At 37.2% G+C, this 71,929-nt stretch overlaps 6 protein-coding genes, 1 long non-coding RNA gene and 1 pseudogene across 13 annotated transcripts; 6 read left to right on the forward strand and 2 right to left on the reverse strand.

Moving 5' to 3' along the window:
* The first annotated feature begins 3,870 nt into the window (after window positions 1–3,870).
* Window positions 3,871–5,325, forward strand: LOC113700604 (putative late blight resistance protein homolog R1B-17). The gene has a single exon (XM_027221071.1). The coding sequence runs from the start codon at window positions 3,871–3,873 to the stop codon at window positions 5,323–5,325; it is 1,455 nt and encodes a 484-aa protein (XP_027076872.1).
* A 145-nt stretch (window positions 5,326–5,470) lies between these two features.
* Window positions 5,471–6,706, forward strand: LOC140011250 (putative late blight resistance protein homolog R1B-16). The gene has a single exon (XM_072060022.1). It carries the CDS (start codon window positions 5,471–5,473, stop codon window positions 6,704–6,706), a length of 1,236 nt encoding a protein of 411 aa, XP_071916123.1.
* An 11,508-nt stretch (window positions 6,707–18,214) lies between these two features.
* Window positions 18,215–18,733, forward strand: LOC140011251 (protein ALP1-like). The gene is made up of 2 exons (XM_072060023.1): window positions 18,215–18,484; window positions 18,554–18,733. The coding sequence occupies exons 1-2, from the start codon at window positions 18,215–18,217 to the stop codon at window positions 18,731–18,733; spliced, it is 450 nt and encodes a 149-aa protein (XP_071916124.1).
* A 6,621-nt stretch (window positions 18,734–25,354) lies between these two features.
* Window positions 25,355–27,403, reverse strand: LOC113700605 (large ribosomal subunit protein uL30x-like; annotated as a pseudogene).
* A 207-nt stretch (window positions 27,404–27,610) lies between these two features.
* Window positions 27,611–32,004, forward strand: LOC113701512 (putative late blight resistance protein homolog R1A-3). The gene is made up of 2 exons (XM_072058660.1): window positions 27,611–31,788; window positions 31,869–32,004. Exon 1 carries the CDS (start codon window positions 28,072–28,074, stop codon window positions 31,540–31,542), a length of 3,471 nt encoding a protein of 1,156 aa, XP_071914761.1. The 5' UTR covers window positions 27,611–28,071; the 3' UTR covers window positions 31,543–31,788; window positions 31,869–32,004.
* Window positions 32,005–36,395: 4,391 nt separating this feature from the next.
* On the forward strand, window positions 36,396–38,489 carry LOC113700606 (putative late blight resistance protein homolog R1A-10). Its single transcript, XM_027221074.1, has one exon. It carries the CDS (start codon window positions 36,396–36,398, stop codon window positions 38,487–38,489), a length of 2,094 nt encoding a protein of 697 aa, XP_027076875.1.
* A 10,398-nt stretch (window positions 38,490–48,887) lies between these two features.
* Window positions 48,888–54,708, reverse strand: LOC113701101 (uncharacterized). 7 transcript variants are annotated; one of them, XR_011818036.1, is made up of 10 exons: window positions 54,053–54,708; window positions 52,913–52,971; window positions 52,168–52,247; window positions 51,316–51,655; window positions 50,752–50,788; window positions 50,436–50,651; window positions 50,227–50,335; window positions 49,691–50,091; window positions 49,498–49,535; window positions 48,888–49,116 (listed from the first exon to the last, which is right to left on the reverse strand). It is a non-coding gene; the product is annotated as an uncharacterized lncRNA (long non-coding RNA). The 7 variants fall into 7 exon arrangements; XR_011818035.1 differs by having other exon boundaries at window positions 51,316–51,437; window positions 52,168–52,458; XR_011818033.1 differs by having other exon boundaries at window positions 49,703–50,091; window positions 52,168–52,458.
* A 330-nt stretch (window positions 54,709–55,038) lies between these two features.
* LOC113700607 (putative late blight resistance protein homolog R1A-3) lies at window positions 55,039–58,830 on the forward strand. Its single transcript, XM_027221075.2, has one exon. It carries the CDS (start codon window positions 55,039–55,041, stop codon window positions 58,828–58,830), a length of 3,792 nt encoding a protein of 1,263 aa, XP_027076876.2.
* The last annotated feature ends 13,099 nt before the right edge of the window (window positions 58,831–71,929 follow it).

A 71,929-nucleotide genomic window follows, 5' to 3' on the forward strand; every position in this document is an offset into this window, starting at 1 on the left:
GGATTCATAATTCAAATGGGCATTATTCAGTGCGATCAGCCTACAGGGTACTAACTGAAGAGTTGAAGGCTTTCGAGCAGGAGTTCAGGGGGCCAGCTAGTACTAGCTGGAGTATCCAAAGTCAGAAAAATTGGAAGTACCTGTGGAAACTGAATATTAAGCATAAAGTGAAGCTTTTCTTATGGAAATGTCTCAACCAAGCATTACCTGTAAGACACCTCATTCACAGTAGAACACAACAAGGTGATCCTATTTGTAGAGTGTGTGGAGAAGAATGCGAAACAGTTGAACACGCGTTACTCAACTGTAATCATGTTAAACTGGTGTGGAGAATGGCACCTATCCAATGGGAGGGAATTACAAATCTGCAAGGCTGTTTTGGTTCGTGGTGGACAGCGGTGATGGAGGCGAGGTCGAGAAGTGAGGGATATGAACATATTTCTCTCACGGCTAACATTCTTTGGCAGATTTGGAAGAGCAGAAATGCGAGGGAATTTGAAGGTAAGCAGCATCTCCCAATACAAATAGTGCAGAAAGCTCATGAGGAATGGTTGGAATATGGTGAAGCTACGGTCACTGCTTTAAAGAGGAGTACAGAAGAAACAGGAGACCAGCCGCAACCCCCCCAGCAACAAGAAGAAACAGCAGGCATTCTGAGATTAAGATTTGCTATCGAAAACAGCAAAGACAGCCCCCAAATGGGGATTGGAGCAACTGTCTCTTTGGATAATCAACAACTGATGAGAGGATGGGCTCTACGGGAAAGATGTTCTGGCCATAAGCTAATTGATGAACTTACTGCAATTAAGCTACTGATTTGTAAAGCTGCTGTACAGAATTTGGAGCGGTTAGAAGTTCAGGTCCAGAACAAGCAGACACTCCATCTTATCCAGCAGCCAAAATCTTCAGATATGCGAGTGGTCACACTGCTGGAGGATATACATAACCTTAAGCACCTGTTTCGTATGTGTTCCTTTTGCCTAGTTAACAGGGATATTAACCATATTACTCATAGGATTAGCGCTCATGCGCTAGATTTTTTTGTTGACCAGGAATTCTGGACTCCTCAGTGATAGTTAGCACAGACTGTGCAGTTCCCTCAAGTCTTTACTTGAAATTGTAAAGGTTTTGTTCATCTATAAAATCACTTATCGTTTCGAAAAAAAAAAAAAAATAACCGCTGCTGACATTTAACATTGCAAATTGCATTCCAACATCATTGCTGCTATCCACATTGATTTTCTTTCAACAAATGCTAACTAATTCAATAGATTATTGGAAAATATCTCAATAAAGATGAATTCTGTAGCGATCATCAAAAGCTCTCAAATAAAACTGAGCAATAAATTTGGAGAACAGTGGCATATTGTATCAATGAAACTCAAAAGTCAGAATTCATGACAACCTGGCCAATAGAAAAGAAGTCTGCAGCAGATATAGGGAAGGTAGAATAGAGTAGAGAAAGGAGAAAAAAAATGGCACGGCAGCGGACAAACAACTTACTTGGCCAACGAGGAAATAAACCGTGGACGTAACTAAGTGATTCAAGATTTAATATTCTAGAGATTCTTTTTTGAGATACAGTATTCTGAACCAACAATCCAAAGAAAGTCTACTACTAGCAAGAAGTGGAGACTTGCTAGTATTATCTTCTTCTGTAGTATTTTTAGATATCTGGCAGATTCAGGATATTCAGTCCTTCAAAAATCTGCTTTGTCTTGCATTAGATTTCATTGATTTCCTAGAAAAATTATCAGAGGGGTAAGTCATGGGATTCCATCAACTAGTTGCAAAGCTCAGTAAATTGCGGAAAAACAAAATGTTTGTTGATTTGGATATCAACAAACTGCGGCTACGATTGTTAGACCAGTACTTGCTAGAATTGCCTGACAGGTTGTCAGCCTGTGCAATAATAAAACCTGCTCAAACTAAAAGTAATTTCAGTAGATAGCGGTGAGCAGGGTCGAATCCACAGGGACTGGGAGTAATTGTTTCTTTTCAAGTTCACAATGACAAGGGGGTGTTTTCACTGGAATGGAACTAAAAACAATTTGACAATTTAACTAAAAAATGAATAAATAACTAGCACAAATATAACAGGAATTTAATCAGGAATAAATAAATTCTAGCCAAGGATGCAACTATTCAGGCACAGTCCATGTATCCGATCATTGATGCAAGAGAGGTTCACTTAATTTATTAATAGACTAGTTATAGCCATCGAGGAACTCTAATGACCAATTTTTCCTTAATTTATAGGTGACCAAGGTACGACCATTAGTCACCCCTAACTAGAAAAGTACTCCTAGGTACGACCGTAGAAATTAATTTTCCAATTGCATTAATAACCAGAAAAACCTAGCCCTAATCAATAACACGCTACGAGGGTTATTTAAATTAGATTGCACGCTCCCCTAATGTGTAAACATACCAGTTGCCACTAATATTAATCAATCAAACAATTACGGATTTAATTGACTAAATTGGCACGAGATTAATATATCACATTGAACATCGGGCCCTTGACATCCAATTAATAAAATAATCCCATGAAAATTAAATCAGACAACATGCAAATATTAATAGATAAAGGAACACGGGAAAACTAATTAGATCTCACAGATTTTCGGGACTGCGCCGTCGAGTTGACCCTTGACTAGATGGAAGATTTAGCCACTCCGCATAATTAAATCACCACACAGATTAATAGATTGCAAAGGCATTGCGTTTTCTATTAAGAAGCAAGGAATAAAAGGTGTTTTTCCCGTTAAGGAATATCGTCGAACACCTGGCGTGTGTCAGAGGCCAGTCAGGAGAAAGAAAAACTAAAACTAAACTAAAAGACTAGAAAACTAGAGATGTCTTCTTTCCCTACGTTATCCCTATTTAAGAAACAAAAGAAAGATAGACTAAAGCTATCTAGGTGGTCCCCACACATGTGGACAAAGCCTCCCAAGTACTTCTTGTTCCAAGTCTCTTTTACTAGCTTTCTTTGAAGAGCCCAAATGACTTATAGCTTTGTGGTCCCCACCAATCCAAGGGCCCAAGGATTGAAGCCCTTAGAAGTCTCCATATTCTTCATAAAATCCCTCCTTTTTGGTAGTTTTCTGTTTCATTCCTGAAATTAAATCCAGATACCAAATATGAGTAGATATCAGCAATTAACACAATATTTATCAGGGATAAAAGAGGAAATTCATAATAAAATTACTAACAAATTATACCCTATCATTGCCACTGCCTGATCAAGACGAAACTATTGATTGCATCGTGGACAACCTGGGGTTTCACCTCTCTTCTTGTGAAGATTGGAGGCATCTAATCAAAGACATTGAAAGAAAGCCAAAACTCAGTGAAAATCTCCTTCACTCTGCCATAATGCATGGCGATATAGATGAACACAACACTATTCACTCCATAGTGGACAACATGTGGATCAACCACTTGTCCTTCCGCCATGATTGGAGGCATCTAATCAAGGACCTTCAACGAAAGCTCAAATTCACTCAAAATCTCCTTCGCTTTGCCACAATGCAAGGTGTGAAGCAGATGCAATTGATAGATCTCTTGGCTCATTGTACATTTCTTGCCGTCCATGCTGAATGTCTGCGTGATTTTCGTTTGTCTGTTGATTTTGGTTTGTGCAATGATGTCGAATTTGAAATTTCTCAAGTGCAACAGAAGGTTAGGCTTGTTGATCCCTAATTCAGTGTAACTTCCATCCGAGTCCTGAAAGCTTCAAAAGTGGTGTCCAGATCATCAATCACTTTGACTCTGGGCAAAAACAAACATATAGTGGAAGGTTTCCTCGATTCTCTTCAAACTGGTCTTAGGCTGCTACTAGAATGTTTTGTCACTTTTACAGCACCTATGCTGAAACTCTACGAGGGAGTAAGGTTCCTGACTATTCTTCTCAGTTTAAAGCACGAAAAATTCTACGAACTATCTGACAAAATGAAGGATCGAATTGGAGTAATGATCATTGATGTAGGAATTCTAATTTGCTCCATTTCTATGGATGAAATGAAAGATGGCTTCGCCAAGGAAACAGACTTTGTTCTATTCCATTTGTTGGAAGAGCTCCAGTTTGTTATGGAAGAAGTTGCACAAATTTATCCACCATCATCATTACAACTAAGTTTCCCCAGGACTAATGAGCTGGGCTTTATTGATTTTCTTCTAGAAAATCTCAAGGAAGTAAAGGCTGGTTCAAGTACTTTCCCAATGGCTGAAATCAAGACAGTCCAAGAAGATCTTGTAGTCATAAGATCTTTCCTAGAGAAAATTGTGGACCAGCGCAACCAGAATGAAAAACTCCAAGGTTTTTGGAGTCATGTTATGGAAGTTGCATACAAGGTTGAATTCATAATTGAATCTACAGTGCTTGGTGATGAACATGAACATTGTCTGGGATCTGTTGCCAGAGAAATCAATCTTATTAGGATTGAGGCCCTTGAGATCTATGATAACATTAGGCATGATGGTGAGACCCCCAGAGTTACCCAGAATTTGATTCAAATGCCATCACATGTTACTGCTCCAATATCCAGTGAAGATTTTGTGGGTCTCAAAGACGAGATGGAAACTATAATTAATAGACTAACCAGAGGATCAATGCTGTTGGATATTGTTCCTGTTGTGGGTATGGCTGGACTTGGTAAGACAACATTAGCCAATACGGTTTACTGTGATCCTTCAGTTATTATACACTTTCCTATTCGTGTTTGGTGTACTGTTTCTCAAGCATATATCAAGCACAATTTGATAGCTCAGATTCTGTCTTGCATTGCTTCTGGAAGTTCTGATGAATACCTTAAAATGACAGAAGATGATTTGGCAGAAAAGTTGTACAAGTGTTTGAAGAGAAATAGGTATCTCATCATTTTGGATGATATGTGGGACATTGGGGTATGGAATTTGTTGAAAACTTCACTACCAGATGATGCCAATCAAAGCAGGATTCTGTTCACCAGCAGATTTCAGAATATGTCTATGCAAATTAAACCTGATAGCAAGCCTCACCATCTTCGCTCACTTACTGATAAAGAGAGTTGGGAATTGCTGCAAATTAAGCTATTTGGCAACGTAGGTTGTCCTCCATCATTATGTGAAGTTGGAATTCAAATAGCAAACAACTGTAAGGGCCTACCTCTCTCAGTTGTCCTTGTTGCTGGAATTCTTGCTACTACTACTCAAGATTGTGCAATGTGGGAAGAAGTTGCTAAAAGTCTAAGTTCCAGCATTGTTCTTGAAGCTGAGCAGTGTATGAAGACACTTGAGAAGGGACTTGACAGACCACATGAAGCCTTGCCTTCTTTACTTTAGTGCATTTCCAAAAGATAAAGACATTTCTGTCCGAAGTTTGTTATGGCTTTGGATCTCTGAAGGATTTGGGCAAAGAACTGAAGGGAAAAGCTTAAAGGATGTGGCACACAAATACTCGGTGGATCTCATCGCTAGAAGTTTAGTTATGGCTACCAAACAAAAAGCTAGAGGTGGTGCCAAGGCTTGCCGAGTTCATGATTTGGTACATGAGTTTTGTGTGGCAAAAGTCAAAGAAGAAAGTTTTCTACATACTTTACAGCATGGTGACATTTTCACTTATACAGGACCGTGCAACCCCTATCGACTGTGTATTTACTCGCCAACTGGGTCTGATCAAAAGTCTGTGGAGCTTGAGCAATCAAGGCTTAATTTTCCCTACTTGCGTTCTTTGCTCTTCTTTGCTAATGGTGCTTGGGCGTTTGACGTGCTGGATTTTTTTACAGGGTTTTGGATGTTTAAACTTCTTAGAGTGTTAGATTTGGGGGAACCATTTTTTGTTGCTACCTGTTTTCCAAAGGAAGTAACATGGCTTGTTCACTTGAGATACTTAGCAATTCATGGACACACAAATTACATTCCATCAGCCATAAGCAACCTGTCAAGGTTAGAAACTTTTCTGGTAAGAGGATGCATTGCTGATGTTCTGTTGCCAAATACCATCTGGAACATCAAGACATTGAGGCATCTATATATAACACGGTCCGAGAAAGGTTTTAGTTTTCCCATTGACAGTAAACTTGAAGATCGCCTGGATTTAAAGAATTTAGCCACTTTAGCTCTTGCAATTGATCCCTCTTTTCAGTGCTTGCAAAAGATTCTAACAAAGTTACCAAGCATCCGCAAGATAAGATGCACACCACTCGGATCAAGAGAATCTACTGGAAATCACAATGGGATTCTTGTGCTGGACTATTTGAGTCAACTAGAGTCACTTAACGTGCGTGGATTTGTAGGATATGAGTTTGAATTCCCTCTGAATTTGAAAAAGTTGACTCTTTCATCTAATCATCAGCCATGGAGTGAGATTTCTGTTATTGGAAAGCTGCCAAACCTTGAAGCGCTTAAATTAGAAAGCAGTTCGTTTGTGGGGGAAAAATGGGAAATGAAAGAAGGGGAGTTCTGTAGACTCAGATTCTTGAAATTGTTATTGTTAGACATTCGCATTTGGACTGCCTCTTCTGATAATTTTTCCTGTCTTGAGAAACTGGTTCTGCATATTTGTCCACATCTAGAAGAGGTCCTTTCTTGTTTAGGGGAAATTCCGACACTTGAAATGATTGAGGCGAAATCCTGTCCTGAATCTGCATTAAGTTATGTCAAGCAAATTCAGATGGAAATGGGAAATGAGGGTCTCAAGATCGTCACTGAAAGATGTTGGTGATCCATGTTTTCTTAGCACTCAGATCAGAAGGAGAGTCCATTTCCTCTCATCACATTCTACAGCTGGACCAAAACTCATGTTGCTTCTTGATTTTGGAGAGTTAATCCATGGCGAGTGGAATTAATCTATGGTGAGATTCCACACATTAGCTTATATATACTCCCTTAGTACTTTCTCTAAACATTGGATCAGTTCAATAATGTAATTCTTCGTGTTTCTTGTAGCAATTTCTGGTATTCCCCAAATCTTTAATTTGAACTTGATGCAGCTATAACTTTCTGTTTGCTATAAAGAACTGTCATGCATTCATGAATTAACATTATCTATCATAATCTGTATCTAATATGTTCTCATGTTCTTTTTGTGAGAACCTTGAAAATATGTATATAAATATCAATGCATTCTTCATTTGCATTTTGTTTTTATTCTTTAATACGTTTTAGCATTATAACTACTTGTTTCTAATAAGTGCGTAAAGATAATTTTATGCAATAAATAATATAAATGTGTTAAATATTAAATTATTTGGTTTTGTTATGCTAAATCAACATTCTTTGAGTTAGATAATTTTATTGCCTTAAAATAAATTCGTTGAATGTCGATAGTTAGCTTTAATCGTTAAAAATGTCAAGGTGTTAATAGGAACCTTAGTATTAAGATGAAGTCGATAAATTTAGGCAATATCGATACGAGTATTCTTAGAATTCTTAAGAAAAAAAAATTCGGATAATTGAACTTTCACAAGATTAGTATATGGTTAGACATTCAAATCACATTTGGGGTAAACTTTGGGATTTGGTTAAAATTTAGGACTTAAGTGGAAAATTTGGAGGAGATGTGCAAGGACTTGAATACCCCTCTACTATCTCAAAAACTTCCATGCAAACCCAAACACTCTCTCGGCCAACCATAAAAGAATCAACATTTCCATTTCTGCCTCACTTCATTTTCTTCTCCACTCCAACACTCAACCTCCTCTAACCGTGCACCACTTTCTCTCCACCATCTCACTTCAAACCTCAGACCACTACAACATTCCTCTCCACCTTGTTAATGTCGACCGGGAGAAAGAGAGCTGCATTCTACATCCGAGAGTAGAAAAAGAAAAGAGAGAACCCGTGAGCTGCAACATCCCTGGTTCTGTCCGTGAGCGTGAGGGAGGAAAGAAAGAGTCACTGCGCGAGTTCCATCCCTTACTGCACCTTTAACCAGCTGCAATCATCTTCCAACCGCAACACCACCACAGCTGCCACCACCGCGACCAAAACCAGGACCAACACCTTCAGTTCTTGTGCGAGCCGAGAGAGGAAAGAATTGACAGCTTGTGTGTTGTGTGAGCTGAGCTTCTAGCTGAGGTAAATTCGAGACTTAGAATAGCTAATTACTGGTAGATGAAGCTATATCAGAGCTTGCATGTTGAGTTGTGCGTTCGGATAATGAAATCAAAAGCACCAGAAAAATCTGGTTTGATGGAAATGGAAATTGCCGTGAGTTGATTAGGAAATGCAACTTTTAATTTGCTTTATTGTGATGATCTGAGCTTGTAATTGTGATTAACCAACTAAAAACTAAGTGATTACGTCTTGCATGAGGATAGTTAGATCGGTTAGGCAAGAAAAATAAAAATGAAATGAAATCAGCTTGCATGCAAGATCATCCGAGGCTAGCTGGAGAAATTTCTGAAAAATTTGATGATTATGGCTGTTGTTCGAATTTAATCTTGAACTGGAAATGTTAATTAGCTAGCTAAGAATTTACATGTCGAATTTGAGTACCTAATACTCTGTTTTAGCCGAAGGAAAATTGGACATAAGATTAATGAGTTGTTGGAAAATTTTGGAAACCGAGAGGAGGAGTTGGAAATTTTGCAGTTGGTTTCTGGAAATTTTCTTGGAGTAGAATGGATGGAAATGCCTGGAAAATGTTGTTTTAAGTCTTGTATGACATTCAGTAGTAAACCATTTGAACTGTTGGCAAATTTGGCCAAAATTGTTGACACATAGCTGCTGGAAATGTTTCAATTTATCCGAGGAAGGGAGAAAGGATTTTTCCAGTTTTTTTTAGGAAACTTGGGATTCCAAATTGTTGCATTTAAAGTTTGACAAGCTGTAAAATATTCCACACTTGTTGATTTCACTCTAGAACTTTTTAAGAGGGTCATGCATGTGAAAGTTGGGGTGACAATTTAATTGTTATGGCCAAAATGTTGAGATGGAAATTCTTGGCATTGGAATGGATATTTTGGAATAAAAATTGCTGGAAAATGTTTAATCTGCATTTGGTTACAAACAATGAGATGTTGGTTGAAATCTTGGATAAGATAGTGTTGCAAATTTTGTCCCTGTGTTCATGTACCTGTTAGTGATTCTAAACAGTTGAATTATTGACTATATTGCTATAAGAAATGAATATTGGATACCAAGAGCTAATGATTGACGAAGCCTTGGTCTTTTGTTTAATTTTTGATCAGAAATGAATCTGTTGAAACCTAGGGCTAATGATTGACGAAGCCCTAGTGAGATTTCTATTTGAAATGTGAGAGTGCTATATTGACAAATCTGAAATATTACGTGCTTGTGAATCGGAATCGTAAGGAATCCGTTTTGGTCCTGTGAATTTGAAAAAGTTTTAAGCAAGTTATTTAAATATATCTTCGCTCTAATATTGAACGATAAAACTTAGTATTGTACGTTAACATTAGAAATTTTGTGTAGGGATCTTCTAAACTTTGCCGACTCGATATTTCTTCCTTTAGCTTAAACTAGCCTTATTATTTTTGGAAAATGATTTCACTAGTTTCTAAGACCCTAAGTCTTGTTTTACTTCCTTTTCTTTCCTTAAAATTTGTCCCTGGCTAGATGTCTAGAGGAAAATTGACAAAATACGAGATTTTAATAATTCTAACTAAAAAGCGTTGAAAACTTGCTCGGCAAGAAAACTACTTCAAGTAAATTAGATTTAGTTGCACCTCTAGAAAGAAAAGTATTTTTAAGGAAACTATACGGAATATTTTGCTACTTTTACTAGTTTTAGTCTTAAGTGGATTGTCGAATTATTTCGAGAAAATAAACTATTTATATACTAGAGAATCTTTTATATTTATAAACCTAGAACTTGGATAGAAAACTTATAGTTCTTAAAACTTGGTTTTCTAGGATCTAGCGAGGACGCAGATTTTGATTCCCAGCTTGACTGGTGACTTCACTCTTGGTGAGTGTCCCTGCTTGTTCTATGCTTACTTGATTAAAGCGCTTTCTTGACTTGATATGTGATATTTGGAAAAATGGTTTCTGATCCATCGAAGTGAGCAGTGTGTACTTTATCACACTAGCCGTTCGAGTGGTGACTTGCTTGAAATGCTTTCATGAATACTTGCTTGCACTTGTTAATCACTAGGCAGGGGAGTGTACTACACCTTAATGGTGGAAAGAACTCTTACCCTGACCTTTCGGCATTTCGGATATGCATTTTTTGAGAGAATTAATAATAAATAGGATTTCTACTTTAATATAAGCGTTGCTTCACTAGTTCACATATTCCTAGCTTTTGAGGCACGAAAGGCCTTATCCTGTACTTTATTTCCCCATGCAGGTGTTTTGTCCATACACAGGATAAATGGCTAGCGCTCCGCCCAATTTTGGAGTGAATTTAGATGACCCAGAGGATGCAAGGAGAGCCGCAACTGCTGTGTTGATTCTACAGTGGCACTTTCAAACCCATCGAGTTCCAAGGACAAGGCAGCTAGTCCACACGAGTGCTATGACTGGTCAGGGTTGGGTTGAGGACCTACTGGGAGGAAAGTGCATTAGGATGCTTAACAACATGCGCATGGATGTGCCCACATTTATTCAACTATGTCGGATAATGTGACAGGTGCCGAACCTGTGCAATAATAAATACCTGCTTAAATAAAATATAATTTCTATAGATAGTGATAAGTAGGGTCGAATCCACAGGGACTAGGGATAATTTATTTCTTTTAGAGTCCGAAGTATGGGGGGTTTTTGAAAATGAGAGTAACTAAATTACTTGGAATAAATTAAAATAAAATAAAATAACTACAACTCAAATAACTAATTATCACAATAAAAATAATAATTGACGAACTCTAACCAAGAGACAACTTCGGAGATGGTTTACTTAATTCGATCACAGATGCAAGGATTATTCCAGTTACTTTCTGATAAATTAGTTATAGTTGTCATACACGCGATAAACAACCAACTTTTCCTCAATTTGTCGATAGCCAAGGTACGACCGTTGACTATTTCTCTAATCAGGAAACAACCCTAGGTACGACCATAGAAGTTTAATTCCCTAATTGCATGAATAATTAGAAGAGCCTAATTCTAACCAATCAACACGCTACGAGGGTCTCTTTAAGTTAGCCTGTCTATCTCCCTGACACAAATTCAATCATGCCAGTTGCCACCAGTTTAGAATAATTAAACAATTACGGATTTAACTATCCTAATTGGCTTCAGGTTATTGAATTAATCTAGAATCCGGGCTCTGGATAATCGAATAATAAAACAACCATATGAACATAAAGCAGAAGATAGACAAATACCAGTGAATAATGGAAATAAATAAAAACTAATTCGATCTCACAAATTTAGTAGAACCAAATCCTCCGTTGTTCTTGACTAGACAAACTTAGCCACGCCTCATGAGAAAATCTTCAAGTAATTCCACTGAGGTCCAAGCCATCAAAAGAGCCAAGAAAGAAACGAAAAAACTAAAACTATCCTAAAGCTTCGATAAGAACTAAAGATAAAAAGTATTCATCCCTTGATCTCCATACGTGTACTTGTTTTTAAAGCCAAAGAGGACTAATGCCTCTCCTAGTGCGTGGATCCCGCCGAATTGAGAGTCAAAGTCCAAGAAGGAAACTCTGCCGAATTGAGAGAAAACCAAATCCACAAGGTGGGTCCTGCCGAATTGCTTCTTGTTTCCCATCTCTGTACGTTACTTCTCTTAAAGGCCAAATGAAGAAAAAGCCTTTTCTCCTCTCGTGGTCCCCACCGAAATTGGGAAGCTAAAAGAAATACAAGAAGAAAGCTCCGTTGATGTTTTAGGACTCTTGGTCCGCGGCTACTAGTCAGCCAGGAGCAAAGACCAAGGCAATCCGTCTCCTCTTGTGGGCCAAGTCCATGGGACTTTCTTCTTAAGTCTCCCACTTATGGAGCAAGTCCCTCCTTTTTGGTAATTTTTTGCTTCATTTCTTGAAATTAAATCCAGATACCAAATCTAAGTAGATATCGACAATTAACACAATATTTGGCAGGGATAAAAGAGGAAATTAATAATAAAATTACTAACAAATTATACCCTATCAATTCCCCCCACACCTGAACCATGCTTGCCCTCAAGCATGAGAACAACAATTGAACACCGAAATTTAATAATGGCTATTGCTCCAATTACCGTATTGCCAAGGTACCAAGAAAAACATATATCAAGCATCACAGGTTAAAATCAAAGAAAAACCACCCGGTTAGCTTCCCAATCACCAACTCCTCCAATTTAAAGCAAACTAATCTAAGGAAAAGGAATGGTTGCTCACATCTATCAGTAAATGGTCCAATCATTAATCAAAATCTCGACATTAAGATCACAAACCGGCAAGCTGACCTGTTCACATACTAACACAATCTTTATTTTATTTTTTTCTCTTTTTGTTTTGTTTTTGTTTCTTTTTCTCTTTTTTTTTCTTTTTTTTTTCTTTTTTTTAAGTAACAAAAGACTTAGTCTATAGCCCTTAGAGTCTTTTGACGCGAACTCCAACATTTGCCAGATGGAGGAGCCCGGTTACTCAGCTCCAATCGCTACAGGACCACGCACTCATAGCAACTACTACTTTTTGACGCGAAAATCGACACTTTAGGTGAAAATTCCCGGTTACTCAGTAGTAATCACTAGCGGAGTACAGTCAACTCTTATTTATAACCATATAGCACAATAACTAAAAATAACACTAAAATAACAGCAGCCAGCCTCAAATTTTCAAATATGGAGAACTAAAATTAATAATTGGACCAATTCACAAGAAAAATGTCAACAATCATTCCCTATGCCTAGAAAAGTTAACTAAAAATTAGAAAAGTCAAGCAATTATTGATATTCACCAAAGAGATGTTCCTGAACTCAACCACATCAACTCGATACCTTTTATTAATAAACTTGGCAATAGCAGAATTAGAGACAACAATCCAGCATCAAACTTGGTATTCATATGAAGACTGACCACTAGGAAAAAAAAAGAAAAGAAAATAAACGAAAAAGGAGATAAATATCAAACTAAAAATAAAGGAAAAACCTTTAGAAACTAAAAATAAAAATACTAGCACCCAAAACTGACCCCCCCACACCTAAATCACACATTGCCCTCAATGTGATAATGTAAAAGCAGAAGGAAGGAGAGGGGCGACGGCACTTCCCTGAAGTCATCAAAATAGGGGCGGTTCAGGTGGAAATTGTGGACCAACTCGCATCTGAAGCTGGTGCCATTCGTGGCTTCACCATGGACTCTAGATATCACTCTAAGCAACAAGAGACTACAATTGCCAACAAATAATGGAAGCCGAAAATTCAAAGCAATAACAATTTTAAAGCCAACCCAACGAATAAAAAGCACAATTCAACCACCCAGAGGACATACAAATACCCCAACACTTATAGCAATTGCAATCAATAAGCACTTATGGTCCAAACGTAGTCAAATTCAGAATCAAGACAGTCCAAAATGCAACAAGTGTTCCAAAGAGCTTAGTAAAGGAAACCAAAAGGATAAAATGCTCCTGAGCAAGACAATTAGAGGTAACCACTTCAATAAGCAAATTTAAGCGTAACAGACACCACTTAATTTAACCAACAGCCGCAGCAAATTACCCACAACTCGACACAAATTATACAATTTAGACACAAATGGACCCAAAACCGTAACAACTGTCTCCAATTGGACAGTTAATTACCCAATTCAACCTGCTAAAATTAGCAATTGACCACAGAAATTGGTAATTCCAGCAACCACAGTTCAGGATTCGAAAAACAATTTAAGCACTAAGGATCAAGAAACTGTAAGCAACAATGCAACCAGTACCACTGGTGTACACACAGGGAGGATTTAAATCAAACAGCAACAACTCAATAAATATCAGAAAAATATCCCCACGCATGGCAACAATTAAACCCAATTCCGTCCAAAATTTTACCCTAGAAATTGCCTAACTCTCCCCCTGCTTTATCCAAACACTCAATCACAGGGTGGTCAGGAACGACTCAATCATAAATGCCCAGTAGTCACAACTCGCTTTATTAGGCAATCCAGAACACACGATTAGCAGATGTTAAACAACTACCATCACCAGTACCACTGGTGAGTGTATAGGGAGAAATTAAAGCAAATAACCAACCTAGTGAACAACATGGATTCGAACACCTAGCAACGCCAAAAATGAGCGGAAATTAAAGCCAGAAGCAATGGGCAACTTACTCCCAAAGTACCCCCAAATATCGCAGCAGTTTAACTCAGCTCTACCCAAAATTAACCCCAGAAAATGTCTAAAATCACTGCCTGCTGTTTACCAACAAGAAGCCCAAGCAAGGGTACAAAATTTCGCAATTTAGGGTTCAGAATAAGACAAATTGAGGCAGGAATTGCAATACCTCCACCTGTCAAAAATTGACAGGTGGTAACGTGCTGGGGTGGACGGCCGCGAGAGGGTTGGAGCTGGTGCTGGGGTGGAAGCGAGCTGGAGGTAGGCGGCTGAGGATGGTGACGCGGCCGAGGCCCGGCGAGCTTGGAGGTGGCTTGTGAAGCTGCGGCGGATGGCGTGCTCGCTGGGCTGCGCGTGGCGATGGGCTGGCTGTGGCGTGCGGCTGAGGATGGTAGACAGTAGGGGGAAAGGTGAGGCCCGCGGCTGTCGCGCCTGGTGGTGCGCGCAAGACAGCGGAGAAAGGGTGGAATTGGTGGCGTGCAAGGTTGCAGCCGCTGGTGGAGATAGCGGGTTAGCGGCGGTCACGGGCTGTGGGAGAGAAATGAGTGGCGGCTGATGGAGCTTGGAGCGTGGAGGCGGAGTGATGCGGTGGTGGTGTGAAGGTGGCGGACGGCGAGGCGCGGCGGAGCTCGGCGAGCTGTGGGTGGACGGCCGTGGGCAGGGGAAGAAGAAAAGAAAAGGGAAAAAGGGAAAGTAGCGGGGAAGAAGGAAGAAAGAAAAGAAAGAAAGGAAAAAAAAAAAAAAGAAAGAAAGAAAGAAAAAGAAAAGAAGGAAAAAAAATAGTTTTTGGATTTTTTTTTTCAATGTTTTTTTCCAAATTTTCTTCCCGAATTTGAAATTTCAAAATTTGAATTTTTGAAGAAAAAAGAAAAGAATGTTTTTTTTTTTTTTTTGAGTTTTTGAATTTTCTCAATGTGAAATTTTTAACTTTTTTTTTTTGTTTACAAAGAAACCCAGTCTTAGGCGTGGGCACGCCTAACCGCTCCCTCGTCTTTTGACCATCCGGCGAAAATTCTCGCACCGTTAGCGTGACCACCTAGTGTGGGCACGTCTAACTGCTATAGAGTCCGCAGATCCTGAACGAAAATTTCTTTCCCTCAGGCGTGACCACCTGGCGTGGGCACGTCTAACTGCCTTAGAGTCCGCAGATTCTCGCCTTCCAACCCTTTTCCCCAGACGTGACCACCTGGCGTGGACACGCCTAAATGCCAATTCCCTGTCACCAAACATCAAACTATTAATTGCTACCAACACCTAACTAAAACTTCAAAAATGCATGAAAACTGAAACAAATAGTCTTGGGTTGCCTCCCAAGTAGCGCCTTTCTTTAATGTCTTTGGCTAGACATTTTCATGTGTATTCATGGAGGATAAAATCTTGTGGCTCGTTTCAGTGCTTCATCTTCTATGTAATCCTGATAGCTCTCGTAAATAGAGTAATTCTTGGGCACACGAGCTACGGGCTTCCATGGACTAGTAAATGGCACCAAACAAACAAGTGATGATCTTAAATCTTCACTCACTCCTCCATCAAGAGCACTTATTGGTTCGAGATATTTTGCCATCATGACTCTTAATTTATTCCTGGCATGAAATTCAAAATCGTCTGGTATAATAAAATCAATCTCACTAACAGGAATTACAGAATAAGAGTCAGAAAAATATTGATCAAGGAATGGAGGAGATGTCACCGCATCTGGAGATTGTTCACTGGATTCATTCACTTGAACCATTTGATGTTGGGGTCTCAATTCTTGCTCTTCAACTTTCTTTTCAACTACATCTTTAGATTCTTCTTCTTGAGACTCTTGCAGTACCATGTCATTTGTCAGAATAATTGCACTCTCATCTTACTCATGGTCGATAATAGTCGGTGAGGGCAATTCTTCATAAACTGGAGAAATCAATTTGCTCGTTTTAAATGCCCATTCAAGCCTTGCTTCTTTCATCTCTTTACTCATCCTTTGTGTCTCCTGTTGAAGTTGATGTACCTCCTGTTGAATTTGATATGTGTTAGTAGCTATTAATTCAACTATTTCTTCAAGAGACATACCTGACATGGATGACGGTTCTTGAGACTCTAACTGTTGAAAATCTAGTGGCCCTGTTGTATAATTATAACTGGAGTTATCCCACCATCCTTGATCATACCCGTTTGGATTAGGGTTATACCACGTTTGAGACCATGGTGAAAAATCTCCATAATTATTAAGTGGGACACTCAGATTATCTTGATATTCGGGGCACATACCGGTCAAATGATCTCTGGCATAACAAATTTTACAGGTTGCAGCAGCCATTCTTTCTCTAATAGAGTTTACTGCCTCTGAATATGCAAACTTAGCAAAAAAAAACTAGTCTCATCGCCTTCCCCGGAAACAAAATCCAGTCTATCACCAAAATACGGAGTGTTAGAAGCCATAAACTATAATAAAAAAATAAGAGAAAAATAAATAAAAAATAAAAAAATAAAAACAAGATGAACTCAAAAAGAAACAAATTAATCTGGCACCAGTCCCCGGCAACGGCGCCAAAAATTGACAGGTGCCGAACCTGTGCAATAATAAATACATGCTTAAATAAAATATAATTTCTATAGATAGTGATAAGCAGGGTCGAATCCACAGGGACTAGGGATAATTTATTTCTTTTAGAGTCCGAAGTATGGGGGGTTTTTGAAAATGAGAGTAACTAAATTACTTGGAATAAATTAAAATAAAATAAAATAACTACAACTCAAATAACTAATTATCACAATAAAAATAATAATTGACGAACTCTAACCAAGAGACAACTTCGGAGATGGTTTACTTAATTCGATCACAGATGCAAGGATTATTCCAGTTACTTTCTGATAAATTAGTTATAGTTGTCATACACGCGATAAACAACCAACTTTTCCTCAATTTGTCGATAGCCAAGGTACGACCGTTGACTATTTCTCTAATCAGGAAACAACCCTAGGTACGACCATAGAAGTTTAATTCCCTAATTGCATGAATAATTAGAAGAGCCTAATTCTAACCAATCAACACGCTACGAGGGTCTCTTTAAGTTAGCCTGTCTATCTCCCTGACACAAATCTAATCATGCCAGTTGCCACCAGTTTAGAATAATTAAACAATTACGGATTTAACTACCCTAATTGGCTTCAGGTTATTGAATTAATCTAGAATCCGGGCCCTGGATAATCGAATAATAAAATAACCATATGAACATAAAGCAGAAGATAGACAAATACCAGTGAATAATAGAAATAAATAAAAACTAATTCGATCTCACAAATTTAGTAGAACCAAATCCTCCGTTGTTCTTGACTAGACAAACTTAGCCACGCCTCATGAGAAAATCTTCAAGTAATTCCACTGAGGTCCAAGCCATCAAAAGAGCCAAGAAAGAAACGAAAAAACTAAAACTATCCTAAAGCTTCGATAAGAACTAAAGATAAAAAGTATTCATCCCCTGATCTCCATACGTGTACTTGTTTTTAAAGCCAAAGAGGACTAATGCCTCTCCTAGTGCGTGGATCCCGCCGAATTGAGAGTCAAAGTCCAAGAAGGAAACTCTGCCGAATTGAGAGAAACCAAATCCACAAGGTGGGTCCTGCCGAATTGCTTCTTGTTTCCCATCTCTGTATGTTACTTCTCTTAAAGGCCAAATGAAGAAAAAGCCTTTTCTCCTCTCGTGGTCCCCACCGAAATTGGGAAGCTAAAAGAAATACAAGAAGAAAGCTCCGTTGATGTTTTAGGACTCTTGGTCCGCGGCTACTAGTCAGCCAGGAGCAAAGACCAAGGCAATCCGTCTCCTCTTGTGGGCCAAGTCCATGGGACTTTCTTCTTAAGTCTCCCACTTATGGAGCAAGTCCCTCCTTTTTGGTAATTTTTTGCTTCATTTCTTGAAATTAAATCCAGATACCAAATCTAAGTAGATATCGACAATTAACACAATATTTGGCAGGGATAAAAGAGAAAATTAATAATAAAATTACTAACAAATTATACCCTATCATAATGCGAGAAGGTGGATACATTACTGAGGGCCCCTGTGATAAAGTGACTGTAGAGGAAAGCGTAGCAATTGCCTTATATGGGTTGAGCCATGATTTGACACAAAGAGTGCTAGGTGAACGATTCCAGCATTCCACTGAGACAATTCATCGACACGTTCGCCGTCTATGCCAGGCCTTAGTCCAATTAGCACCTATTGCACTCCGACATAGGAATACAGATACTACTCATCCTCGGATTCGGAATAATAGACGATTTTATCCTTGGTTTAAGGTACGTGGCCGAATCTTAAAACTCATAAGTTATATGGATAGATAATTTGCATTCAAATTCAATATGTAGGATTGCATTGGGGCTATAGATGAAACACATGTATCGGCAAGCGTGCCAAGAGGGGAACATGATGCCTTTCGTAACAGAAAAGGCACGCTTTCACAGAATGTTTTAGCTGCATGTGACCACGATATGAGGTTCGTATATGTCAGAGCTGGCTGGGAAGGAAGTGCCCATGATAGTGCCTGAACCATTTCTGAAGTGTACCCTTGGCTAGAGTTTTCCCTTAATTATTTCTCTTAATCAATTATTTTCTGCAGTTAATTTATTTAGTTAGCATTTAATCCAAAACCCCCCATACTTTGGACTCTAGAAGAAACGAATTATCCCCAATCCCTGTGGATTCGACCCTACTCACCGCTATATACAAAATCTGTATTTTTCTCGAGTAGGTATTTATTATTGCACAGGTTCGGCACCTGTCAATTTTTGGCGCCGTTGCCGGGGACTGGTGCCAGATTAATTTGTTTCTTTTTTAGTCCATCTTGTTTTTATTTTTATTTTTATTTTTTTATTTTTCTCCTATTTTTTTTAGTTTATGGCTTCTAACACTCCGTATTTTGGTGATAGACTGGATTTTGTTTCCAGGGAAGGCAATGAGGCTTCTTTTTTTGCTAAGTTTGCATATTCAGAGGCACTAAACTCTATTAGAGAAAGAATGGCTGCTGCAACCTGTAAAATTTGTTATGCCAGAAATCATTCAACCGGTATGTGCCCCGAATATCAAGATAATCTGAGTGTCCCACTCAATAATTATGGAGATTTTTCACCCTGGTCTCAAACGTGGTATAATCCTAATCCAAACGGGTATGATCAAGGATGGTGGGATAACTCCAGTTATAATTATACAACAGGGCCAATGAATTTTCAGCAGTATGAGTCTCAAGAATCATCATCTATGTCAGGTATGTCTCTTGAAGAAATAGTTGAATCATTAGCTACTAATACATATCAATTCCAACAGGAGACACGAATGAGAAATGAGATGATGAAGGATGCAATGAGTAATCTAGAAGATCAAATATGTCTATTGACATCCAGAATAAATCGATGGGCTTCTCAAATGGAAGAATTGCCCTCGAAAACTATTGTTGATCTAGAAGAAAATGAGAGTGCAATTTGCTTGACTAGTGATGAGGAGATGCAAGAGTGTCAAAATGAGAGATCTACAGATGCAGTTGAAAAAGAAGCCGAAAAGGAAGAAATGGAATCCCAACCGCAACCCATTCAAGTGAAAGAATCCAGTGAAGAATCATCAAATGTGGTGACACCACCTCCATTCCCTAACCCGCATTTTCTTAACTCTTACTCTATGATTTCTGTTAATGAGGTTGATTTTGTTATACCAGAAGTTTTTGAGTCTCATGGCAGGAATGAGTTAAGAGTAGCTATGGTCAAATATCTTGAACCGTTGAATGCTCTTGATGGAGGAGTGGATGAAGAATTGCGATCAATACTTGATTATATGGAGCCATTAACTAGTCCATGGAAGACTGTAGCTCGTGTACTCAAGAATTACTCCATCTATGAGGGTTACCAGGATCACATTGAAGATGAAACATTGAAGCGAGCCACAAGATTTTATCCTCCATGAGCAAAACATGATAATGTCTAGCCAAAGACATTAAAGAAAGGCGCTTTTTGGGAGGCAACCCAATTGTTAATTTTATTGTTTTAGTGCTTAATTATTTAATTATGTCGTTTCTCACGTGGGTGCTAGTCACTCTTGATGTTTTCTAACTCTGATCAGGATAGGTAATCTTGGCGTGCCCACGCGAGGAGGGCACGCGTTAAAGTGCGTAAGGTAACTCTCGAAGTCAGTGGATGCTCTCTAATCTTGGCGTGCCCACGAGGTGTTTGACGACCCAAAAACAAAGGAAATAATTTTTCACTTTCAAAAAAAATAAAATTTTTTTTTCTTTTTCTCTCTTTCTTTAAATAAAAGTAATTTCCTTCTTCATTTTCAGTTTTGGTATTCAAAAATCGAATTTTCCAATCTCAATTCAATTTAAAAAAAAAGATCCCAAAAAAAAAAAATTTCTTTTCTTTTTCTTTCTTTCCTTCTTTTCTTCTTTTTTCTTTCTTTCTTTTTCTTTCTTTCTTCCTTCTTCCCCGCTGCCTCTGTTTTCCCCTTTTTCTTCTTGTCCTTCATTCGTCCAGCTCACCTCGCGGCTCCATTGAGCACAGCCCACGCAGCCCGCGCCGCCTGCCCACGCCTCTCACCCAACCAGACTGCATCACCGCGCGCCTCCTCCAGCTTCGTCCGCCGCACGCCGCGGCTCCTTTTCCCATCGCGCGCCTCCACCGCCACCAGGAGCTCGCCGCGCCTCTCTTCGCTGACCAGCTGCGCCGCACCACCAGCCCTTCAGCCCTTCACTTGAGCGAGAAGCCGCCGCCTCAGCTCGCCACTCCGCCGCTGCCATCGCGACAGCCCGCGAGCCCCGCCTATTTCTCCCTCACTCTGTCGCACGTCACCTCCACCACCAGGCCCCTTGCGCGCGACCTCCAGCCAACCTTGCAGCAGCCTCGCGTAGCCTTTTCTGCGCGCATCACCTCCTGCGCAACCTGCAGCCCAGATGCTCTAGTCCACCACCAGCCCCCTTGCGCGTGACCTCCAGGCCAGCACCAGCCCCAGCCCGCGCGCGCGAGCTCAGCCTAGGCGCGATCCATCCGCGCGCCTCGCCAGCAGCCGCCATCCCCAGGGCGCGTGGCCGTCACGCGCCTTCCTCCACTCCGTTGGCCGCCCCTGCCCTCCATTTCACCCACAGCCATTCAAACCTCCGGTGAATTCTTTCTTTATTTTTCTGTCTCTAAGTAGCTAAGGCCAGATTACTAGCTTTTATTAGCTGATGCCAGATTCTAATTTCTTAGCTGAGGCCAAATTTTTTATTTGCTAGCTGAGGACAGAAAATTTGTGCTTGTTTGGGTGCTGTGGCATATCTGTGGATTGATTGTTGATTATTTGGTTAACGTTGTGCCCAACCAGTGATAATGGGGGAAAGTTTTTACTCTGATTACCTGTTTAATTAATTTTTGGAAAAAATTGCTGTGTTTACCTAATTAATTGATTTTTAGGTTGCATTTGTGGTATTTGGGGAAAATTTTGCTGCTGACAGGTTTAATTAATTCTTGGGGATGTGTTCATCGGCCGTTTCTGCACTTGTCTGTGATTGGAAGCTGTATTTAGTTGTCATTTGCTTTGTTGGCTGTTTGTTGACCTCTTTGGAATCCCATTTCCTTGCCTCCATCTTGCCCTCTGATTTCCAATGACTAAACCAAAAAATAAGGGCAAGAGCAAATGGACACTCGAATGGATCGGATGGAGCGTCAAATGGGTGGGATGGCCCAGAATTTAGCACAGTAACTCCATCACGTGGGTTCCCGCCCGCCTCTCCCTCCACAGCCGTAGTTCAGTTCTGCCCTCCTCCGTTTTAAGGGAAGTGTCGTTGCCCCAATATCTCTGTTTTGCTATTTCTTTGCTTACATTGAGGGCAATGCAAGATTTGGGTGTGGGGGGAGTAGTATATTGGCATTCTATTGAAAAGTGCAAGTGTAGGCATTTTTGTTGGATTTTTTGTTTGACTTTGTCGAATTTTGACCAATTTTTGCCTATCTTTGTGCTTATTTGTGATTATTCCTGATAAACGATGGTTAGATGTCTCAAATTTTTCTATTGCTAAGATTTTATACTTTAAGGTGTTGAGTATGACATGGTTGAGTTTAAGAGTATCTCTTTGGTGAATATTTGAGATTGTGTGACTTTTGCACTTTTTGGTTAACTCTTCTAAGCATTGTAAATATTTGTCTAGCATTTTTTTTGTGCAAATTGGTTCAACTATTAATTTTAGTTCTCCATGTTTAAGAAATGAAGCGGGTTTGTGTGGTATTTAATTTTATTTTTGGTGCTTATTTATGAATAATATTAGGCTATACTCCGCTAGTATCGTTGCCTAGTAACCGGGAGTTTTCACCACAAATGTCCACTTTCGCGTCAAAAAGCGACGATAGCTATGAGTATGTGATTTTTAAGCGATGATGGCTGAGTAACCGGGCTCCTTCATATGGCCAATGTCGGAGTTCGCGTCAAAACGCTTGAATGGCTAAAAACTAAGCGTTCCCCCTAAAAAAAAAAAAAAAAATTCATCATTCATGTGTGGGGATATTCTAGAAAAAATATGTGCTCATAGTGAAAAATATGGAAGTGTTTGAATGAATTGTTAACCCGCTGATCCCTGAATTTTAATGTTGAGATTTTGCTTAATAGTTGAACCATTTGCTTATGGATGCTGGTTGAATATTTTATATTCTTAGATTAGTTAGTCATAAATTGAAAGAATCCTTGATCTTGAAAGCTAGTTGGAGAGATATTTCTTGAAAATTGCCACTAATACTTAACATGTGTTTTAATTGTATCTTGGCAATAGAAGATTTGAATAATACCATTGTTTGAATTTGATTATTTGATTTGTTGTTCTCATGCTTGAGGGCAAGCATGATTTAGGTGTGGGGGGAATTGATAGGGTGTTAATTGTTAGCAATTTTATTGTTAATTTCCCCTTTTATCCTTGCCAAATATTGTTTTAATTATTAATATTTACTTATATTTGGTATTGGACCCAATTTCAGGGATTGAAGCAGAAAATTACCAAAAAGGAGGGACTTGTATGGAAAAATGCAGACTTCTAAGGGTTTCAACCTTTTGGTCCTTGAATTGGTGGGGACCACAAGCTAGTGCAAGGCATTTAGTCATTTGAGCTTTTCAAAGAAAGCAACGTAGAGAGACTTGGACCAAGAAGTAATTTGGAGGCTTTGTCCACATGTGTGGGGACCACAGGAAATAGCTTTTAGGCTTCTTTCTTTTGGCTTTTTAAGGGAAGACGTACAGAAGCAAAAGGAGATCCTTTTTAGACGGCTCTAGTTTAGCTTTTAGGATAGCTTTAATTTTTCTTTCTTTTCACTGGCCTCTGACACACGCCAGGTGTTTGACAATATTCCCCAACGGGAAAAACACCATTTATCCCTTGCTTACTGGTAAAAAACTGCAATGTCTTTGCAATCCATTAATTCGTGTGGTGATTTAATTATGCGGCGTGGCTAAGCCTTCCTTCTAGTCAAGGGGACAACTGACGATTTGGTTCGACAATTACTGTGAGATCGAATCTGTTTTAATTATTTTCTTCATTTATTGGTATTTATATGTTCCTTGATTTTAATTGCTATAGCCTTGTGTATGATTGATTAGTGCGCAATAATTAATTATTCATATAGGCTATTTTGCTAAATAGAGGTAATTGAATCCGTAATTGTTCGTTATCTCTATCTTAGTAGCAACTGGCGTAATTGGGTTTATGTCAGGGGAGCATACGATCTAGTTTAAACAAACCCTTGTAGCGTGTTTGTTAGTTAGGATTGGGCATTTCTAATTATTAATGCAATCTAGAAATTAAATCCTACGGTCGTACCTAGGGTTGTTTTTGGGTTAGAGAAATAGTTAACGGTCGTACCTTAACTATCGAGAAATTAAGGAAAGGTTGGTTGTTTATCGCGTGCATGACAACTATAACTAATCTATTAATAAATGTGGAATTATCTGTGAATCAATGATCAGTGCCTGAACCATTTCTGAAGTGTACCCTTGGCTAGAGTTTTCCCTTAATTATTTCTCTTAATCAATTATTTTCTGCAGTTAATTTATTTAGTTAGCATTTAATCCAAAACCCCCCATACTTTGGACTCTAGAAGAAACGAATTATCCCCAGTCCCTGTGGATTCGACCCTACTCACCGCTATATACAAAATCTGTATTTTTCTCGAGTAGGTATTTTTTATTGCACAGGTTCGGCACCTGTCACCGCGTCTTATTGGATGCTCTTTCCAATCCGGATGCAGCATTTCCCGTACCACCGGCTGGAAAATATTACGCGGTTGATGCAGCGTACAGACACATGCCAGGATTCATGGCGCCTTTCAAGAGTGGTCTAGGAGGGAGATCACAGACTGCACAGAAAGGATTATTTAATCGCCGCCATTCTTCGGTTCGGAACATAATAGAGAGAACGTTTGGGGTATGGAAAATGAGATTCAAAATTTTGGATGGTCCAATGAAAAACTATCCTATTGAGGCACAGAGGAACATTGTAGTGGCATGCTGTGTACTGCACAATTTCATTAGGGAGATGCAGCCATACGACGTCTACTTGACGGATGCAGCGAATATGGATAGCGCAGATACCGAAGGAGCTCAAATGCCACAATTCCACGTTACTCCAGAAGCACTCCATGATTGGAAGGAATTACAAAATGCAATGGCTGATCACATGTAGGTTCATCGAAATGAGTAGTATATGGTTGCCACGCTTGATTTCCACGTAGTCCTAACTATTTTTAGTTGTATAATATGACTCTTTTTTAATATTTGGGATGAATATTTGGTACTATAAAAATTTAAGCCTTCTGGTCAAGGTTGGGTTAACGGATTCCTTTTCCACTTGAGTGAATGTAATATTTTCACAACTTGTCCAAATTATTTTGTTATAACAAATTATTTGCATACAGGTGTGAGAATTTATATTACTGTGAAATATAAGAAAAGTTCCATGTGTATTTTTTTAAAAAATTTTTTAGAACAAAATCACCATAAATTCTCACAAAATCTAAGGTCCAGCAAAATTGCTTTAAGTTGACAATTAAAAGATGAAAATAAAAAATTTATCTCAATACGATCCTAAATCACGTCTAGAAAAGGGGTTATGGATAAACTTAAAAATCGATCGGAAAGGACCTCCAAAATTTATACAATGATTCATTTATTACTACAATCAATCTAGTTCATTCTCCTGATAAGTTCATTGATATAGTCTTCACAGTTGCCAGCATCGCCTCATTCAACATAGTGATTTCTCTTCTTCTTCAAGCCACTAAGAGGCGCCATAAGTTTGAATGGACAGAGAAAATTGTTTGCCTCCTTAAAGTGAGGTCCAACGGTCAAGATCTCATGGGCAAGGTCTTCAATGCAGATAATACCATGTTTTTCCAAACCCCGTTCAATGATTGAGTTGTCAATCAATGCAATTTTCTGCTTGTTTACCTTGCCATAGCCTCTCTTGTAAATCAATTCCTTAACACTCTTCAAGTTGGGTATCCATAAGCAACATAAGGCTCAACTCGGTGTAGCATATTCAGCGTTGCCTTGTTAACCTTTAGGAATACACCATTAAATATCTGTCTTACGCGCAGAAGCTGCAAAATCTTCTTAGTCCTTCGATGCATAGCATTGATACCTTGAATGCGAACAATGAAAAGCAACTTGGCTTCCAGGTTGAAAAAAATGTAATCCTAATTTTGATACAGTAAGAGCACAATTTTTGGATACAGGAAAAAAAATGTAGGGAGGGATTTTTTTTTAAGTTATAAAAAAAATTTTGTAAAAAAATTGCTACACTTTTTGTTAAAAATTTTGTAAAAAAATTTTTAAAAAATTGCTACAGTAAAGTTTTGAAAAAAACTTATATAGTAAGTTTTTTCTACTACTTCTACAGTGATCTACAGTAAAGTTTTAGACAAACTCCCAAAAAACTCAGGTTCCAAACAGGCCCCTAATTTCACTTTTATGCATGTAGTTTGAGTTTGACATTGTATCTTTTATGTTGGATTGCCGCTTGAAGCTGGAAAAGTGTAAACCCTGGATTTGTTATTTGGCTTGTACTAATGTATTTGGATTGTATGTTTTTGTTGCTTGGTTTGTAACGCGTGAGGTATTTAAGAGTCGACAATTGGCTATCTTAAAGTGCTGTTATCTCTAAAGTTAATGTGGTCTTAGTTATTGGTTTACTTTGGAGGATCAATATTGTAATAGTTTAGACTATTCTTCGGAAGGAGTTGGGTTAGATTTCTCGCGTGAGTCCTGGCGAGAGTTAGGCAGACGGCCCGCCAACCCTCTGGTTCGCCTTAGGGGGAAGTGGGGTCGCCACACTTTTATCTTTCAATGTTTATAATACCTATAAACTATTATTTTTACTTCTGAAACTCTTCCATGCTGCTATAGATTGACATGATCCTCAAGACTGGCAGAGCACAAGCATTTATGCTTCTCCAAGAAAATTCTGGAGATTCCCAATTCTTTATTTTGATTGTAATGCAAGTGCTTGATTTTATCTCTTGCTAATGAATGCCAACCTTGTTCCTTTCGTTATATCTTAGTTCCTCATTCATCAATCATCATCCTTCTTTACAATGTGTGTCAATTTTAAGCCAAGAATATTTTCACTTTATGGTGATCAATTTAATTCCCGAAACTAATTTACTCAATATTTGTACCTAATAACCTCTAACAAATTTTTTTTGACATCTTAACATTGTAACTTAATTTGTAATCTAGTACATACATATTCTGCATGCTGTAGTCTTCTTTTTTCGGTTATATGTTTTAGCTAGCTAGCTATTTAAAACTTTCCGTTGGAAGCAGAAAAGGAAATACAGAAATAAAATCATTTACCTTGATTATGGTCCTTCACTTCAATTTTTGCACGTGTGATATGCATGCATCCAATGACATCAACATATACACTGTCAGTTTATACAAGATTAATAAAAAAATTAACCCTTAACTCATTAATTTCAAATTATGTACAAGTGTCAGGGAAAAAATAAATAAATCATGGTGATGATATTCTCATTTCAAATTTGCATAGTTAAAATAAAAATTAAAATTGTCATATGTACATCCCAATTATTACTAATAATCATTGAGGTATAGGATGCCTCACCTGGCAAGTGGCAACTAAAGAAATAAGGCTTAGATACAATCATGCAACCAACGTTATGAATAAAAAATACCTCAAAATGGACCCAAAACGACATCTGTTTCTGCCTGAAAGGATGCAACAAAAGGCTTCTCTAAAAGCAGCACCACACCACTGAGTGGGGTGCGGACTCTGGATTGGACTCTGGGTTGGAGGTGGAAAGCATCTTCTTCATGAAATCTTTTGTTTATTTCTAATAATAATAAAAGCAACATTATCGTGGGCAAGAAAGTGATAAAGCTTAGTCTTTACAAAGGCAGGAAAGTAGAGGCTTGCAGGTTTGAAGAGTGGACTATCTCTTTTTAGATGTTGGTCTTGCGTTACAGTATACTACTTTTCAAAGAAATCCCATGAAAAATTTGCAGTCTTTACCCTCAAAAAAAAAAAATTTTGCAGTCTTTGGATCAATTTGCTGAGTTTTAAGTATAGCGGTGGAGCAAGAGACGGCTGTTAGGGAGGCGGAGAGGTGGAGAACAAAATCATGATTGGTTTTTTATTTATTTGTCAGTTTCTTAGTTGTTTGATACCATATGCTTGGGTTTTTACTTATTTTTCAGTTTCTCATTTGTTTGATACCTTAACAGCCAGACTAAGCTAATCAGAGATTGAGAGGGAGAGATTGAGGGGAAATTCTCTAAAAGCATCCTGCTTGTCTTGCAGGAGATTCAAGGGTTTGGAAAGAGGTCATTTGATCATTTCCAAGAAAATATCAAAGTGGGGTAACCTATGGAATTCAGTCAATTACTTTCAGAGCTCCAAGAATTGCGGAAAGATGACAGGTTTTTTGACATGGATATCCAGGAACTGCGCATGATATTGATAGGCCAATACTCATTGAATATGCCACTGCCAGATCTAAAGAGAAAAATTAAGTCCATTGCGGGCAGTCTAAACTTCTGCCTCACCAAGAGAGGAAGCACTAAGCCAAATTTAAGTCACCTAAGTAAAGACCTTTCTTTGAGGCTAACATTATTGTTCGGTCTCCTTCACTTTGCCAAAATGCATGGTAAGCAGATTCAGTCGATAGACCTCGTGGTGCACTGTGCATTTCTTGCTGTAAATGCAAAATGCATGTGTAAATTATACAAGTCTGATCATGAAGAAGAAGAGGTACGCGGCGACATTTCTCAACTGCAACAGAAAGTAAAGCTTTTAGGTCCCCAAATCCGTGAAATTTCTGTCCGTGTCTTGACAGCTTTAAAATCAGAGTCGATATCTTCAGTCACTTTTACTCTGGAAAAGAACAGGCATAGAGCCGCAGGCATTGTGTATCTTCACCTTGACGTTCTTATGCAGCTACTAGAATGTTATACCACTTTTACATTTCAAGTGCAGGATCAAATGCTAAAACTCCACAAGGCATTAAGATTTCTGATTGTCATTCTCGCATACAATGGCAATGAGCTTCCTGGTGGGAATTCGGCGCAGTTCGATGAGCTACGTGACAAAATGAAGGATCGTATTCGAGTTGTGGTCATTGATGTAGGTATTGTAATTTGCTCCCTTTCTGTGAATGAAATGAAATATGGTTTGGCCAAGGAAACAGATCTTGCACTTATTGATTTGTTGAAAGAGCTCCAGTTTGTTAGAGAATCATTTTCCAAAATGTTTCCACTACCATCATCATCATCACTTAGTTTCCCTAGAACCAATGAGCTGGGCTTTGTTGAGTTTCTTCTAGAAAATCTCAAGGAACTAACAAGATCTAGGGCCAATTCAATTGCTTTCCCAATCCATAAAATCCTGGCTGTCCAAGAAGATTTTCTGTCCTTAAGATCTTGCCTAGAGAAAATTGCAGAACAGCGCAACCAGAACCAAGCAATCCAAACTTTCTGGAGTCATGTTGTCGAGGTCGCATACAAGGCTGAGGTAATAATTGATTCTGCTTTGGTTGGTGATAAACATGAATCTTGTCTGGATGCCATTGCTAGAGATATCAGTATTCTGAAGGTTGAGGCCAAAGAGATCAATGATAACAATAGGAATGATGGTAAAGCCCTGAGAGCTACCAAGACTTTCATTCACATGCCATCACAAGTTACTGCCCAACCCTCCCATGAGGATCTGGTGGGTCGTGATGACGAGGTGAAAATAATTATTAACAGACTTAAGAGAGGATCAATGCAGCTGGATATCATTCCCATTTGGGGTATGCCTGGCCTTGGCAAAACAACATTAGCTAATAAAGTTTACTGTGATCCTTCAATTGAGTTCCATTTTTATATTCGTGCTTGGTGTTGTGTTTCCCAAGTATATAGCATGCGTAGTTTATTGCTCCAGATTTTGCATGGCACTGGTTTTAAGAGTTCTAACCAGAGTCTTGAGATGAGTGATGATGATTTGGAAGAAAAACTACGCAAGGTTTTAAGGAGAAATAAATATCTTATTGTTTTGGACGACTTGTGGGATATTGAGGCATGGAATTTGTTGAAAAGATCATTGCCAGATGATGCCAATGGAAGCAGGATTCTCTTCACCAGCAGATTTGAGAACTTTTCTTCGCAAATTAAACAAGACAGCAAGCCTCATCATCTTCGCCTACTTACTGATGAAGAGAGTTGGCAGCTGCTGCAAAATAAGCTATTTGGCAAGGAAGTATGTCCTCCAACATTGAGTAAAGTTGGATTGCGAATAGCAAATAACTGTAGGGGTCTACCTCTCACAATTATCCTTATTGGTGGAATTCTTGCTACTACTGAGCGAGATTGTGCAATCTGGGAAGAAGTTGCAAAAAGTCTAAGTTCCGGCAATGTTCCTGACACTGAACGTTGGATGAAGACACTTGAGCTGAGTTACTCTCATTTGCCAGATTATTTGAAGCCATGCCTTCTTTACTTTAGTGCATTTCAAGAAGACAGAGACATTTCTGTCCAAAGGTTGTTGTGGCTTTGGATCTCTGAAGGATTTGTGCAAAAGAGTGAAGGAAAGAGCTTCAAAGATGTGGCAGATGAGTATTTGATGGATTTGACTGCTAGAAGTTTAGTTATGGTTACCAAAGAAAGGACCATGGGTGGTGCCAAGGCTTGTCGACTTCATGATTTGGTACATGAGTTTTGTGTGGTAAAAGCCAAAGAAGAAAGTTTTTTACAGATTTTTCATGGGGATGATGTTGTTACTTATACTGGACTGTCCAACCCATACCGACTGTTTATTTACTCTATGAAGTCAAGCACGCTAGAGGAGTTAAAGCTGTTTCTTCCCAATTTACGTTCTTTGCTCTTTTTTGTTGATTATGATGGGATACATCATAAGCTGGATCTTAGTCCACATGGTTTTCTCTTACCCAGACTTCTAAGGGTGTTGGATTTGAGGAAGTTATTTCTTGGTGAAGATTTTCCAATGGAACTAGTATCGCTTGTTCACTTGAGATACATGGCGATTCGAGGGCACATAGAGCACATCCCATCTGCAATAGCCAACCTCTCAAAGTTAGAAAGTTTTCTGCTAAAAGGAAGCTGTGCTAATGTTGTGTTACCGAATACTATCTGGAATATCAAGACATTGCAACATCTTCGCACAAGTTCCTTCTATGGTTTTATCTTTCCCTTTGACAATCTTGAAGTCTGCCCAGATTTAAACAATTTAGACACTCTTAGCCTTGCCGTTGATCCCCACAGTCAAAACCTGCAAAAGATACTGAAGAAGTTACCAAGCATCCGCAGGCTAAAATGTGTGGGTGACAAATCAGGAGAATCTACTGCAAATTGCAACAAGATCCTCACACTGAGCTATTTGACTCGACTGGAATCACTTAACCTGGATGCATTTGTCGGATATGAGTTTGAATTTCCGTCGAGTTTGAAAAAGTTGACTCTCTGGAGTAATCTTCAGCCATGGAGTAGTATTTCAAGAATCGGAAAGCTACCCAATCTTGAAGTGCTTAAATTATACAATCAAACATTCGTGGGGGAAAAATGGGAAGTGGAAGAAGGGGAGTTCCCTGACCTGCGATTCTTGGAGTTGTCAAACTTGGACATTCGCAGGTGGACTGCCTCTTCTGATAACTTTTCCCTTCTTGAGAAATTGGTTTTGCATCGCTGTGTGAAGCTGGAAGAGGTCCCTTCTTGTTTAGGGGAATCTCCATTTCTTGAAATGATTGAGGTGAGTTCGTGTGGTGAGTCTACTGTAAATGCTATAAAGCAAATCCAGCAAGAACAGATGGACATGGGGAATGAGGCTCTAAAGATTGTGTATTGATGATCCAGTGTGAATCAAAGGAGAGTCAATTTCCTCAAGTGGGTTAGATATGCTACCACAGCCGTATTTGTATTTGGCTGCGTTGAATCGCTTCAATGATATAATTCTTCATATTTCTCAATGTAATTTTTGGAGGTTCTCAATTCTTCATTGTGAATGTTGCTTTGTGATTGTAGTGGCAAGAACAGCCATCCATTTATGAATTCAACATCATGCATCATCAGCTGTTTCTCAAATGGTCCACAGGTTCTTTCTCTCTGGACATTTATTAGTTATTACAATCTACGATTATTTAAATTTCTGAAAAAATCTTCTCAATGTTGCAGAGCCACCTACATTCATACGCTTTGCCGAATCATTCAGGATAAACCGTGCGTTTTCTCCGCAGATGCTGGCACAGAGATTAGCTGATGCTTATTTTCCAGATACCATCGCTGCTTGTCCGAGAAAAGAAGTTCAAAACATAGCGGGCCTCCATGATGAAGTAAACACTGTCACTAGGTCTGGTGCACTATGCAATATGAATAACTGTGCAAATCTCTGCTAATATATTAGAAGTCTGAGAGGGAATTAATGTATTAAATTTTCTTTTTATTAATAGCCATGACCCCAAAAAAAAAATTTTTTTTTTTATGGCCATGCGAATGTGGGACAGTTTATTTCATAGGAGTGTTCTCTTTATATTGTTGGCATATTTCTTTGCTCTTTCAATTGTTGCCAAAATCTGTTCAAAATTTAGTATTTATTTTCTATTTCCATTTCTTCTTTTTGGTATCTGGGGCAAATTAAGATTTGTTACAATTTAATGGGCCGAAGTGCAAATTTTAAAAATCATCTTTTCCCTTTCCAAAGGGAAAAAAAGGGAAAGAAAAGATTAAAAAAAAATAGTGAATTTGTCAATTACTAGTTTTTTTTATTTTTAATATTGACTGTTAGTTTATATGAAAAAATTAATGATGACATTTTAGGCCAAACCATAAGGGTGCTGTAGATTGATTTTTAAACTATAGGACAAGTTATGTGGTAAATTGTCATTGTCAAATCACGGCAAGGTAAAAGATAATTTATCCAAAAATAATTAACAGATGCATATGAAAGTAAAAAAAATCTACTACAGAAATCAAATACGAGGAACATTATCCGACCAAAAAGGTCTCAGAAGTCAATCCCGCCAGAAAATTGTGCAAATCTCTACTAATATATTAAAAGTCTGAGTGGGAATTAATGTATTAAATTTTCTTTTTATTAATAGCCATGACCCCCCCCCCAAAAAAAATTTTTTTTTTTTGGCCATGCGAATGTGGGGCAGTTTATTTCATAGGAGTGTTCTCTTGAAATTGTTGGCATATTTCTGTGCTCTTGATTGGCCAATTCTTTAGATTTATCTTATTCATCTTCTGTTGTGGTAGCTATAAAACTTGACGTCCACTTTTGATTTAGAATCAGACTAATTTGATCTTCTCACTATAAAAATTTAAATTTATACAAACTTTCACATGAACTGCTGGTAGTAAAGTATGGATTTCATAGGAGTGTTCTCTTTTAATTTGTTGGTGTGTTTTTTTTTTTACTTTGATTGGCAAAATCTATAGATCAAAGGGGTTAAATGCACTAAACTTCTCTCAACTTCGTCCGTATTGCATTTTTAATTCTCTTAACTCATTAAATAAGTACTTTATCTGCTTATATAACAATTTTGTCACACGAATTATAAAGCACGGCAACCAAACAATTTAAATAGATCCAAAATGTGCAGAAAAATGTATATTGGATTGCTAATTTGAGAAGTGAAATTTCTTGATCAAATCACAAAGATAACAGAAACGCAGCTAGCAATTTTCATTAATTGTGAATTTGCACAAAGTTGAGGAGAACAACAAAAGAGCACCGTTAAAGATGCTGGTAATAAAGAAGAAGCTTCCTTATCCCATGGTCCAATGAGTCCAATCAATATAGAAGATGTTGACACACCTCTTGGTCAAAGTTACACCAAAGAGCTCAAAAAATCCAATCATCTTGTAATATTACAACATCAGGTTCATTGCTTCTCACTTCTTGATTCACTATTTTCACAAACTTCCTCTCAAACATGTCAACGTGCAATTGATGCAGGTTCCAGAGTACTAATTATGAGAAGAAAAAAAAGAAGAACATAAAAGAAAAGTTCATAGGAGAGTTGGAGCAAGAACTCTATCTATATCAAATATAATATATCTGGAGTCTGCTGTTGCTCTGCCAAGGCAAGTAATGGGAAAACGTGTTACGCCAAGCTCAATAATTGAGGTGAATGTAGTGTTGACTTTCTGTAGGAAAAGCGGCCCGGACAATGTCAACACGTGGATACTTGAGTCGTGCTAGAAAGTACTGTCCTAAGAAACTATTTCAGGATATTAAAATATTTTCTCAGGATTAAACAAGTCTTCCTCTACTTTGTGAGAGGGACGTAGAACCAGCAAAAAAACTTGTTTCTAACCCAGCAGAAAAGTAAGAATGTTGTGAACGATAGACAAAGGAGGAGGTAGAGAGAGTTTTGAAGTGTAGACTTCGTTTTGTGCAGTGCAAAATGAGCCTGGCAACTGGTTCTATTTATAAGCTTCACGGGACGGAAGAAGATAGATTTTTGAAAGCTAATTTTCCGTGAGAATAGGCTTGCTTCGTGCCAGACTTTATCTTTTGAAGTAGTCAGAGGTCTATCCTCTGTGGTGATAAGTTTGGAAAAGATCAAGTCATTTGAAAAAAAGGCCATCCGAAGCTTAACTTCCTACTATCTGGCACTTGAACTTGCCTTTTAGTCAAAACCTTATCTTTGAAAACTTCTCCATCAAAATAGAAACAACCATTTCTGATGAAGTATTATCAGATAAAGCTCTAGTCCGAAACAAACGAAAAAATCTTTTGAAATATCAAGTTTTTACAACACTTTATTTCTTGGTAATTGTTTGCCACAGCAGAAGAAGAAAGCATCTCGCAATTATTTAACAGGCACCAGCCACCAGTAAAATATACAGCGAGAAAAAAAGGAGTCTTGTCGGCAATATTTGATTATTCATGAGAAATCTGTAGATCTTGAACTAAGTTCATTCAGCATCAATCGTTACACTAGACAGAAATCTGATATCAGAGTGAAAAAGAAGACGCCATAATGAAGATAGCCTCCAGTAGCAGCTTCACTAGTTTCCTTGATTCTACTTTAGATCATCTAGACTTGCCATAACGTTTGGGCTCAAGGTGCATGGTCGATTCGGGAAGCTGGAGAGGGGGATAAGCCTATTGATACCGTTTGATCTGTATGTTACAAATTGCAGGAGGAACCAAGAAATGCATTGGGAACAAGATCTGGAGGACAAGGGTAATACTGATAGTTTGAGACTCAGTATTGTTTTGTTCAGGATTCAAGATCTGGTTAGGACGTTCATGCCCGGTCCTGAGTCTGCTGTTTTTACATATATTCAGTCTGATGCATTAAATCTTAATGACATCGAAACTGAGCTCAACAGATTTGAGGAAAATATCAGGTTATTTTTTGAGACAGAAATCCGACCATCGTGCATCATCAGTTTGTTGCACCACTGCTCACTGGGAGATCCACAACTAGTTACAAATTTGATTGACTCCATTTCAAAGAATCTGGACTGGCTTACCAGCTTTTTTCACACATTTGACAATGCTCTGCCTTTTGTAATGATAACTCTTGAAGCGAAGATATTGTTCTTGAAGAGTTTCATTTGCTTTGCCACAGTGCAAGGCATTGAGGGTAAGGGATTGATCGATCTGTTGATCCACGCTGAAGTTGTGGCCATCAAAGCTGCACGCCTGGTTCTATATGTTGGTTTAACAGAAACAGTGAACAAGTGTGCAATGAAATGGAATCTCAAATTTCTCGACTGATATGCAAGGAGATTGATATGCGAGAAACTTATATCCAAGTCCTGACAGCTTCAAAGTTATCAAGATCGTCACACACTTTAGTGCTGGAGAAGAATAAGCATCTATTGGCCAAATTTATTGATTGTCTCCTGTATAATGTTATGGAGCTACTAGAACATTTTCCAAATTTCTCGGTTCTGGTGAAGGATCAAATGCTAATACTCCACGAGGGAGTAAGGTTCCTGAGTGTCCTCCTGGGGCAGCAGCAAGAGATATTCGATGGGCTACACGATCAAATGAAGGATCTTATTGGATTTGTGGCCTGTGATGCAGGAATCGTGATTTTATCCCTTTCAGCAACTGATATGATAGAAGGTTTGGCCAAGGAAACAGATCTTGCGCTTTTTCATTTGGTCAAAGTGCTCAAGTTCATTATGGCAGAATTTGCACAGATTTATCCACCACCATCATTCAGCTTTCCTTGGACCAATGAGTTGGGCTGCTTTGATTTCCTCCAAGAAAGTCTTCAAGATTTATCAAATTCTGAAGCTGATTCAATTGATCTACCAAAGGATCATATCCACAGAGTGCAACAGGATCTTATGTTCTTAAGATCTTTCCTCGAGAATATTGTCGGGCAGCGCAACCAGAACCAAAAACTCCAAGCTCTTTGGGATCGTGGTATGGAGGTGGCCTATAAGGCAAAGTTACTCGTCAACTCTATTGTATCTGGGGATAAATCTGAATGTTTGGATAGCCTTGCTGGAGATATTGAACTGATGAGGACTGAGGCCTTGGGAATCTATGACAGCCTCAGCCATGGCACTGACGCTCAGACAGTTACCAACAATTCAGCTCATATGACATCAAAACTCAGTAGCACGGCATTGAATGAAGCTACGGTGGGTCTTCATGAAACAGTGCAGACAATCACCTGAAGGCTTACCGGCGGTTCAAAGCAGCTGGATATTATTTCAATTGTTGGGATGGCTGGACTCGGTAAGACAGCATTAGCAAACACAGTTTACCACCATATGCAAAATTCAATTTCTCGCCACTTTCATATTCATGCTTGGTGTACTGTTTCTCAAGCATACAACAAGCACAATTTGTTAGCTCAGATTTTGTCCAGTATTCATCGTGGTATTCCTGGCGAATATCTTAACAAAGATGAAGATAAATTGGCTGAAGAGCTAAGGAAGGTTTTGTTGAGAAATAGGTATCTCATAGTTTTGGATGACTTATGGGACATTGAGGCATGGAATTTGTTGGAAAGATCATTTCCAAATGATGCAAATGGAAGCAGGATTCTCTTAACCAGTAGAATTCACAGTTTGCCATTGCAATTAAAGCATGCTAGCGAACCTTACCATCTTCGCCAACTTACTGACAAAGAGAGCTGGGCATTACTGCAAAATAAGCTATTTGGCGAAGTAGATTGTCCTCCAACACTAACTGAAGTTGGATTCCAAATTGCAAAAAACTGTAAGGGACTAACTCTCACAATCGTCCTTGTTGCTGGAATTCTTGCAACTATTGAGCAAGATTGCTGGAAAGAAGTTGCAGAAACTCTATGTTCTAGCACCATTGTTGAGACTGAACAATGCAAGAGGGCATTGGAGTTGAGTTATAGTAATTTACCAGGTCATCTGAGGCCATGCCTTCTTTACTTCGGAGCATTCCCAGAAAATGCAGACGTCCCTGTCCGAAAATTGATCTGGCTTTGGAGCTCTGAAGGATTTCTGCAAAAGACTGAAGGAAAGATTTTAGAGGATGTGGTCGATGAGTACTTGACCGATCTGGTCCAAAGAAGTTTAGTTATGGTCACCCGACAAAGATCTATAGGTGGTGCCAAAGCTTGCCGAATTCATGATTTGATACATGAGTTTTGTGTGGGAAAAGCCAAAGAAGAAAGTTTTCTACAGATTTCTCATGGGGAAAATGATCTTTTTACTCTGACTGGACTGCACAACCTTCACCGACTATGTATTTACAATTCCAAGCCAGAGAAGCTTAAGAAGTTAAAGGTATTCTTTCCCACTTTACGTTCTTTGCACTTCTCTGCTAAGTGGAAAGTGTTGCCTTATTTTCCAATCGGGGTTCTGTTATTTAAACTTCTTAGAGTGTTGGATTTGGGACGGTTTGGTTTTACCCATGAATTTCCGATGGAAGTGGTATTGCTTGTTCACTTGAGATACTTGGCGATTCGGAGCGTTATGTCCGTGCCATCTGACATAGCTAACCTCTCAAGTTTAGAAACTTTCTTATTGATACAAAGCTGGGATGATGTTGTGCTACCGAACACTATCTGGAACATTCAGACATTGAGGCATCTATTCATTAAAAGTTCCCGGTGTGGTTTTCGTTTTCCTGCTGACAGTCTTGCGGGCTCCCCGGATTTAAAACATTTAGAGACTTTAAGCCTTGCAATTGATTCCTCTTCTCAAAGCTTGCAGAAGATATTGACAAAGTTACCAAGCATCCGCAGGCTAAAATGCGTGTCTTACATTGAGAATTATAGTTCTTCCAGAAACTGGATTCTCGTGCTGGATGGTCTGAGTCGACTAGAGTCACTTAAAGTGAGAAATCTTGCTCCGTTGGAAATTAAATTCCCACTTTATTTGAAAAAGTTGACTCTCTCATGTACTCGTATGCCATGGACTGAAATTTCAACGATTGGAGAGCTGTCCAGTCTTGAAGTGCTTAAATTACGGCATGAAGCCTTTGTAGGGGAAAAATGGGAAATGAAAGCAGGGGAGTTCCTTAACCTCCGATTCTTGGAATTGACAAAATTGGATCTCCGAAGTTGGACTGCCACTTCTGACAATTTTTCCCGTCTTGAGAAGTTAGTTGTCCAAGACTGCTATGTACTGGAAGAGGTCCCTTTTTGTTTAGGGGAATGTTCAAATCTTGAAATGATAGAGCTCGCATGGTGCTGTAAGTCTGCTGTGACTTCTGTAAAGCAAATTCAACAAGAACAGATGGATGCAGGAAATGATGATCTAAGGGTCATTCTTGAAGATAATTGGGACTTTCCGATTCTTCAAAGCGTGGTTGAATTAACTCTTCTCATCACTTGAGGCAATTGTGAACCAATTCATGTCTCTTGTTGAATTCGTTTAAGAGTCAATTCAGAGTGGGAACCAAATGATGTAATTTTATATTCATGTTTCTGGAAACAATTTCTGGAGTTCTTTGGCTTCAAGTTGATGCAGCTGTAACATTATTGTGATTGAAGTCATAAGAAAAATCATGCATTTACGAAGTTTACATTGTCTATCATTATTTTTTTCCTTTTTTTTTTCATTCACGATTTTTTTTTTGACAATTTTTTCATTCAAGATTTATTAGTGTTCACAATCTATCATCCCAATTTATTTATTTATTTACTTTTTATCTTCGCACCTCTCCCCACGCACTTCCTACCCTCTACTATCAATTTCTTAAATCCTCTTCCATGTGAGTTACACAAGCATTTATCCAAAATAAAGAACGGTACACTGAATATTAATATGTAAACTTCTTTGTGATTAACATATGATACACTTGTTTTGCAACATATATTAAGCATAGACCCACAAAAAAAAAAAAAAAATTCCTAAGACCTAGATTTTCTTACTATTTTCCTCCAACTTTCTATTTTACAATTCCTTTGACACTTTTATTCACTACAAGACTCAAGCATGGTAGGCTCATTTAAAAGTTGTATCTTGAATTTCTATTTCATAAAATTAATTTTTTCGGGCAATGAAGCTTGTTGCAATAATGTTATGTTTGCTGCATGCTTATGAGCAATTTCTAACCCTCAGTTCAGTTCAACATAGGACTGTTTATCAAAAATTTCCTTTTCATTTCTCATGTTCTTTTTCACTTTTACCTAGTATCTATATCAGAGATTTTCTTTTTAAACTAATGCCTCAATGATCGTTTCCACTACTTTGTTTATTTCTCTCTTGGCGAGATACGAAAAGATGTAGAAATATGTATTATTCAATATTTTAACTTTGGACAAGAAATTATACATTGTCGTGCTTATGATTTAACATATTTACCTTTTACATACTCATAAATTAATTTTTGTGTAAAAGATTAATTACCACAAAACATTAAGAATTTAAGATCTAAACAAAATTCATGCCAACTAGTTACTAGATCTCTTATGTTTTTCCTTAAATATTTGAAATTGGAGGTTCCCAATTCTTTGGTTTGAAGAGTAATTGATGTAATCAGAATCTAAAATGTTTTTCATGTTCTTTTATCGTTCATGTTTTGTAGTAGCACTTATCATCCATCATTTGTACCTTCCAAATGCCACTCCAGCAACAAACTTCAAAAAAAAAAAAAACAACGACACAACAGGGATTCTCAAACTCTGTACCTTAAAGATTTCCACGTTCAGGCCAACAAACTTCAAGAGTTCTAGCTCTTCTCCACCAGATGTATAGAAAATTTTTCATGTGCAAATAATCCATCTCTTTCCTCTGCGTGTACAAGATTTCTAATTCTTTTTGAACACCCCTCTTCTCCAACAACAACGGAGCAACTAGTATAATTGGGTAGTCCAATGATTACACATACTGACTCATTAACCTAAATTTAAAAAATTGTTATACTGGCTAAATATGTGACAAAACATCAGATTTTCCCTGTGTAAATCTTGAAAGTCCGATAGTTGACAGTAGCTCTGTTACCACTGCCACTATCTTGATTCCCTGTGTTATCTCGTCAAAATCTATCTTACAAGGACTTGAGGATAATCCATCTTGTGTTAAATCGTATTTTGCTTTGACGATGTACATCAGGGCATATCGAGAAAGTCCCACAAAGCAAAATGTTTAAGAGCCAGTCTTGCTTGTGTCCACGGTACCAGTTTGAGTAGTTCTATTTCCCTGCCCATTGTTTTTCTGCATGAATTCATACTTAAAAATCGATGGTGCCCCCCTACTGGGTTTTACAAGTGTCTTCGAGTATTATTATAATATATGTGAATCCCTCTCAACAATTCAAAGAAATTGAGGAAACTCTTCCGTGCTACAAATATTTGCATAATCTTGTTCCATATTATGGCATATAGCCCAATGTAGTTTTCTACTAGTAGAAGTATTTTCTTTTCCTCTGCATATGTTTTATGAATTTCCTTTTCAGTTAGTACCGTTATTGATAAGAAAGTGGAGCGAAATTGATCGTGACTTTCCTGGTTGGATAGTAGTACAATTATTTAACGTGGTGGACCTATAGAACTAGAAGCAGACTCAAATTATTGCACGACCTAACTTCTGAAAATGGGGAACGTAAATTAGTAGCGGTTGGAACTTGCAAGTTAAGTTTAAATGCACCGATTGAAAAAGTGAAGGTTGATGATTAGAGTGTGTTTGGATTGTAAGTTATTTGAGATATTTTTACTGTAAAATTTTTTGTGATGTGATGTATGTGAGATAAAAAGATAATTGGGAAGATAAAAAGGTGTATTGAAAATTGTAATGGTGATATAAGCAAATATATTTGGTCAAATAACTTACAATCCAAACACACTCTGCGCGCTTCTTTTGTTTTTGCTTATACAGTACTTCGCAAGATTATTTTAAGTTGAAAATAAAGATACTAAAATAAAATTATGAGAACCCACAAGATGAAATGAAGTTAAAGATGCAGATGTTAAAATAACTTCTAGGACATGTTAAATTAACCCATACTCAAAAATCTTACAGGTAATATAGAATCCGGGACATTTTCTTGCGATCTTGAAATGGTTGAGAAGATTGAAAAATTGACACTAGATTACTATGGCCCAACAATTGTCAAGATGAGTCAGCTCAAGTAGTAGAGAAAAAAAAAAAAAAAAAGAGGTTTTCAAATCCCATCTTCAATATCTTTTTCATAGTAGGCTATTTGTAGTTACAATCATATGATCCCATTGAAAATTTGATGAAGATGTGAACTATGAAATAACTCCCCTTGTGCTTCTGTTCAATCATTCTTTGATTCCCTCTAAGAGCCTCATTTACACCTATTAATCAGTAGAAATTTCTCGAATATGATGCAGGAACATTTTTTATTTTTTCCTTTCCCAAAAGTAAAATGACTTTTTTCTTTTTTATTTGTTTTTTTGGGGAGAGTTTGAATTGATCATTGTGTATGCAAGGCTTTTTGGCAATGGAGATTGTCTATTATTAAGGAGAAAATTGTAGTACTGTTACTGATAAGAAAGTAGACCTGTGAAAGAGCCTGTGAGTTTCCTAGCAGTGTAGTCGTACAATTATTGATTGTGATGGATCTATAGGTTAGCATTTTTCCGAGCAATGACATAAGAAATATAGTGAAATTACTGCATGTGAAGTTGTGTGGTAATAACTTTTGGATTGCTATTTTTAGAATTTTTGTAAAAAATATACCATAATGATTTGATGCAAATGAGTTAAAAAAGTGATTAAAAATATATTTATAAAAAACTTAAAATTTTTTCTACAAAAAATCACAGTCTAAACAAGGCCGTTCTATGTTAGAATAATGAGATCATTGAAGCTGATTTTGAAAATTATGACTTCAAAGTTGATTTTGACTTCTTGGATAGATGATTAATTGTGCGCTTAATTTGTGAATATTTTGCCTTTTATTTTACCAAAACATGATATTAATTATTAGATTATACTCATATATGACTTTTGGTGTTGTTTCTCGGAATTTATAGTGAAAATAGAGTAAAAAGTGCATTAAATAAGAAATATACAAAAGATTATATTCTGCAAGGCGCAACCACGTCTTAATCTGGTGAGGAATTTGAAATGACCCTGCCTGATATTTCTACATATCGATTCAGAACGGAATTACTTTCCTTACGGAGCTAGACTTTGTGATTAATTTTTAAGAACAGTTGATAATCCTCATGTAAAATGCCAAAATTTCCTCAAATAAATAAAAAATGCTACTTTATATAACACACACGATTCTACAGGATAGAAATAAAATGAAAATGGCCAGCTTTTTTTATTTTAGGAATTCTTACATTTATGTCTGCTGCTTAGGCACTTAGTAATTTTCAGTCGCTTTTGTACGGTTATCCCAAATAAATATATGAAAAGCGTTAATCTAAGCCTGCTGATCATAGAGCATGCCTGTTACAATTTATGAATACTCAATCAAAGCGGAGGAGGGGGATTGATGTTGATTTTTTTTTCTCACTTTTTAAACTTATTTTCTTAGCCTCACCAGTCACAACAAAGGGAAAATGTTCACTCCACTTGAAAAAATATTGGGTAAACTGCTAATAACCTCCTGTGATTTTACATATTGCCTCACAATCTTCTTAACATATCAAAATATTCATCTAATAGGAAATGCAAATTAATATATAGTACCTCTGATTATAGTGATTGATTCAAATGTGCTCTAAAAATTCATTTTGTAAAATTATAATATCCACTTAACCACTAGCGGAACCATTACAGGGTGGAAAGTGGCACACCACTCCTCCCCTTCCTTAAGTTTGAAAAATCTTGTTTTGCACTCCTAAGTTACCTTAGTTAACCAAAAAAAAAAAAAAAATTACCTTGGTAAATTATTTCATATTAAGATTTTGCCTCCCTTACCCTCCCCTTAAAAACTTGATATTAAGTCCATTCTAATCTAATCTTGAGAATCAGTGACTTTACTAGTGATTAATTGCTTTGCTCTTGAGTAAATTATTTTACAAATTAAAATTCTTAAAGATGTATAATAGCTAACATTTTAGGTTTTATGTTATATGTTACAGTTTTAATTAATGTAATTTATTTAACTTTGATAGTTATACTATCATAAAATATTTCAATGTTATATATCCTCAATTCCACATATAAAATAATCTTTACTCTTGGGAAAGAAATTTCTATAGTTCACATAAATTTAAGGCAAATGCAAATTGAATCTGGAATAAATGAGCGCACTAAGATCAAGTTTTTAGGGAAAAAACTAAAAGGGCTTCACTGTCATCCTTACAAATACGTACATCTCTTTTTAAAAAATTAGAAGAAACGCAAAAATCTGTATATAAAATTTTTGTCATCATGCACTTCATTGGAATCATTAAATTCTAAGTTGCTGCTTGAGTTTTGATGTAAAGCATCACTGTTAATTCTATGTTCAGATTAATAACAAAAAAAAAGAAGAGAAAAGCCAAAATTTTCATTTTCATGACAGAAATAAAAAAAATTAGAATTAATCTTTTAGCAGAAAAGTAAACCAAAGGGTAAGTTCCGTGTGAAGGAAGCCATTCCAAATTGAGATGCCTGCTGGGCCTATGAACACTATTCCTAAGACAGGAGATTGGACTTGGAAATGTGCTTAGTCTAGAAGCATAATAAGTAATTTCAATTTGAACTTGAATTTTTAATTCTACTAATCTGACAAGTATCTAAATCTATTAGAGTACATACTATTAGTATATTAAAAAAATTAATTTTAAAAAATAAGATTAGTCTTTTACATATTGATATATAGTAGTATTGCATGCCACGTAATCTCAATTTAAATTTAAAATTTTATTTTTTTAATTGCGTGGCATGCATCCGACGGAGCTAGTGTATGCAAGATCCAAAATAGATTGCTACTTGATAGCTTAATGCAACAAAGAGCTAACTGTATCTAATTTGGAGGAGGGTTGGAATGGGTTGTAAAGTGAGAGAAATTATAAGTAAAAGGTTCAGATTTCAAATTCTGTCACTTACAAAAAGGAAAAACAAACGTAAAAGAAAACCTGTTCTAATCTTTAACGAGCTTTAGGAATAAAGAATGGTTATTAAAATTAAAAACTCAAATAAAAATCAAGGTGACGATCTTCTCATTTGAAATTTGTACAGTTAAAACAAAAATGAAAAAAAATTAAAATTGTCATAGTTCCCGGCCAATTAGTACTACTAATAATCATTGAGACCCAGGATGCAATCATGCAACCAGCCTAAGTTTAAAAAAACCCCAAAAAAAACCCAAAACCCAAAAAAAAAAAAAAAAAAAAAACCAAAACGACGTGTGTTTCTGCCCGAAAGGTGCATCAAAAGGTTTCTTGAAAAGCGCCACCACTGAGCGGTGTGGACTCTGGATTGGAGGTGGAAAGCATCTTCATCGTGAAATCCTTTGTTTATTTGTAAAAAAATAATTCAAAAAAAAAAAAAGCAAAAGAAAAGCATATCCTTCACGATACCTTCAGTTTTGTCGGCAAGAAAGTGGAGGCTTGCTGCTTTGAAGGGTGAACTCTCTCCTTTTAGCAATTATATTTTTATGCGGTGCGATTCAATCGTTGTATATATTTAAATTTTTAATATACAAAAACATTATAATATTATATTGAATATGTATTAACTATTTTGTTCAAGTATAATATTTTTATCTGAAATACAATATTATAATGTAATTATATGGTTAATGATACAAAATGTATAATAATCGGATCGAACCATAATAGATCCAAACCGCACTTGGCCCTATCCCCCCTTTTTAGATTTTTAGTGAGTCTCGAAAGTCGAAAGTCTGCTTATCTTTGTCTTTCTGTGTTCATTGCTTCTCAACTTTAGGTTCACTATTTTCACAAAACTTCCTCCCGGACATGCCTCACAAAACTTCCAACGGGTAATTGTGGCCGGCAAAATGTCCAGAACCCAACAACCCACTTAACCCGCTCCCTAATTTAAGAGATCAGTTGGACGAATTGGGCATTGCGTTAGTTTCGACTTTCGAGTTGGGTGAAAGAAATCTAAATAATTTTTGGGCGGTTTTTAAGTTTAGTACCGACCCACCAAACCCAAGATGCTTAAACAACATTTGATTCCTATTTCCATCTATCACTCAAAAAAAAAATCTAATGTGTAGTAAACCAGCCGATTCATACTTAGGAAATCAATTTCTTGTATTACTAACGTTAACTCTCACTAAATGATTAGTAGAATTATCATGTTCAGGTGATGGATTCCAGAGATCGCCAGTTTCATTCTATGCATCACGAGATTACCATGGGAAAACTGCTGAAATGGACGGTCATATTTTTATGAAATGAAATGAAATACTTTTAAGGGTTAATTTCAGAAACCTCCCCTGAGATTTTTTTTCTAATATCATCTAGCACTCCTGAAGCTTCAAAAATCTCACATAGCTCCCCTTGAATGACAATTTATATAAAATTGTCATCCCTTATATGGAAAAATAATATTTAAAAAATATATCAGAGGAGAGAGATTATATTATCTTTTCACTTTTACCCTTGTACAATTTGATTTATGAATTTTGAAATATGAAACAAAGATAAATAATGTGGAATATTAAATTTAGAATATGAGAAGGTGTAAATGCGATAAGTAATAAATTTATTCGATTCATAACTAGAGAATTCCGTTGTATGCTAGGGTAACTTCTAAAACTACTTCAACATTATAAAAAGCCAAAAACTTCAAGAGATTGGTTGGAACAACGAGGATATTAAAAGCAAAGATTTTGTAGTAAAGAGACACGAAAATTTTGCCCCTCTACCCCCCTTTTAGATGTTTAGTGAGTCTCGAAAATATATGCTTATCTTGTCTTTTTTTTTTTTTTTTCTCTTTTTAAATCTTTAGGGTCACTTGTTGTGATTAACCATTGCTGTATTACATTTATACCATTACAATGCCAGGTTCACCGCTTCTCACTTTTAGATTCACTATTTTCACAAACTTCCTCCCAAACACGCCCACCAACGTGCAATTAATGCACGTTCCAACGTTCTAATTACGAGAAACATAGAAGAACATAAAAGAAAAATTCATAGGAGGGTTGGAGCAAGAACTCTATATCAATATAATATATTTGGAATTTACAGTTGCTTTGCCAAAACACGGAAGAAAATTCTATACTAAACAACATACGATTAAGGCCCGTTTAGAGTTGTTGTGCTTTTAATAAAAACAAGTATATTAAGGCATTTGGTTAATATCATATCATAAAATTAGGGGTGAAGATTTTGATATTAAAAATACTTTAGCAAAAGCTCAAATTTGGTGTTTTTGGAGTAGTTTTTATAATTTAAAAAGCAAAACAAAACATTAAATTTAATCATTTTATCCTATATCATGAACTAAATAAAGAGATAAATCCATTTAAAAAATTTCAAACTATACATCATCCAATCTAATAAGTACTTATTGAACTATATCTCCAAATAATATATTTAAAAGCACTTAAACATTTAATAAGTAGTTTTATTAAAAGTTCTATTGAGAAATTACTTTTTAGGATAAAAAACAAAAATGCCCTCTGTGATAAGTCTAATACATAGAAAAACCCCCTATGATTTAAAAATATACAATACGACAACTCATGTTTTGAACTAAATTGTAAAGGTGACGAAATCCGTCAAACTTAACGGAAATGACTTATTAGAAACTTAACGGAAATGACTTATTAGAACCTAAAAAAAAATTTTTTATACCTAATTTTTATCAAATATACCTATTCTACCCTTTAACCCTCAATTATCTCTATTTAGAAAATAAAACAAATGATTTTTTTGAGCTGTCTTTTGCTTAATTATATCAGGGCATTTTGGTCATTTCGTTCATTTCCGTTAAATTTAACGGATTCTGTCACCTTTACAATTTAGTTCAAAGCATGAGAGGTCGTGTTGTATATTTTGAAATTATGAGGGGTTTTTCTGTGTATTAGATTTACCACAGGGGGTTGTTTTGTTTTTTTACCCTACTTTTTAATATGGTATAGAAACTCCAAACGGACCCTAATCGAGAAACAAATTAAAGGATAATCCACCCCTGATTTTAGAGATTCCATGTTCACCTCCTTGATTTACAGTCATGTTTGTATTTATTGCTTAAGAATATAGTGATTTAGAGTCATTATTTTTTGTAGGTGAAATCAAACAAATAATGAAAAAACGTGTTAGGCGAAGTTCAATAATTTTTTTTTATAGAAATGTAAGAAATATTATTGATATTAAAACAAGTCACACAACCTTGAGCAAAGCACATATTGAGCTATACAAACACAAACCTGTACTCAGATACCGAGGATGTATTCCTCAAGCTCAATAATTAAGGTCGGCAAAAACTTGGATGAAACCGATTTATCTCCACCAATGGACCTTGTGTTTTTAAGTAGCCATGTCACTCCTACTAACTTCTACCAACTGGTGTCAATGGGTTTCCTCTTCTTGTAATTTTAGATTACGAACAAGAATGAGAGGAAAAAATTGAAAGCTACAAAAATTTTTTCAAAAACAAAAAAAGCTACAAAAAAATCCCAGAATTCTCAAGGAAGCTGTATCTTCATATCCCAGACTCCGATCTAATGCGGACATTTACAAAGTCTTCCTAGATCCCCTAAAACGGATGCAATGGTACCCAAATCTGATGTTTGCTTTATCCTTTTTTTTTTTACATGTGCTTTTGCTTTTGGATAAAAAAAAAAAAAAGAAATTGCAGCCCTTAATTAAATTAAGAAATCTCTCCTGAGGTTTTTGACAATTTTACTTAACTCTTTTAAGGTCTTAAAAATTACATCAACCTCCTTTCCCTATTTAAAATGAAAATACTAACCTTAATATTTTAATAAAAGTCCTTTATTGTCATATTCATACAAAGGATGAATTTTATAATTTTTTTCTTTTTTCTTTTTATTCATTTTTCTTATATCTCATTAAACATATAGAAGGACTATTAATGTTATCCTTAACTTCTCTCAAGATCAAATTTTAAACTAGTAATATTTTTTGATGACTTTTGATATTATCCAATTTTTTTAGCTCTTTTTTTTATATCAAAATCAAGAATAATTAAAAATAAATTGCTCAAAATTACTACCAAATTATGGTAGTTCCGTCACTGAACTAGTCCATAAACTTTTCTTCAAAAATAAAAGAAATAGTCCATAATTTTTTTTTAAAAAAAGAAAACACTTTCTTTTATATTTTAAAAAGAATCTATATCTCTAATAAAGTACTATGAAAAAATAGCCTATTAAAAAAAGATTTATTATCATCATTGATTATTAAATAATAAATATTGAACACTCATTTTTTTTTTTATAATTGTGTCAAATTACTTTGCAATTATTTAGAAGAATAAACTAAACTTTACAAGGGCATTTTATGAAAATGCTTGCCTCTTTCGTAAATTGTGGAAGTCAAACCACGAAAACTTCCGCCCTCGCCTGCCTTTTGGTTTGAGAGAATAGCAAGAAAATGCAATTCAAACCATGGTTAGTTAACTGACTGCAGTACAGTAACTAAAAGCATCTGTGCCTATTTAACACGGCAAAAAATGACGTGCCTTTTCAAGAACTACACGGTCCATGGGTGGGGCCATGGACCGGGATCATCCAAGAATTTGCCAATGAGACGAATGTGGTGTTGACTACCGTTGTTACCTTTGCCAACGCAGTTAAAAACTAGGTGGTAACACCGCGCGTTGCGCGGTGGTATACATGCCCAGTTAATGTTAGCTAGTAATATTTGTGAGACTGAAGAATAGGGGTAAAAAACGGAGCTATATTATACAGGAATAAAAGTGAAAAAGCAGTTGCACTGGAAAGAAGTCGTAATTATACAGGCGTTGTAAAAATGTAAAAAATTCTTTTTCCGGTGAATGAATAGAACATTTAAGGTGTTTAATTAAAACAATAACTTACTAACTATTTCAAGCAGGTGCTTAGAATCTAATATTTGAGAATCCTTATCTTGGGCAAACCTTTAATCACCTATAAACAGGAAAACCATTTATAAGATCTAGTGAATCAGAAACAATTAATCAATAAAAGATTGCTGAAAATACTTGATTTAATATCCACTTAAGGCTCGTAAAACAAATATTCAAAAGGTTTCAACAAGAGACAATTTTCTGTGCTAAAAGACATAAAATTCAACACAAAGCATTCAAAAGAGTAGCATCCCAAGATCTTTTGTAACGTAAAATTTTGGCCAATGACCAACTTGGCACAGAATTCCTAGAGAAGAAATTCATTAGTTCTTCAAGTGTTGGAAACCCAATGAAGGAAAAAGAAACGGAAGAACTGAAGCAAAAAGAAAGACATTTTGAAGATGAAGAAATATATTTTAAACAAGTAAATCTTTTTAGTTACCATATACATTGCTTTTTTTGAGAAGATCAACAAAATACCTGCGTGAAAGACGCCAAAAAATGATTAAAAAGAAAATTTGAATGAGTTTGAAAAGAGCAAAGGCCAAAGAAAATAACCAAAGAGAAAGCATACCAGGTCTGAAGAGAGCAATTTAAAGGAAAAAATTAAATCAGAATGATATAACAAAACTTACGTTTTCCCTCACCAGTTGTTTTTCACGGGTGGCCATTTTTGCTTCCAGCTCCAGAAGAAATCCAAGAAAGGTGAAAGCTTAGGTTAAGCTGAATAAACAAAAGGTCATTTTCTTCAGCAAATTATAGGCACATAAGTAGGTGAGGCAAATCATTTTCACCATCTGATTTAAATAAAAAAAGAAAGGCAATCTGTTCCAATACAAATCTACAGCGTTGTTGGTCCTGTGCAAAAAATCTGTAAACCAGTTGACATCAAAGATTCTTCCTGGCGCTAAAACAATTGGCTTGTTTGCTACATCCTTGTAGATTTCTAGTACTTTGTTGTGTAGTACGATTGTATTAGAAGCATACTGATCAGGTGCAACTCTTGTCCCAACTTTACCGCCGGAAAGTTCATTCCCTGGCCAAAATTGATGATGAAAAATTACCATCCGAAACTAATCTCAAGCTATCTAAATCATTTGAAAAAACTATATAAAAATAGAGAAGAAGCATTTCTGCAGCAGGCTAACCATAGAAAGGTAAATGATATTACCAAGTTCCCAGCCATATATGTTGTAGCCCTTTTCAACAATGTAATGAATAAAAGCTTCACCATTTGAGGAATCCCAAGCTCCAACTATTGAACCATCGGACCTTATTCTCTTCCCATTCAGAGCATTCAAACCAAATATAATTTCAGCCCAGGAATGAAGACAATGATTCATTAATTTCAGATCGATGAGAATAAGGATAAATAATTACCAGTCTAACTAACCAAGGCGGTGCTTCTTATGTACCCAGATTTCTTGAAAAAGGAGTTTAATTCATCCCATCAAGACGAAGGAAGGCACCCTTGAGTGAAGCCAAACAACTCTGGGGAATTCTTAACAAATGAATGGCAGCATTGATTACTCTGAATTTGATATATGACATTATCTTGCAGGGTGCCCCCAAGTCTAATCTTTAATGGCGAAAAAGCTGCAAAATTAGGGGAAGATAGCAACTTGAGCTCCCATAACGGGACTATAACGTTAGAATGCCATTTTTAGTAATCAAGAAAGCTAGAAAAAGTTAATACCTTTTACTGCATTTAATAAAATTATGTTGTTAAGATCCTGCAAATAAAACAAGAAACAGATCAAACCAGTCCATTAAACACTAATCTTTTAATTCAAATTGGTCACGCATATAATAGCCCAGAATCATTTTGGACAATTTGAAATTCGATAACATCTCTCTCAGAACACAATCAAGATCTTTTGGACTTTAATCAAAAGGCAAACAAAACAGAGCATAAATGATAAGCGACAAGTATTGTCTTCTTCCCCTTTTACAACTTCATTGCTGAAAGCATCAGAGTGGAATTCGCAGCCATCAAAAAACTTTTCTGACACACCATCTAAAGCATAAAAATCACATCTTTTTAACCGGAAATGAATTTGAAGCTAAAATATACAGCTCAAACAAGCCATCATCCCCTTGTTATAAAAGACGGCATTGGTTCAGGTGGATAAATCCATCAACAACTTCAGCATACCAACGTAGTAAGCTTGCAGGTAACATTAAAAAAGGCGCACACACACACGCATTGACATAAACATGAGACACAAAATAGCTGCAAATGCAGGAAAATGGAAAGTACCAGAATGAGAAGGGAAGCATGGTCCCAGCTACAGGTTCCATAGTCACATTTCTCTGGTGGCTACCAATCCAAGGTGGCACAAATGAAATCGTCATCTATTTCTCCAATGGCACTAATCCCATCTACAAATACAAAGCCTTGGGATGTTCCAGTGTCTTTTACAATCTCAGAGTACACGAAAATGGAGCTATAACTAAACAAAGACAACCATATCCACAATCCCACGTAGTACACAACTAAATAACCCATCTTTATATCTTGAAGCTAATCTTCAAGATCTATCCCCCAGAAGAAAATGCTTAGCTGGAATGCTACAATTTTTACTCCATTGCAGGGCTCGCTGGGAAGTTTATGATAGCAAAAGAGAGGATACCAATTAGCAAAGATAGATGGTATTAAGCTGAGGTGACATTAGATGAGTCATAAATGCCTAAGATAGCAAATTTACAGGTAATTTAGACTAAAGGCCCCAATTTTTTTTGGGACTGAGGCTATTTAAATCGAAGGTACAAGAAAAATTCAAGATTTAAAGCTTGGGCTCTGAGTAAGAAATTTGAGGCATTTCTAATTGGACAAATCAGTTGGGCTGGAGCAGCAAATTTCTCTGACTTCCGATAAGTCTAAGATTTGGCTGCAACTCCAGCACTATTCTCAGTTTCCTGATTTCAATAATTACTTCGCTTTCATTTTCGCTCGTGCTCGGGTGTTCTATTTTCTCTCCTCTTTCTGCCTCTCTTGCTTTCCTTATAGTATGTATTTATTTTGAGCACTCAAGCAACACTTCTTATCCTTCTTGTAGCAATCTCGGCCGAAGAAAAATACCAAAAATACCAGAAAAAAATGAAGAAAAACCTGAAGCCAACAACATCAAACTATTATTTCCTTTTCTCCTCCTGGACGATTGCTCTTCAAGATGCATGAATCAGATCAAGCTAGGCAATAAGACAAGGAGACAAAACATTAATAAATTTTTTATTTCCCTTCTTAAAGTGCAACGAAGTTTTATTGTGGAAAAAAGAAAAAACCAGAACAGTTATGGCAAGAAAGTAAGGAAAAAATTATGCATAAGAGGAAAAAAAGAGGAACTAAAACTGAGAGAAAAAATAAAACCCATTCCTCTCCTTAAAGGGCGACAAAGATTTCCTGGGAAAAAAAAGGAACAAAACGGTTATGACAAGAAGGGTTAAAATAAGGAAGAAATATGGACAAGGGAAAAAAAGGATAATAAAACCGATGGGGAAAACAAACCTCGTGAGTACATGATTCTCACCTTCCAACACATGAGGGAAAAAAATTAGGGAGAATACGAGCTTGAAAAGTATACAAATACATAACGGCCAATGTATTTCTTTGAATCGAAAGACACAAAATGCAATATAAAGTTGCACACAATGAAGCAAAAGAAGACACATTGCAAGTTAAGCATGTAAAAAGAAAGCAAACATAGCATGTAATGGAACGGAGCAAGCATAGCAGTAAGAGAGATAGAGGGGGGGAGAGGTTGGAGCGAACAGAGAAGCAAGCCATAACAACAAGAATAAGAATATATAAAAAAACCAGAACAGGGTGATGCGAAACCAAGTAGAAAGGAAATTACCTGGAGCAACAGGCAGGCGTAAGCAGAAGAACAAGCTAGATGAAGCAGTTGAAATGGGCCTGCAGAAACCAAAAGGAAGACTGTCAAATTTTTTTTTTCTTTGATGCGAAACTGAAACCCTGAAAAACCACCAAAGAAAAACAAAGTAATCCAAAAGGAAGAAAACAAACATATGATACACCAAACAATTGGCAAAAAACGATTAGAATGAGGAATGCTGAGATCAACATAATGTCTTTTCGTTACTGGTTTATAACAGTGAAAAGAGCTATTGCTAATTATCTGGTTGTCCCAAGTAAAATTTGTTTTCCTGGGAACATGTTTTATATCAAAACTAACATGAATTGTTGGTCAACCAAATAATTAAAAATTACAGAAGCATGTACAACAACATCCAATTTTTTGCCACAAAAAAAAAAAAAATAAGTTGGACAAGAGCTCTCTCCTTGCTTCCATCTTTCAATGCAGTTTTTGAGCTGCAAATAGGGTGATTAATTGAGCGTTTTTTTTGTTCTTAGATTTTCTACAAGACTATCATCATTCAATAGGGAATTATAGTAACCTGGTGAAAGGATCCATTAATTTAAAAATCCACTACTAAAAGGCCTCAATTCCAACGCCTTAATCCTAAATTCGAAGCATGACTTTATTTTAATAAGCGCAATAATAGACAGCTACTATAGTGGCAAAACAGCGGTATACAAGTATACATAATTTAAAATAGTTTTCAAAGCTGTATTTTAAAAAAATTTTGGGAGAACAATCTGCCTCATGGAAGGGCAATTGGGCGGTTTGTTATTCGGTATCTTGATTGGGTTAAGCAGACTGTACAGCAACAACAATGTAAAGCGGGGAAAATACAGCGTACGGAAGGCTGACGATCAGGCGCAGGCAGTAATTTGAGGGAGAATTTGGAGGGGGCAGCGCTAATTTGGGGGCAGGGGGGGAGACGGAAGCACACTGATCCAGTAAAATTAAGAACCAGAAAGCGAGGGTGGGAAGAGCGGGGGGAGGGATTCGTCCAAAATAGATGCTATAATTGGTGGGATGTGCAATCAGCAAACATGGAGGGGAAAAGAAAAGGAAAGGGAAACGGAGAAGGCGATAAAAGCAGGTGGAAAAAAGAGGAGCAGAGGTTACCTGGCGGAGCGAAATGGGAAGCAGGGAGAAGGAGCAGCAGTAGGGAAACACCAACGGAAGAACAATTGACCAGTCGCGGGGAGAGGTGAGGAGAAGCAGCTACATCGGCCATCATTGCAGCAACCTAATCCGTCAGCAGCCAGGGGGAGACAGCAGAAGGAGAAGGCGTGTAAGGGGGCAAAGCGGAACAGTAAAGGCTGGGGGGACGCAGCCGGACAGAGCGATGGAGCGGGGAAAAAATAAAAAAGAGGAGAAGCCAAGACGGGGGGAAAAAGGGGATTTTTTAACATATGGGGCAGGGAAGATAAATTTTCGACCTTTACGGGGGGCTAAATTTTGCAGCTGAACGAAACAAAACAGAATCTGTGGTCGACGAAGAAAGAAAAAGAAGGACAGAAGGAAGATGGAGCCGCTAGAGACGAGCTGGCTCAGCGAGCAGAGAGGCACCTGACGGAGCCAACCTAACGGATGCAGGCAAACAGGGCCAACGAAAGACGGGTCTTACAAGGTGAAACTTGAGTTGAGGGTAAAACTTGAGGGTAAAACTTGAGCTGCAAAGAAGACCGCACAAGGAGGAAAAGCTTCGGCTTGGTGGAGTTGGTACACAGGAGACTGAGGAAGTGGCAGAGAAGTGACCCACGACCTCAGCCAGCCTCCCACCGAGCAAGAAGAAAGAAAGAAAAGAAGAAAACAGTGCGGGAAAAAAAAAGGACACCAAACAAACGAATTCCCAGCTGCCACGCGGAGGACGACCACGTCCACGTGGACACCGGGCTTCCGCCCTTAGTCTATATGGTTAATAATGATCAAAATCGTCCCTTGTCCTTAAAGAATATACTCGACGGAATATTTAACACCGCCGAGCAGCAGCCCCCGTAAAAATACAGCATCAAAAAAGTAGATCTTGAACTAAGTTCATTCAAGATCATTTGCTACACTAGACAGAGATCTGATATCAGAGTGAAAAAGAAGACACCATAATGAAGATGGCCTCCAGTAGTAGCCGCACTAGTGTCTTTGATTCTGTTTTAGAGCATTTGGACTGGCTTATGACGACGTTTGAGCTTTTGGAGTACGCGGGCAAGTTCGATGCTCCTTGGGCTTGGTATGGTCAACTCGATGATCTGACGGACAACGTACGCGTATTGACACCCTTTGTTCTGTATGTTACAAACTGCAGGAGGAAGCAGAAAATGTGTTGGGAACATGATCTGGAGGAGAAGGGTAATACTAAGTCCGACAGTTTGAGACTTAGTATTATTTTGTCGAAGATTCAAGGTCTGCCTGCTGAGTCTGCTGATCTTGCATATATTCAATCTGGTGCATCAAATCTTAGTGACATCAAAACTAAGCTCACCAGATTTGAGGAAAATATCAGGTTATTTTTTGAGACAGAAATCCGACCATCGTGCATAATCAGTTTGTTGCACCACTGCTCACTGGGAGATCCACGACTAGTTACAAATTTGATTGACTCTGTTTTAGAGAATCTGGACTGGCTTACCCTCCGGATTCACACATATGACAATGCTCTGCGTTTTGTAATGATGACCCTTGAAGCGAAGCTATCGTTCTTGAAGAGTTTCATTTGCTTTGCCACAGCGCAAGGCGTTGTGGGTAACCAATTGATCGATCTGTTGATCCACGCTGAAGTTGTGGCTGTCAAAGCTGCACGCCTGGTTTCTATATGTTGGTTTAAGAGAAACAGTAAACGAGTGTGCAATGAAATGGAATCTCAAATTTCTGGACTGATACGCAAGGAGATTGATCCCGTTCATCCCCAAGTGCGAGAAACTTATATCCATGTCCTAACAGCTTCAAAGTTGTCAAGATCGTCGCACACTTCAGTGCTGGAGAAGAATAAGCATCTATTGGCCAACTTTATTGATCGTCTCCTGTATAATGTTATGGAGCTACTAGAACATTTTCCCAGTTTCTCGGTTCTGGTGAAGGATCAAATGCTAATACTCCACGAGGGAGTAAGGTTCCTGAGAAACCTCTTCGGGCAGCAGCAAGAGGAATTCGACGGGCTACACGATCAAATGAAGGATCTTATTGGATTTGTGGCCTGTGATGCAGGAATTGTGATTTTATCCCTTTCACCAACTGAAATGATAGAAGGTTTGGCCAAGGAAACAGATCTCGCGCTTTTTCATCTGGTCAAAGTGCTCAAGTTTATTATGGCAGAATTTGCACAAATTTATCCACCACCGTCATTCTGCTTTCCTTGGACCAATGAGTTGGGCTGCTTTGATTTCCTCCTAGAAAGTCTCCAGGAACAATCGAATTCTGAAGCTGATTCAATTGATTTCCCAAAGGATCATATCCACAGAGTGCAAGAGGATCTTATATTCTTAAGATCTTTGCTCGAGAATATCGTCGGGCAACGCAACCAGAACGTAAAACTCCAAGCTCTTTGGAATCGTGGTATGGAGGTGGCCTATAAGGCAAAGTTACTCATCAACTCTATTGTATCTGGGGATAAACCTGAATGTTTGGATACACTTGCTGGAGATATTGAGCTGATGAGGACTGAGGCCCTTGGAATCTGTGACTGCCTCAGCCATGGCACTGACGCTCAGAGAGGAACCAACAATTCACCTCATACGTCATCAAAACTCAGGACCCCAGCACTGAATGAAGCTCCGGTGGGCCTTGATGAAGCGGTAAAGACAATCATCAATAGACTTACCAAGGGTTCAAAGCAGCTGGATATTGTTTCAATTGTTGGGATGGCTGGACTTGGTAAGACAACATTAGCAAACACAGTTTACCACCATATGCATCTTTCAGTTTGTCCCCACTTTCATATTCATGCTTGGTGTACTGTTTCTCAAACATATAGCAAGCACAATTTGTTATCTCAGATTTTGTGCAGTATTCATCGTAGTAGTCCTGATAAATATCTTAACAAAGATGAAGATGATTTGGCTGAAGAGCTAAGGAGGGTTTTGTTGAGAAATAGGTATCTCATAATTTTGGATGACTTATGGGACATTGAGGCATGGAATTTGTTGGAAAAATCATTTCCAAATGATGCAAACGGAAGCAGGATTCTCTTGACTAGTAGAATTCACAGTTTGCCATTGCAATTAAAGCATGCTAGCGAACCTTACCATCTTCGCCAACTTACTGACAAAGAGAGTTGGGCATTGTTGCAAAATAAGCTATTTGGCAAAAAAGGTTGTCCTCCAACACTGAATGAAGTTGGATTCCAAATTGCAAAAAACTGTAAGGGACTACCTCTCACAATTGTCCTTGTTGCTGGAATTCTTGCAACTACTGAGCAAGATTGCTGGAAAGAAGTTGCAGAAACTCTAAGTTCTAGCACCATTGTTGAGACTGAACAATGCAAGAGGACATTGGAGTTGAGTTACGGGAATTTGCCTGGTCATCTGAAGCCGTGCCTTCTTTACTTCGGTGCATTCCCGGAAGATGAAGACGTCCCTGTCCGAACATTGATCTGGCTTTGGACCTCTGAAGGATTTCTACAAAAGACTGAAGGAAAGAGCTTAGAGGATGTGGTGGATGAGTACTTGACCGATCTGGTCCAAAGAAGTTTAGTTATGGTCATCCGACAAAGATCTATTGGTGGTGCCAAAGCTTGCCGAATTCATGATTTGATACATGAGTTTTGTGTGGAAAAAGCCAAAGAAGAAAGTTTTCTACAGATTTCTCATCGGGAAATTGATCTTATTACCCTGACTGGACCGCATAACCTTCATCGACTACGTATTTACAATACCGAGCCCAGGAAGCTTAAAAAGTCAAAGGTATTTTTTCCCAATTTACGTTCTTTGCTCTTCTTTGCTAAGTTGAAAGCGGTGTATTATTTACCAACCGGGGTTCTGTTGTTCAAACTTCTTGGAGTGTTGGATTTGGGAGGGTTTATTTTTAACTATGAATTTCCGATGGAAGTGGTATTGCTTGTTCACTTGAGATACTTGGCGATTTCGAGCATTAGGTCCGTGCCATCTGAAATAGCTAACCTCTCAAGATTAGAAACTTTTTTGGTGACAGCAACCGGTCGTAATGTTGGGCTGCCGACTACTATCTGGAACATTCAGACATTGAGGCATCTATACATTACAAGTGGCCCGTGTGGTTTTCATTTTCCTGCTGACAATCTTGCGGGCTCCCCGGATTTAAAACATTTAGAGACTTTAAGCCTTGCAATTGATTCCTCTTCTCAAAGCTTGCAGACGATATTGATAAAGTTACCAAGCATCCGCAGGCTAAAATGTGCGCCATTAAAGGATTATAGTTCTTCCAGAAATTGGATTCTCGTGCTGGATGGTTTGAGTCGACTAGAGTCACTTAAAGTGATAAGTCTTGCTCCGTTGGAAATTAAATTCCCACCTTATTTGAAAAAGTTGACTCTCTCACATACTGATATGCTGTGGAGTGAAATTTCAACAATCGGACAGCTGCCGAGTCTTGAAGTGCTTAAATTACGCTATAATGCCTTTGATGGGGAAAAATGGGAAATGAAAGCAGGGGAGTTCCTTAACCTCCGATTCTTGGAATTGTCAGAATTGGACCTTCGAAGTTGGACCGCCACTTCTGATAGTTTTTCCCGTCTTGAGAAGTTAGTTGTGCAAAGCTGTTGGAAGCTGGAAGAGGTCCCTTCTTGTTTAGGGGAATGTTCAACCCTCGAAATGATAGAGCTCAAATGGTGCCGTGAGTCTGCTGTGACTTCCGTAAAGCAAATTCAACAAGAACAGATGGATGTAGGAAATGAGGGTCTTAGGGTCATTCTTGAAAATAATAGGTTCTAAGGGTCGTTCTTGAAAATAATTGGGACTCTGTTGATCCATCCGATTCTTCAGAAGCAGAGTCATGGGATTCTGCTGATCTATCCGATTCTTCAGAAACAGAGTAGAATTAACTCTTCTCATCACTTTTGGCAACGGAGAACCGTTCATGCTCTTCTTCAGATTCGGACTGCACTCCAATGATGTAAATTTGTATTCATGTTTGTGGAAGCAATTTCTGAAGTTGCACCAGCTGTGACTCTTTTGTTTTTTGGTGCATTTACGAGGTCAACATTATCTTCTTCCATGCAGAGTTACACAAGCGTTTCTCCAAAATAAAGAACCGTGCACTAAAATTATTAATATGTAAACTTTGTGATAATTGTTTTGCAACATATATTAAGCATAGACCCCCAAAAAAAAAAAAAAAAAAAATCCTAAGGCCTACATTTCCTTTGACACTTTATTCACTACAAAATTAGTTGCATGTTAGGACTGATGCGTGTTAGGCTCATTTAAAATTAGTTGTATCTTGAATTTCTGTTTCATAATATTAACTTTTTTGGGCAATGGAACTTATTGTAATAATGTTGTGTTTCCTGCACATTCATGAGCAATTCCCCCCCCTCCTCTCTCTCTCTAGACATGGGATTGTTTATCAAAGGAAAAACATTGAAATTTATTTTATGGTCCACTAACTTTTCCTTTTCATTTCTACTCTGCCAATAGGACAACTAATTCAAGAGATCTTATGATACTCCGTAAAGGCTTTCTCATGTCTCAATAAGAAATGGAAGTTCGACTGTAGAATCTATATTACATTATTAATTCTTCTTTTAGGATTAATCTTTTTGACACTGATAATGTATACATTATCAATATTGAATAAATGGCAATTATATAAAATTTAAATTTAAAATTCAACTTTTACGCAAAAATCATAAATCTAACGATGATAGTATGTATATTTTCAGTGTATATAAGATTTACTCTATTTTTTATGTTAAAAGATATAGATATATGTATTATTGAATAATTTAAAGCATGATAGAAAACTGTCTTTGTTGTACTTATGATTTAACATATTTCCCTGTCACATACTCAAAATTATTTTTTATATTTAGAAGATTAATTACCATAAAACAGTACGATAATATCTCAACAAAATAAATAGTTCATGCCAACTCGTTACTATATTAACACACTAAATTACGTATATTTTTCCTTAAATAAAGAACTGCACGCTAAATTGCTTATATTTTTCCTTAAATAATGAACCGTACACTAAATTGCTTATGTTTTTGCTTAAATATTGATATTTGAGGTTCCCAATTCTTTGGTTTGAACAGCAATTGACATAATCAGAATCTAAAATGCTTTTTATGTACTTTTCTCGTTCAAGTTTTGTAGTAGAACTCCATCATCCCAGCTTCTAACAGCTACTCCAGCAACAAAGTAAAAAGACAACGCTGGGATTCTCGAACTTTGTACCTTAAGACTTCCACCAGATGTTTAGAAAACTTTTCGGGTCCGTTTGTTTCGGGTGAAAATGTTTTCCAGGAAAATATTTTCCTAATTTCCCATGTTTGGTTACACAAAAGTTACTGAAAACATTTTCCTATGTAAAATATTTTCACTCATCTTATGGAAAACAACTTCCCTTCCAAACTTACTGAAGTTGTTTTCCGAAATGCATGCATCCCGCCTGTAGTATGTTCCAAACTTACTGAAAACATCTTGTGGTATGTTCTTTTTTTTTTTTAGTGTAAATAGGAGGATTCGAACCCAAGACCTCTTCCTTACACTCCTTCCCCCGTACCACCCAACCCAACCCAACCCTCCCCCTAGTATATTCAAAATAAAAAAAAAACCTCATCCTGCTCATCCTATGCTAGTAATTAATTATGTATAATAGGAACATTCTTTTTTAGAGAAACTTTCAACAGTTAGAGTGCAAGATATATGTCACAATAAGCATTGCATGTGATTGATATTTGACACTAAATGGCCAGCAATTTGTTGATTGCTTAAGGAGATATTTTTTATTCATATATACATTTCTCCAAGATTTTTTAAAGTTAAATAATGAGATAAATTTTCTTATTTTGCATGGGAAGAAGTATGTAGTTATAATGTGTAGAAAGTAAAGATAGAGATAAAAGTGAAAATATTTCAAAAGTTAAACAAACACCAGAAAAATGAAGTAAAAAAATATTTTCAATAAGCTAACCAAACACCTGAAAATGATGAAAGGGAAATGATTTTCATGGAAAATTACTTTCACGGAAAATATTTTCCCAAGGAAAACATTTTACTTCCAACCAAACAGACCCTTCATGTGTATATAATCCATCTCTTTCCTCAGCGCTTACAAGATTTCAAATATTAATCGTACATTTTAACGTATTTTAGTACAATAGAAAAGGAGAATTTAAGTTTTTTTTTTTTTGGTGCACATGATTTTCTGTAATGCTCAAATGAAGGCATTCTACATTTTTCAAATAAGTCGTGCCTCTGTCACAGTTGAATCAGAGTTTCTTGTTAATTTATGATGTCTGCAACATCAGCAATTACAACAACCCCAGTGAATATGAATCCCTTCGTGTTTCACTTGTGCTTAAATGATAGATTTATTTTGAAAACTAAAAGCTAGCAACCATGAATAAAAACTGCGTGTGTTTGGATAGGAGATTATTTGAAATAATTACTGTAACACTTTTTACGATTTTATGCATGTGAGATAAAAAGGTGATTGAAAATATAAAAAAATAATGTGTTAAAAATGTGTTTATAAGGCAAGTAAATAATTTTTTGCCAAATAATTCTTATCCGAGCACATTAATAATTATCAACGAAAAAATGAAATCAATTTTTTTCCGTCTTGTTTTGGACTGCTTGCTTGAGTTTTCTTTAGGCTTTTCTTCTACTGTCTATTTTACTTTGTCTGATTTTGGGCTATAGTTGACGTCTGGGGTGTTTGTCATTGCTTTTGGGTTTTATTTTTCTTTAATTTTGGGTTTTGGGTTTTTGCTGATTATTTCTTTGGTTTTCATTTCATTTTTTTTTGGTGTTTTCTATTTTTTGATTCTATGTCATTTTTTGTCCTTCCTATCTTTCTTTCTTTTTTCTTTGTTATGTAAAATAGAAGAAAACCAACAAAATTAATAGCTTGAAGCACTAGGTAAAAATAAATAAATAAATTCTTTGATTTCTTATTAATGTCTCTACCAATTGAATTGGAGTTTGAAACTACATTCTAAAATTAATATTATACATCCCATTTTTGTTCAATTTGCTAGGGTAGCAAGTAAAATGATGGAGAATGCATCTAACAAGGACTTATTCACACACGCTACATCCAACTCTTGAAATGATAGAGGTGACATTGTGTCATATGTCCGCTGTAAGCAGTGTAAAGCAAATTCAACAAGAACAGATGAATATGGGAAATGAGGATCTAAAGATCGTTATTGGAGATCAGTGGGATCCATCAAATTCCTCCTTGGACGAATTTCTCTCATGTTGTTAGCCTTCATTTCTTCTCCTGTTCTTCTTTCTTTCCATAGTGGTCTTGCTTTTCTGATGACAATCAGCTGAAACAGCCCCTTGCAACTTCAATCTAATAGAGCCCCATGTACAGATTGAAGTTACAATGCATCAAATATTGTTTGCACGAAAAAATGCTTCTCGGAAAATATTGGTTGTGTCAAAGAGTGTCTAAGGGTCCGTTTGTTTCGGGTGAAAATGTTTTCCAGGAAAATATTTTCCTAATTTCCCGTGTTTGGTTGCACAAAAGTTATTGAAAACATTTTCCTATGTAAAATATTTTCACTCATCTTATGGAAAACAACTTCCCTTCCAAACTTACTGAAGTTGTTTTCCGAAATGCATGCATCCCGCCTGTAGTATGTTCCAAACTTACTGAAAACATCTTGTAGCATGTTCTTTTTTTTTATTTTTTATTTTTAGTGTAAGCAGGAGGATTCGAACCCAAGACCTCTTGCTTACACTCCCTCCCCCCGTACCACCCAATGCAACTCTCCCCCCTAGTATGTTCAAAATCAAGAAAAGATCTCATCCTGCTCATCCTATGCTAGTAATTAATTATGTATAATAAGGACATTCTTTTCTAGAGAAACTTTCAGCAGTGAGAGTACAAGATATATGTCATAATAAGCATTGCATGTGATTGATATTTGACACTGAATGGCTAGCAATTTATTTATTGTTTAAGGAGATATTTTTTATTCATATATACATTTCTCCAAGATTTTTTTAAAGTTAAACAATGAGATAAATTTTCTTATTTTGCATGGGAAGAAGTATGTGGTTATAATGTGTAGAAAGTAAAGATAGAGATAAAAGTGAAAATATTTCAAAAGTTAAACAAACACCAGAAAAATGAAGTAAGAAAATATTTTCAATAAGCTAACCAAACACCTGAAAATGATGAAAGAGAAATGATTTTCCCGGAAAATTACTTCCACGGAAAATATTTTCCCAAGGAAAACATTTTACTTCCAACCAAACGGACCCTAAATGTCTTTCAATTGACCTCGAATTGGCAGGGCTAACTTCTGATTTTCTTGAAAAACTTGGTCTAGAAAGTTCCCCTACTGTTATCTGTACAGATTTTCAAGAAACCACAAAACAACAACAGACTGGTGAGTTCTTTTCTCAATAGAATGTGTCACCCGTAATTCAGTACATGAATTAGGTTGTTCAATATCTAAGTTGCAGGAGCAGAGCAGTATCGAGCATGTTAGGTTGATCAATCAAAATTAGTGGGAAAGATTTCATGAATGAAACCTGTTGTTCTTCACCAATTTGGGAGGAGATAAAAGCAGGACCGTCACTATGAACCATACACTAAGTGCCTGTTTGATAATATAAAAAAGTGCTGAAACTGAATTCATTCAGACATTCAGATGTTGTGGGTGTTTGATAAATAAAAATTCACCTGCTGAACTTATTAAGTGGTGCTGAATTTGTATGTATTTTTTTCAGCACAAGAATCGTAGCTGAATGCTTAATTTGATAAGAATCAAGAGATTTATTTCAACTACTTTATCTTATCTACCAAATATATCCCTATTTGTTAATTACATTCAAAATCCTTATCTAATTAAACAACCTAATATTCCCTATTCAAAATCCTTATCTAATTAAACAAAACAACCTGATATTCTCTATTCAAAATTTTTTTTTAACAATAGTATTTTTTTGCAGTAATTTTCATCCACAAACATTTATATTTTGATATATATTTTTTTTGTACAGATAAATATTATTTATGTGATGCAGCTTATTCACACACATGTGGCTTTATGACACCATATCGAAATATTAGATATTGGTTGTCTGATTTTCAAAATGCTTCTCGTCCAAGATCAAAAGAAGAACGTTTTAACCAAGCACATGCAAGATTGAGAAATGTAATTGAACGTGCTTTTAGAGTATTAAAAGCTCATTTTCCCATTCTCAAAACGATGAAACCATACCCTTTTCCCACACAAAGAAACATTGTCATTGTATGCATTGCTCTTCACAATCATTGTCATTTTCATACCTAACAATTTTAAGTTAATTAAATCATAGGTTTTATTTTCTTTTTGGATTAAAAGATAGAAGGGCAAAATTGTACAATCTAGTTTATTAAGCATTAAATTATGAATATTTATCAAACAGTATAAATAGATTCAGCATTAAGATTCAGACATTCATATATCTCTTTTTAGTGCTTAAAATTCAGCAAATTAATTATTTCAGTATTCAGAATTCAGAATTCAGAATTCAGAATTCAGATTCAGTGTTATCAAACGGAGCCTAAATTGCTGTATCAAACCATTAAATTGCTTGTGTTTTGCATTCAATAAAGAACCATACACTAAATTGCTTACTCATGCTACACTGTTTAAGCCACACTTTTTTGCTTACTCATGTATCACTTAAGGTGGGTAACTAAATTGACATGATTATGAAATTGTCACACTTTTTTGCTCCATCTATATATTTCGGGCAGTGTAATAGAAAGAATTTTAAGAATCATACACTATATTGATTTTAATGTTATCCTCCAGGTGATTAAAATACAGTACTTGTTTTGCAGCAAACATAGAAAAGGACAAATAGTAAGCAGAGAGCCAGAGACGCACGAAAATACAAATCGATTTTGTTACTTGTCCACAGAGTGGTGGTCAAAGTTGCGTAATCGAGGGACATCGGAATCAAAATTTGTGCTATTAGTGTCTCGTATAATTTGGGTGCTATTGTTACCTACCGAGCCCATGTTTCATTTGCATTGAGAGGCTTGAAGTAACTCTTCTTTTGTCGTTTCATCTTTCCTTTCCCAATTTAAGTGATTTTTTTTATTATAATAAAATAGAATAATTTTTTTAATCATGAAATCAAATCTGCAACTAATAAAAGATTGAGAAAAGTTTCTTTATATACAAGAATCTAAAAAATTAATAACATACTTAGAAAAATTATGAGCAGGAACATTAAACGATCTAGAAATTCATTAAACTTTCCAACACATGAAATTTTAACATAAGACAATAGCATCATCAATCAACAAACCACATGATCAATCATCAGATTTCAAATGGTTCAACATTTTGATGATCTTTTGTGACTGTCCTTTCAAAACAATCTTATTGAAACTCAAATCATGTAAGTAATTGAATAGCATGTTTGGCCACATATGATTCAACTACATTTGATTCCAATATATCAAGAATTTTTTTGGAAAGTTGAGATGACTGATGATGAGGATAGGAGGAGCGTGAATTTTGTATTCAATGGAGTTGTACATGTTAAGGATTCTTCTTGGACTTCATTTTTTTGGTTCCTACGCGAGTTTGTGTTTTTGTGTTTGGAAGTTGAAAACTTTACTAATTTTGATTTGGGATAATATCAGAAATCTACCTTGAGCTTTTTGACAATTTCACTTAGCTTCTTTAAGATTTTAAAAATTACACCTACTTCCCTTATTCATTTAAAATAACAATACTAACCTTAATATTTTAATAAAACTCCATTGTTACCATGTTTATATAAAGGATGAATTTTATAAATTTTTTCTCTTTTCTTCTTATTTATTTCACTTATATTTTATTAGAAATATAAAAGTACTATTAATGTTGTCCTAACCTCTATTCTGATCATATTTTAAACTAGTATTTTTTTTTGATGACTTTTAATATCATCCAATTTTTTTATCTCTTACTTTTTTTAAAATCAAAATCAAGAATAAATCAAAATAATAAAAACTAATCGCTAAAAATCACTACCAAACTATGGTAGTTCTATCACTGAACTAGTTCATAAATTTTTCTTAAAAAAAAAAGGAAGAAACTGCTCCATAAACTTAAAAAAAAAGTATAGCATTTTCTTCTCTATTTTAAAAAGAATCTATATCTCTAATAAAACACTATAAAAGATAACCTATTAAAGAAGAGATTTATTATTATAATTGATTATCAATCAATAAATATCGACATAAAAAACTTGACACAATTTCTTTTATAAATGTGCTAAATATATTTACAATTATTTAAAAGAATAAATTAAACTTTATAAGATAAGGGCATTTTAGGGTACTTATTAAACTTTTCATCATATTTTAAGGTGTGGTTATCAAAGTATTAGATCAAAGGAGGTAAGTGTAAGTTTTAAAACTTCAAGGAAACTAGTGAAATTATCCCAGTTGATTTTTTATTCCTTCGGTTTGTGTTTTGCATTAGGATATTGTAAATCTGCTGAAATTTTTGGGTGCACTGCGTTGAAAGAAATTAGCTTTATTACCAATTTTGAGCTAGTTTATATTTTAAGAAAATGTTTGTCTCTTACGTCAGTTTGAGAGAATAGCAAGGAAATATGGGTTTGTTTGGATTGTAAATAATTTGAGCTATTTTTACTGTAGCACGTTTTGTGATGTGATGTATGTGAGATAAAAAGATAATTAAAAAGATAAAAAATTGTATTGAAAATTATAATGATGATGTCAGCAAATATATTTGGCCAAATAATCTACTGTCCAAACAAACCCTTATTCAACCCATGGTTTGTTAACTGAGTCTACAATAAACTAGAAAGCATCTGTGGCCATTTAGCAGGCCAAAGGGGTGACGTGCCTTTTGAAGAACCACATGGTCCATGGGTGGGCCAGTGGGCGCTGATAAGGTGAATGCGTGTTTGCAGTTGACCGGCAGTGGACCATCGTTCTTGGGGGGGGGGAGTAATTGGCTAATTGCTGCCACAGCAGAGCAAGAAAGAATCTTGCATATATTTAAAAGAGCGAATTGCGTGAAATGTCACTAAACTATTTCAAAGTGCCGGTTCTGGTCACTAAACTTTTTTATTAGCGCGAAATATCACTGAACTAGTAAATCTGTACCGTTTTGGTCACTCCGTGTATTTGTGCCGTCAGGAGAGACGGAAACCAACTTTTTGAGGGGCAAATTCGTCTGCACAGCTTTAGTGGGAAGAGTTTCATCTGGTAAGTGAAAGGTTTAACTGTGGGGCTTTGGAATGTTGGTAAAATTTTTGGGAATGTGGACAATGACAGTGAATTGATAGGGTGTAATTTGTTAGTAATTGTTATTAGTAATTTCCCCTTTTATCCCTGATAAATAGTGTGCTAATTTCTGATATTTACTCATATTTGGTATCTGGACTTCATTTCAGGAATGAAGCAGAAAACCACTAAAAAGGAAGGACTTTATGGAAAATAGGGAGACTTCTAAGGGCTTCAATTCTTGGGCCTTTGAATTGGTGGGGGACCACAAGCTAAAAAGGCATCTACTCCTTTGGGCTCTTAAAAGAAAGCTACGGAAAGAGACTTGGGGGCAAGAAGTACTTTGAAGGTTTTGTCCACATGTGTGGGGACCACCTAGAGAGCCTTGAGTCATCTTTCTTTTATTGCTTAAATAGAGAGAACGTAGGGTAGGAGGGACATCTCTAGTTTTAGTCTTTTAGTGTAGCTTTACTTTTTCCTTCTTTTGACTGGCCTCTGACACACGCCAGGTGTTCGACAAAATCCCCCAACGGGAAAAACACTTTTTATTCCTTGCTTCTTAATAGAAAACGGTATGCCTTTGCGATCCATTAATTCGTGTGGTGATTTAATTATGCGGCGTGGCTAAATCTTCCATCTAGTCAAGGGTCAACTCGACGGCGCAGTCCCGAAAATCTGTGAGATCTAATTAGTTTTCACGTGTTCCTTTATTTATTAATATTTGCACGTTATCTGCTTGAATTTTTATGGGATTATTTTATTAATTGGATGTCAAGGGCCCGATGTTCAATGTGATTTATTAATCTCGTGCCAATTTAATCAATTAAATCCGTAATTGTTTGATTGATTAATGTTAGTGGCAACTGGTGTGTTTACACATTAGGGGAACGTGCAATCTAATTTAAATAACCCTCGTAGCGTGTTATTGGTTAGGGCTAGGTTTTTCTAGTTATTAATGCAATTAGGAAATTAATTCCTACGGTCGTACCTAGGAGTACTTTTCTGGTTAGAGGTGATTAATGGTCGTACCTTGGTCATCTATAATTTAAGGAAAAATTGGTCGTCAGACTATAACTAGCCTATTAATACATTAAGTGAACCTCTCTTGCATCAATGATCGGATGATTGGACTGTGCCTGAATAGTTGTACCCTTGGCTAGAACTTATTTATTCTTGATTTAATTCCTGTTTTACTTGTGCTAGTGATTTACTTATTTTTAATTAAATTGTTTAATTATTTTTAGTTTCATTCCGGTGAAATCCCCCCCTTATCAATTGGACTTTAAAAAGAGACAGATATCCCCAGTCCCTGAGGAGACGACCCTACTTGCCACTGTCTACTATTTAGTAATTCTTGTCAATTAATTAATTCTGGTATATCGGGTTAAGCAAACTCTTCGGGAACAGGGTGAATCAAGTAACCCATTGCACACCTAGAGTCCCTGCTCCAGTACTTAGGATTGATTATTGACTGCTTTTAGTGGTATCTAGGTTCTATATTTATTCTTATTATTGCACAGGCCGACGACCTGTCAATTTTTGGCGCCGCTGCCGGGGACTGGCGTTATTATTTGTTTCTTTATTAAGTTCATTTTCGCTCTAATTTTCTGGTATTTTTCTAGTGTATGCCGCGATCTTCTCGTACAGGTAATTTGGTTTTTGACCCTGAGGTAGAGAAGACTGCGCGTAGGACAAGGAAGGAGACCAGACAGCTCAGAGAGGAGCACTCCAGTGCTACATCTCAGAGACCTGAGTCAGGAGTTGAACCAACAGATTCACTTGGTGATTCTTCGAGTGACTCAGAGCAAGAAGAAATTTCCATGGCTAATGCACGAACATTAAGGGAGTTGGCTGCCCCTGATTTAAATCAGCAGCCTTTATGCATTACTTTCCCGAGTTTGAGTGATAACACTTCCTTTGAATTGAAATCAGGTCTAATTCATCTTTTACCTTCTTTTCATGGCTTACCAGGTGAGGAGCCGTATAAGCATCTGCAGGAGTTTGATGTCGTATGCAATAGTATGAAACCCCCGGGAATCACTGAAGAGCAGATAAAAATGAGGGCGTTCCCCTTCTCCCTGAAAGATTCTGCGAAGGACTGGCTGTACTACCTGTCACCAGGTAGCATCACCACGTGGGACCAATTGAAGAAAAAATTTTTAGATAAATATTTTCCTGCATCCAGGGCTGCAAGCCTAAGGAAAGAAATCTGCGGGATCAAGCAACATCCAGGGGAATCACTCTATGAGTATTGGGAACGGTTCAAGAACTTGTTACACAAGTGTCCCCAGCACCAGATAAGTGAGTAGTTGCTCATTCAGTATTTTTATGAGGGGCTCCTATTCAGAGATAGGAGCATAATTGATGCTGCAAGTGGAGGGGCACTGGTAAACAAGACCCCTCAGGAAGCACGGGAGCTAATAGAGGGGATGGCAGAAAATTCACAGCAATTCGGTACGAGAGAGGATGTCCCAATACGCAAGGTGAACGAGATAGAGACACCATCTGTCCAGCAGCAGCTAACTGAGTTGACCTCGTTTGTGAGGCAACTGGCTGTAGAGAGAGCAACTCAGGCCAGGGTGTGCGGGATTTGCACTGGTATGGGACACTCTGCAGACATGTGCCCAATGCTTCAGGAAGAAACTGCAGAACAGGTGAACATGGCTGGTCACGCGCCCGCGCCAAGAAGAACCTATGACCCGTACTCGAATACGTACAATCCCGGCTGGAAGGACCACCCAAATCTCAGTTATGTAGGAAATAGGCAGCCCAACTATACACCGAACATGCAGTCTAATTTCGTGCCAAATAAGCCACCAGGGTACCAGCAGCAGTACCAACCCCGACCACCTCCGCCCCCAAGCTCTGGTCCATCTTTGGAGGAGATGATGAAACAAGTGATGGCAACCCTCACGCAAAATCAGCAGAGGACGGACTCCGAAATGCAGGACATGAGGAATCAGATAAGTCAAATGGCCACAACAATCAACCGTTTGGATTCCCAAAACCAAGGTAAATTGCCGTCTCAGCCCGAATTAAACCCGAAGAATGTTAGCGCCATGACCTTGAGAAGTGGCAAGGAGGTCCAAGGACCTGACCCGGTGATTCCTAAGGACAAGGACGAAGATCGAATTGAAAAAGAACTGGAAGAGGAGGGCGGTGACAATAAAAATTCAAACCCACTCATGCCAGTTAGATCCACCCCACCTCCCTTCCCAAGCAGATTGGAGAAACCAAGGAAGCAGGACAAGGAGAAAGAAGTCCTAGAGATCTTTCGCAAAGTGGAGATCAACATTCCTCTTCTAGATACGATTAAGCAGGTACCCAGATACGCAAAATTTTTAAGGGACCTGTGTGTCAACCGAAGGCGATTGAAGGGAGATGAGAGAGTGGTAGTGGGAGAAAATGTGTCAGCAATTCTGCAACGAAAGCTTCCTCCGAAATGCGGAGACCCAGGTATGTTCACTATTCCGTGTAGAATAGGCAATATCTTGATTGGAAAGGCTATGTTGGATTTAGGAGCCTCAATTAATGTGATGCCCAAGTCTATATATGCTTCATTGAGCTTAGGTCCCTTAAAAGAGACTGGGATAATAATCCAACTGGCTGACCGAACTAATGCATACCCTGACGGGTTGATTGAGGATGTTTTGGTGAAAATTAATGAATTGGTTTTCCCTGCTGATTTTTACGTGCTTGATATGGACGATGAACACTCTCACGACCCATCACCTTTACTGTTAGGTAGACCCTTCTTGAGCACAGCTCGAACTAAAATAGATGTTAATAAGGGCACCCTATCTATGGAGTTTGATGGTGAGGTTGTTCATTTCAATATTTTCGATTCAATGAAATATCCTTCAGAATCACATGCTGGCTCTGTGTTCTCAATAAATGCTATTGATTCTGCTGTACGTGAAGTCTTTGAAATTGAAGGCAGGGATGAGTTGGAAGTTGCCTTGACCAGGCACTTCGAGTCAGAGATGACCACTGAGATAGAGTTGAGCGAAGAGCTCAAATGTGTGATTGGAGCGTTGCAGACGTTGCCAACCACAAAGATAAGGTATGACCTCACACCCGTTTTTACACCTGAACCTCACCAAAGGCTACTTCCATCTGTGGTGCAGGCGCCTGTCTTAGAGTTGAAACCGCTGCCAAAACACCTAAAGTATGCGTACTTAGGCGAGGGGGAGACACTCCCAGTGATTATCTCCGCCAGTTTATCAACAGTCCAAGAAGACAAATTGATTCGAGTTTTGAGGGACCATAAGCAGGCGATAGGATGGACTATCGCCGATATCAAGGGAATTAGCCCCGCGGTATGTACACATCGGATTCGACTCGAAGAGGGCGCTAGACCTATTCGGCAGGCTCAAAGGAGATTGAATCCTCTCATGATGGAGGTAGTGAAGAAAGAGATCCTAAAACTACTGGATGTGGGGATAATTTTTGCTATATCAGATAGTCCCTGGGTAAGTCCAGTACAGGTGGTCCCAAAGAAGGCAGGGGTGACGGTAGAATCAAATCAGGAGGGTGAGCTCGTGCCAATCCGGAAGCCCACTGGGTGGCGGCAGTGCATAGATTATAGGAAGTTGAACGCCG

This window comes from Coffea arabica, chromosome 7e (genome assembly GCF_036785885.1).
Source record: "Coffea arabica cultivar ET-39 chromosome 7e, Coffea Arabica ET-39 HiFi, whole genome shotgun sequence".
NCBI lineage: Eukaryota > Viridiplantae > Streptophyta > Magnoliopsida > Gentianales > Rubiaceae > Coffea > Coffea arabica.

What these genes read in the sequence shown, in the direction of transcription:
- LOC113700604 (XM_027221071.1), top strand. Translation starts at nt 3,871, where the DNA reads ATGCTGAAACTCTACGAGGGAGTAAGGTTCCTGACTATTCTTCTCAGT.
- LOC140011250 (XM_072060022.1), top strand. Translation starts at nt 5,471, where the DNA reads ATGGCTACCAAACAAAAAGCTAGAGGTGGTGCCAAGGCTTGCCGAGTT.
- LOC140011251 (XM_072060023.1), top strand. Translation starts at nt 18,215, where the DNA reads ATGCGAGAAGGTGGATACATTACTGAGGGCCCCTGTGATAAAGTGACT. An exon ending in GATTTTATCCTTGGTTTAAG is followed by an intron (nt 18,485 to 18,553) that starts GTACGTGGCCGA and finishes TTCAATATGTAG; the next exon opens with GATTGCATTGGGGCTATAGA.
- LOC113701512 (XM_072058660.1), top strand. Translation starts at nt 28,072, where the DNA reads ATGGAATTCAGTCAATTACTTTCAGAGCTCCAAGAATTGCGGAAAGAT.
- LOC113700606 (XM_027221074.1), top strand. Translation starts at nt 36,396, where the DNA reads ATGGCTGGACTCGGTAAGACAGCATTAGCAAACACAGTTTACCACCAT.
- LOC113700607 (XM_027221075.2), top strand. Translation starts at nt 55,039, where the DNA reads ATGGCCTCCAGTAGTAGCCGCACTAGTGTCTTTGATTCTGTTTTAGAG.